General features: G+C 58.8%; 2 protein-coding genes across 4 annotated transcripts; both read right to left on the bottom strand.

Moving 5' to 3' along the window:
* Nucleotides 1–10,501: 10,501 nt before the first annotated feature.
* On the bottom strand, nucleotides 10,502–33,764 carry SCARF2 (scavenger receptor class F member 2). Its single transcript, XM_062010311.1, has 12 exons — nucleotides 33,663–33,764; nucleotides 32,820–33,574; nucleotides 26,069–26,127; nucleotides 24,188–24,289; nucleotides 23,407–23,926; nucleotides 23,097–23,315; nucleotides 22,602–22,730; nucleotides 18,894–18,997; nucleotides 18,701–18,818; nucleotides 17,279–17,400; nucleotides 12,871–13,023; nucleotides 10,502–12,497 (listed from the first exon to the last, which is right to left on the bottom strand). The coding sequence occupies exons 1-12, from the start codon at nucleotides 33,762–33,764 to the stop codon at nucleotides 11,293–11,295; spliced, it is 3,588 nt and encodes a 1,195-aa protein (XP_061866295.1). The 3' UTR covers nucleotides 10,502–11,292.
* Nucleotides 33,765–35,920: 2,156 nt separating this feature from the next.
* On the bottom strand, nucleotides 35,921–49,004 carry PRODH (proline dehydrogenase 1). 3 transcript variants are annotated; one of them, XM_062009953.1, is made up of 14 exons: nucleotides 48,701–49,004; nucleotides 48,254–48,462; nucleotides 42,868–42,902; nucleotides 42,384–42,533; nucleotides 42,189–42,253; nucleotides 41,716–41,832; nucleotides 41,484–41,563; nucleotides 40,821–40,902; nucleotides 40,420–40,512; nucleotides 40,165–40,311; nucleotides 39,026–39,201; nucleotides 38,837–38,935; nucleotides 38,211–38,299; nucleotides 35,921–36,242 (listed from the first exon to the last, which is right to left on the bottom strand). In XM_062009953.1, exons 1-14 carry the CDS (start codon nucleotides 48,998–49,000, stop codon nucleotides 36,127–36,129), a joined length of 1,758 nt encoding a protein of 585 aa, XP_061865937.1. In that variant the 5' UTR covers nucleotides 49,001–49,004; the 3' UTR covers nucleotides 35,921–36,126. The 3 variants fall into 3 exon arrangements, with proteins under 3 accessions (XP_061865937.1, XP_061865936.1, XP_061865938.1); XM_062009952.1 differs by lacking the exon at nucleotides 35,921–36,242 and adding an exon at nucleotides 36,265–37,194; XM_062009954.1 differs by lacking the exon at nucleotides 35,921–36,242 and adding an exon at nucleotides 36,265–37,194 and having other exon boundaries at nucleotides 48,254–48,387.
* Between the last annotated feature and the right edge of the window lie 19,335 nt (nucleotides 49,005–68,339).

Below are 68,339 nucleotides of genomic sequence, written 5' to 3'. Positions count from 1 at the left end.
GGGACCAAACCCCCGTGGCCCCGAGGCGGCGGCTGCTCCTCACCTGCAGCCAGGCTCAGCCCTTGCTTCCTCTCCCGTGCCTCTGCAGGGGGAGCAGGGCCCAGCCCCAGCAGCAGCAGCAGCCCATGTGGCTCCTAATGAAATCCAGACGCTGGCAGAGCGATGACATGGCGCTGTGATTTGTGCTCCCACACAGACTAAACAAGGCCAGGCCGGTACCGGCGCTGCGGCCGCCTCTGCCCAGTTGCTCACTCACTGTTCTTCCTCTCCTTGCTCAGAGTGCTGGGATGCCAGCACACTCATGCTTGCTGTGCAAAACCAGGGATTTTATTCCCCAAATGATGCCAGACAGAGCCTGCAGAGGCTGGAATAAAAGGCTCAGGCTCTTGGATCTGTTCGGAGATGACTCCGTGTGCATTTGTGGCCCCAAAGCGCTGCAGCTGCTGAGCTTGGTCCCTTTGCACCGTGCAGCTCCTGACAGCCAGGGGTTAATTGGTGCCCTGGATCACATGCAAATGCTTCCACTGCTCCATTGGGTGAGGAAGAGTCTTAAAATGGAGCCAGAAGGAGTTTGCTTGGCTGGCTGCCCGGGGAGGTGTTGCACACACACCCGATGCCTGACAAGTGAGGGGCTCCAGCTGCAGCCTACCTTCCCAGTGCCTGGGGCTGCTCAGGGCACAGCACCATCCCCCCAAAAGCCCATTGTTCAGGCCTGAGGGTTGGGGGTATTGCAAATGGTCCCCTGGAGACCCTGATGAGCTGAAGGCATGTCCCTGGTTTGAAGTTCATCTTTCAGCTTGGGCATGTGATGTGCCAAAGCAGAGGACGGGACAGAGGAGAGTGACCATGGCCTTCTGCCCAGCCCTTGATACCCATCAATAGCACCTGACAAAACAGATTTAGAAAGGTGTCAGGTCCTGCTTGCACAACCTGGAGCTGCTGTTGGGCTCAGGAGGGAGGCAAAACTCCTGCAGGACACCCTGCTGCCCTGCTCCCCAACAGGTCCATGTGGGATGTCCCTCTCACCTATGGCTCCCTGAACCCCCAGATCCTCAGGGATAAGCCACTTGACTTGTTGAATTCAATGTCACAAAGACCTGGTCTGTGGGCACAGTGCTGGGGAGTGCCTGCGTGGCACTGCCACATGGAATCACTGAATCACAGAATGCTGGGGGTTGGAAGGGACCTTTAGAGATCATGCAGCCCAACCCCCTTGCCAAAGCAGATCCCACCTAGATCAGGTCACACAGGAACCCATCACCCCTTGTCCTGTCACTGGGCACAACAGAAAAAAATGCTGGCCCAAGCTCCTGGCACCCCCCATATAGATATTTGTCAATATTAGTGGGATTCCCCTCAGTCTCCTCCAGACTGAACAGCCCGAGCTCCTGCAGCCTTTCCTCATGAGGAAGAAGCTCCAGTCCCCTGATCATCCTTATGTCCCTGCACTGGCCTCTCTGCAGCAGTTCCCTGTCCCTCTTGAGCTGGGGAGCCCAGAACTGGACACAGGGCTCCAGATGAGGCCTCGGCAGGGCAGAGCAGAGGGGGAGCAGAACCTCCCTCCACCTGCTGCCCACACTCTTTTTCCCCATGGACAGTGGTGATGGGGCTGGCACCTGGGTGCTGTGGGCACCTTCAGCACCTGAAGCTTATAGAAATGTGTGAGTATATAAGTATGTATACATGTGCACAGGGATATATGCATCTTTTATGTAAAAATAAGTAGAAATAGAAAAATAGGTGCATGTATATGTTAAAAAATACAGAAGTGTTTATAACTATAGTTGTATAAGTGTATATACCATGTACCCAGGAACAGACAGGTGTGTGCATGTGTCTGTATGAAAATGTGTGAGTGTGTGTGTGTATAGATAAAAATTACTCCTGGGGTGTATAGAAGTGTATAGGTGTCTTTTTATATGTGTACACATGTAGGTATTTATCTGTGTGTATATATATATATTAAAAAATATACACACTCCTGGAGCACATATCTATTTATTTGACAAGGGGTGATGGGATGAAGCTGGAACACAAAAAGTTCCATTTAAATATAAGAAAAAACTGTGAGGTGAGGGAGCCCTGGCCCAGGCTGCCCAGGGTGGGTGTGGAGGCTCCTTCCTTGGAGAGCTTTGAAACCCACCTAGACCTGTGTGATCTGATCTAGGTGGGAGCTGCTTCTGCAGGGGGGGTTGGACTGGATGATCTCTAAAGTTCCCTTCCAACCCCTGCTATTCTGTGATTCTATGATATGATGGCTAGTGGCATCTTGGGCATAGGGAAAGGCTGCAGTGACAAAAGTGCCCCCCAGCAGCCAGCGTCAGCGGAAAAGGCTGCCACCAACCACCCAAATGCTCTGTCATCCCCAGGGAGAGCTGCAGGCTCTGGTTCAAGGTGTTGACACCACTCAAGAGCTGGTGGCACAGGGTCCTGGAGGCATTGCCCACACCCATGGGGATCCCTGGTACCCCAGTGCACCAGGCACTGCTTTCTCCTTCCTGCTGAAGGCTGAGCATTGCAGCTCCTTCATGCCTGGGGCTGGAGCCCCCACCAAGGAGCAGAGCTGGTGGGCAGAAGGTAGAATCCCAGAATAGTGGGGGTTGGAAGGGCCCTGCAGAGCTCCTCCAGCCCAGCTAAAGCAGGTTCCCCTTGATCAGGGGGCACAGGAACATGTCCAGGCAGGTTTGGAAACCTCTCGAGAAGGATCCTCCACATTCTCCCTGGGCAGCCTGGGCCAGGGCTCCCTCACCCTTAAGTGGAAGGACACAAGGATGTAAGGATGTGCAAGCAGGAGCTGGCCTGCAAAATGCCTGCTCTTTATTGTGACTCAGCCACCACCAATGTCGTCTGGGGATGCTGATGGCTACAGTGAGGAGTGTGAAGTGATTCTGGGGGTGTTGTGGGGGCTTCCCCTCTTTGGAGTCCATATCATCTGTGGGGTGATATGAAGAGCCTTGTCCCAGCTATAGGCTGGCTGCATGAGGATCTCACTCACATGGAATGAGGACGTTCCAGTGCCTCCTGTCCCAGGGAAGGCAACCAGTGTCTCCACTCTGGGGGACAAAGAAGGAAAAGACCATTTCCCTAAGTGTAATGTCCCCACATGAAGCCACTACATGAAGTGTCAGTTGAATTTATATTTGTATCCCTAGAACTGTGGCTCGTACTGTGGTGCTGCAGGAGCTGAGGGAGCTTCCCAAGCCTCTCACCATCCCCCCTCTAGCACGAGCTGACCCTGGCACCGCTGTTCCCCCTCCCAGCGAGCGCCGAGAGAGAAATGTCCTGTAGAGCTTTGGGAGCCCGTTGTCTCATGTGTGTCTCGTTCACATTGGAGTTTCCCTTCAGAGTTTATTTTTGGTAGGGCCTGAAATAGGAAATGAATAGTTGGCAAGGGGCTGGCTTTTATCACTGCTCTTCAGCCAGGCCAAAACAAACGCGCCGTTGTCCAACCCAACGGCTCCTCGTGTGGTTTGTGAAACTGAGATGAAAGGGGAAGAAGTGTTGGTGTCGGTGGAGAACAGGCCACGAGTGCCACTGCATGCTCTGCTTCCCCAGGCTGAGGTGCTGGTGGAGAGGAGGGCTGGTGGCCATGGGGCAGACCCTGTCCCATCGCAGCAGCTCCTGCTTCCCGTGGCCACGGGACGCCGTGCAATGTGCTTAGGCAGACCAGCTACTGTCACCAAAATCCTGACCAGTCTGTAGGGGAAAGTGCTTCCTGCTCCGTCTCAGGGCAGCAGAAGACCTGGACTTGCTCCACATGATGACTTTCTCCTGTGATTGGCTTCATCTGTTTTCCTCTTGAGGTCAAAGTTTTCTGTACATCCCAGACAGTAATGGGAAGCAGCTGAGGTCCTTCAGGGACTTCATGTGTGGCATCTCTGCCTGTTTCTTGAAGAAGGTTCTGACTCACCTGATCTGGAGGGCCCTGCTGAAAAGAACCTGGAAGCTATGGTCATTGCTCTTCTCCCCAGGGTTGGTCTGGAGCCTCCAGTGACCTGCTAGGACACAAGTCAGTGCCTGTGATGTGGGATTTTTGTAGGCTGCTCACTTGCAGGCTCTCCTCTGGCTTGCTGGGGTCTGTGATTGGAGCCTGTAGGTGGACTTGTGCCTGAGTGAAGCTCTGCTGTCCCATGGTACCCTGGAGACTAGGGTGAGCTTACAGTGCCCAACCTTCCCAGCTTTGCTGCCTGCATGAGTGAGAAAGGGCATCAAGTGGGGCCTGGGGCTATTCCCAGTTCACCTTGCTGGGTCAACATCATGAGCATTGTGGCTGGTTCCTCCCAAATGTCCTTCAGCACTGACATGAAGAGATTTGTGCAGGACTCTGTGATGTCTGTGACAACCTCTTTCCTCTTTAATTGCATTTATTTTTGTGCCTTTATTGCCTGGATTCAACTCCTTTCCTTCTCTTAACCTACTGGTGTTTATTAGCCATAGTCCCAGACCTTTCTGAGCCTCCTGGAAGCCTCTTCTAACCCAGAAGGGTTAGCAACTCTGTCAAGTTTTGTGATGTCCCATCCTTTCATTCTTCATCTTTTTGCCATGAGATGATGCTTCTGCAGCCATCTGCCCTAGCTCCAGCTCCATAATGCAGAGGGATGCCAGGCAGTGTGCTGGAGCTCCATCCCCTCCCGAGTGCTCTGCTGGGCTGGCTGCAGTCTTGGTGCCAGGTGCTCTCACCCCATTCTGGTGTCCACCAGCTGCCTCCATCACCTCTGAGACTGGTTGGCCAGGTGGTCTTCTGCTGGGCCACCATCACCCCACCATCCACAGGGCTCAAGATGGCTCAATGGTGGGCACCAGTACTCCCAGCTCCCATGGGGAGGCCAACTTGAGGCTATTTCCTCTTGTCCTGTCACTTGTTACCTGGGAGCAGAGCCCGACCCCCAGCCTCCTGTCAGGGAGTGTCAGAGAGGGCTCCTGTCTGCCCCCAGCCTCCTCTTCTCCAGGCTCATCACACAGCAGGACACATGGCGGAGGCAAGGCTCGTTTATTCACGGCTGTGTGGCCGATGGAGGTAATCCAGGGGTTCCTGGAGCATGGGGAGTGGAGGAAAAGTGAGGAGAGCCGCCAGGACCAGGCAGCTCTTGTGACAGGGATGCTCTTGCCGGGACGCGGAGCTGCAGCAACCGCCGGGGATTTAATCGTCCCCCAGGGAGTGCGAGAGACCAGGAGTGCGGTGAACAGGGCGGCAAACGGGGAGTGACGCGGCAGTTTGCGCGGGGAGGACGGGCAGGGAACAACCCCACGGCCTGCTTAGAGAAACAGAAGCCAGAGAAGTGCCCCAACTTGAGCCTAGCAAAATGGTGAGCACTCGCCTGAGGGCTAAAGCCAAGGCTCACCTGGACAAAACCCAGGCGAAGGTCAATGCATCCACCCAGGCAGAGCTGGTTAGTAGAGAAGCTTCGGTCCAGGTGGAGTGCAGGGAGTGTTTAGGCTGCTTAGGGACCTGTGCTGCTGAGGTAACCATGTGCCATCGGTGCCCTCAAGTTCAGGAACTGCAGCGCCTGGTGAAAGAGCTGCAGGAAACTGTGAGTAGGCTCTGTAGGATTAGAGGGGCAGAGGTGGAGAGAGACGGAGGCTTCTGCAATCAGGTGCAAGCCTCCAGGGAATCTAACAAGTCATGGGCCCTGGTTACAAAAAAAAAGAAGGACAAAGGCTTGTCTTCAAAGCCCTCCTTCCAGAGTGCCCACTGCAAATAAGTGTGAGGCACTGGCGACAAGGGACTTCGAGGAGCAAGCTCCAAGAGGGGAAAACCCACTAAACAACCCATCAGCTGCTCCACCTGCAGTAGGTAATGGACATCGCAGGAAGAGGTGAAGGGTGCTTGTTGTGGGTGACTCGCTGCTAAGGGGCACTGAGAGACCCATCTGTGGAGCTGGCAGGGAGTCAAGAGAGCTGTGCTGCCTGCCTGGGGCCAACATCAGGGATGTGGCCGAGAGAGTGCCACGGCGCGTCAGGGATGCAGGCTACTACCCCTTACTTGTGTTCCATGTAGGTATGAATGATGTCATGAGGCACGACATCTCCAGAGTTCAGATGGATTTTAAATCCTTGGGGGAGCAGGTAAAAGGTAGAAGGGCTCAGGTTATTTTCTCTTCTATTCACTAAAGGAGGAGTTTGAAATGGAAAAATCAGCCAAGTGAACTCCTGGCTGAGAGGCTGGTGCCGGCGGGAAGGCTTTGGGTGCTTTGACAATGGATCCTTCCTTGGGGACTACAGCTTGATAGGACGGGATGGGATTCATCTCTCCCCTAAAGGCACTGGAATATTTGGGAGTAGACTAGCACATTTAATAAAGAGGTCTTTAAACTAAGGGACTTGGGGGGTGGAGGGAGAAGCAAAACAGAACAAGCTGTCCCCTCTAGCTGGGAAACAGGGCAGGACAGGGAATGCAATGATAAGTGTCCCTCATCTGCACACTGGGCTGAGGTACGGAAGGCTGAGCACCCTGAGAAAGTGTCAAACTGGGGAGGAACCTCCTGCACCCGCCCAGGGAAACCTGAATGTTTGAGTCAGCCCCTGAGCTGCCTCTACACCAACGCAGCAGCCTGGGGAATAAGCAGCAGGAGCTGGAGGTGTGGGTGCGGATGCAGAGCTACGACCCCATTGTGGTCACAGAGACATGGTGGCACAGCTGCCATGGCTGCAGCACGGCCAGGGAGGGTTATGGATTGCTCAGCAAGGACAGGCTGACAAGGCGTGGAGGGGGAGTTGCTGTCTGTGTGAGGGAGCAATTAATGTGCACTGAGCTGTGCCTGGGTGGGGATGAGGAGTGGGCAGAGTGCTTATGGGTGAGAATCTATGGGCAGAGCAAGGCAGGTGATATTGTTGTAGGAGTTTGCTACAGGCCACCTGAGCAGGAGGAGGATGTGGATGAGGCCTTCGACGAACAGCTGGGAGCTGCCTCACCATCACAGTCCCTGGTCCTCATGGGGGACTCCAACCTCCCTGATATTTGCTGGGAACCCCACACAGCCAAGCACACGCAGTCCAGGAGGTTCCTGCAGATTGTTGATGACAAATTCCTGTCCCAGATCATCGAGGAACCAACGAGGAGGAGTGTGCTGCTGGGCCTGGGGCTGATGGATAGACAGGGTCTGGTTGGGGATGTGAAGGCTGGAGGCAACCTCAGCTGCAGTGACCATGAGATGGTAGAGTTCAAGATCCTGTGTGGAAGAGGCAGGACACAAAGCAGGACCATGACCCTGGATTTCAGGTGAGCCGACTTTGGCCTCTTCAAAGACCTACTTGGACGGATCTCATGGGATGTGATTCTAGAAGACAGAAGTGCCATGAGAGCTGGTCAGTCTTCAAGCACCACTTCCTCCAAGCCCAGGATCAGTGTGTCCCAATGCACAAGAAAGGAGGAAAAGGAGGTGGGAGGCCTCCATGGATGAGCAAGGATCTGCTGGGACAACTCAGGCAGAAAGCAGCCATCTATGAGAGGTGGAAACAGGGGCTGTCTCCTTGGGAAGAGTACAGGAACATTGCCAGGGCATGCAGGGGTGCAACTGGGAAGGCCAGAGCCCTTCTAGAATTAAATGTAGCCAGGGAAGTTAAGGACAGTAATGAGGCATTTTTCATCAGCAGCAGAAGGAAGACGAGGGGGAATGTGGCCCTGCTGCTAACACAGAGGCTGCCCTGGTGTCTGAGGAGGCAGAGAGGCTGGACTGCTGGATGCCTTCTTTGCTTCAGTCTTTACGGCCAAGGCCGGCCCTCGGCAAGCCCAGTCCAGCAAGGGCAGGAGGATGGCCTGGACAGCAGAGGACTTGCCCTGGGTGGAAGAGGAAGAGGTTAAAGACTTGTTGGCCAAGCTTAAGGCTCATGAGGGAGCTGCTGATGTGATTGCTAAGCCTCTCTCCATCATTTTTGAACACTCATGGAGGACAGGTGAGGTGCCTGAGGGCTGCAGAAAGGCCAATGTCACTGCAGGCTGCAACAAGGGCAGGAAGGATGGCCCAGGAACCTACAGGCCGGTCAGCCTCACCTCCATCCCTGGAAAGGTGATGGAACAACTCATCCTGAATGTTGTCACCGAACATATGAAGGAAAAGGTGGTTATCAGGGGAGTCAACATGGCTTCACCAAGGGGAAATCCTGTTTGCCCAACCTGATGCCTTCTATGAGTGCAGAACCGGCTGGCTGGATGAGGGGAGAGCAGCAGATGTCATCTGCCTTGACTTCAGCAAGGCTTTGGACACTGTCTCCCACAACATCCTCATCAGAAAGCTCAGGCAGTGTGGCTTGGATGAGAGGACAGTGAGGTGGATGGAGAGCTGCTGAATGACAGAGCCCAGAGGGTGGTGATCAATGGCACAGAGTTGAGTTGGAGGCCTGTGGCCAGTGCAGTTCCACAGGGATGGGTTCTGGGGCCAGTCTTGTTCAACATCTTCATCAGCAACCTGGATGAGGGCACAGAGGGACCCTCAGCAAGTTCCCTGCTGGCACCAAACTGGGAGCACTGGCTGATTCCCCAGAGGCTGAGCTACCATTCAGCGGGATCTCGACCAGCTGCAGAGTTGGGCAGAGAGGAATCTGATGAGGTTCAACAAGGACAAGTGCAGAGTCCTGCAGCTGGGAAGGAACAACCCCCTGCACCAGGACAGGCTGGGGATGACCTGCTGGAGAGTAGCTCTGCAGAGAGACACCTGGGAGTGCTGGTTGATAATAAGCTAAACATGAGCCAGCAATGTGCTCTTGTGGGCAAGAAGCCAATGGCAGCCTGGGGGCATCAAGAAGAGTGTGGGCAGCAGGTCAAGGGAGGTTCTGCTCCCTCTGTACTCTGCCCTGCTGAGGCCTCATCTGGAGTCCTGTGTCCAGTTCTGGGCTCCCCAGCTCCAGAGGGACAGGGAAGTGCTGGAGAGGGACACCAAGACGATCAGGGCACTGGAACATCTTTCATACGAGGAAAGGCTGCGGGAACTGGGGCTGTTTAGTCTGGAGAAGAGGAGACTGAGGGGAGATCTTATTAACATTTATAAATATCTAAAGGGTGGGTGTCTGGAGGTTGGGGCAGCACTTTTCTCTATGGTATTTAGCAACAGGACAAGGGGTGATGGAGCCCAGAGGGGTTGTGGAGACTCCTTCCTTGGAGGTCTTTAAGACATGTTCCTATGTGACCTGATCTAGGTGACCCTGCTTCTGCAGGGAGGTTGGAGTGGATGATGTCTAAAGGTCCCTTCCAACCCCACCATTCTGTGATTCTCAACACCCCCACTCCCTCAGCCCCTCCCCAGCCCCCTTGTGCTCCAGCCCCTTCCCCAGCTCTGTGCCCTGGCCATGCTGCAGCCCCTCAGTGTCCCTGTGGCAGTGAGTGAGGGGCCCAGCACTGAGCACAGCCCTGGAGCTGCAGCCTCCCCAGGGCCCAGCACAGGGGACAGTCCCTGCCCTGCTCCTGCTGCCACCCCAGTGCTGATACAGGCCAGGATGCCCTTGGCCTTCTTGCCCACCTGGGCACGCTGCTGGCTCCTGTTCAGCTGCTGTTGATCAGCACACCCAGGCCCTTTCTGTCCAGCAGCTTTCCAGCCCCGCTGCCCCAGCCTGGAGCCCTGCCTGGGGCTGGTGTGACCCAAGTGTAGGTAGCAGCCCTTGTCCTTGTTGAACCTCATCCCATTTCCCTCAGCCCATGGCTCCAGCCTAAGGTAGCAGGCAGATAGCTTTCAGAATGCACCCAGAGATGAGGCAGTGCACAGGCAGTGATGGAAGCACACAGATAGCAGGCAGGGGAATTGCAGGCAGGACTGCTGAGCAAGTGACCCCTTGTCACAGTAGCACTGTGCCTGAGGCTGCATGGAGAGATCAAATGCTGCCAGGGTTTGGCAACTTGTTGGCAAGGAGGTTAAAGAGTGAAGATTGGGACCCTGCACCCCACTATTGGGACGCACTGCACCCCTGGGTCCCCCCACATATCTGTTCCAGCACTCTGAGCACTCCTATGGGTGGACTCTCTGTGCCCAGCACTCAGAGCTCTCTTGAGCTCCAGGGTCCAATTCTGGCTATGGTGCAGAGGGCTTGACGACAAGCCCAGTCCACCCCTTGGGGGTGAGGGAGGATGCTGGATCCTGTGGGATGAGGGGCTCCTCAGCTTGCCCCTGGGGCTGGTCTCTGCTGTCACATAGAGCACGTAGCAGCAGCCACAGTGGGATATAAGAGGTTCTAAAGAAACACAAGGAAGAATTTCTTCCCTGTTGAGGTGAGGGAGCAATGGGAGGAGCTGCCCAGATGGGCTGTGGAGGCTCCTTCTCTGGAGACATTCCAACCCAGCTGGACAGTTCCTGTGTGCCCTGCTCTAGGTGGTGCTGCTCTGGCAGGGGGGTTGCACTGGATGAGCTTTGCAGGTCCCTTCCAATCCTTGAGATTTTGTGACCTGCCTCCTTGCCCTGCCTACCTGCCCGTACCAGGTCATCCACCTCCCCACTGCATCCTGCCAGGACTGAGCTGAGCACGCGGGCAAGAGCAGGTGATGAGCAGCTTGGGGCACGGAGAGATGGCACCTGGCTACAGAAGAAATACATTTTTATTACGGAAGCGCTCTGCAGAGGTGCCAGGCTCTGTCGTACCAACCTCATCCCTCCAACTCTGCTGGGTGGGACACGGGTGCCCGGCGGGCACCCAGCTCGGGCCAGAAACAGCGCGTTCCTCCCGGCCAGAAGCAGCGGGGAAGGCGGCCTCGGTCGAAACCAGCTCGACCCCACGCCAGGCACGGCGTGGCTGCGGTGCCACTGGCGATGGAGAGCCGTGCCTGGGGCCCAGGGCTGGGCACGGGACTCGCTGCCGGTGGAGGGGAGGGGCACGGGACACGTCCCCGGCAATGCCCCGGGTGCTGAGCAGCAGCAGCATCTGTCCCCTGTGCACCGGGAGCCCCCCGGAGTGAGCAGGGCACGGGAAGCGAGCGGCTCTGTTACTGCGGGTGGGATATACGGTGGGTACGTCGAGTACAACAAGCGCTGCTTATGTGGGCGATAATACTGCTACAAAAGAGGGGGGAGGAGTGCCAGGCAGGGCCTCCCCCGGCTGGCTCCCCGCGGCCCTGCCCTGCGCGGGGAGTGCGAGCTGCCAGAGCTGGGCAGGGAGCAGGCAGCAGCGCACGGATGGGGAGGACCAGGTCCTGTGGCAGGGGAGGCTAAAGGGAAAAAGGGGATCAGAAAGATGGAGGCAGAGAAAAGGAGGCTCTAGGCTCTTCCAGCGCCCCCTGCCCAGTCCAGGCTGCCGTGTCTGCCGGCTGTGCCGGCACGTGTCCTTCCTCCCGGCGCGTGGCCGGCTGGTGCGAGGCTGATGCCCGGCTCCCGGTCACTGCACCGCCTGAGCGGGCACGGCGGCTGCCCTGGGCGGCTCCAGGCCGGCTTCTCGGCTCTTCTTCCTGGGAGGCTTTTTGATGGGGGTTTTCTTGGCTGCTTGCTCGCTGGGGAGAGCCTGGTCCTGGCCGTTGATGGTGTTTGGCTTCTCCACCCTCTTGGGCTCCCCGGCCACCGGCTCGGCCGCCCCAGGGATCAGTTTTTGCAGGTGGGGAGAGGTGGGCAGCAAGGGCTTGCTGGGCTTCTGGCCACCGGCGGCTGCCGAGCGCTTGGCTTTCTGCGGAGGGGTGGGCTTCTCCCGCTGGGCACCCACCCCGTTGGCTCGGCCGCCTCCATCCCCCTTGTTGAGGCTCTGAGTCTTTTCCTTCAGCTGGGCGGCCAGCTCAGAGGCCAGGTGGGGATGGAGGGGCTCGGAGCGAGGCTTGCTGCCGCTGGGGCTGCGAGGAGCATCCCTGTTGTCCCCGCCCCGCCGCTCTGGCTGGAAGGCTCCCATCTTCCGGAAGGCGTTCTGCACCACCCCGTTGACGCTCTCTGTGGGCTCCGAGCTGCCTTTGCTCCTCTGCTTGGGCTTGGAGGGCGACTGGGGCTCCCCGGCGAGGCCGGCTTTGCCCTCGGGGACACCAGGCTCCTTCGGCTGCTTCTGCCCTCTCTCCTTGCCTCGTGCGCTGCCCTTCTCCTCCGGCCTGCCCTGCATGCCCCCCGACGTCTCGCTCGGGCTCCTCTTCCTCTTGGCCAGGCCCTGGCCTTGCTCGGGGCTGCCGGAGCAGGCGGCCGCCGTCTCTGGGGACCGGCTGGGTGCTGGCAGCGAGTTGGACTGGCCAGAGTTGTACCTGCCGTGGATCCAGGAGACTTTGGGCTTTGTGGCCGGGTCTGGGGGACGGGGCTTGGTCCTTTCTGGGGATGGCGGCTTCCCGGGGCTGCGGGGCTCGGCGGGGGCATCCTCCTCCTCCTTGGACTGCTTGGAGAGCCGAGCGACTCGGGCGTAGAGCGCGGCCCCGGCCGAGCCCGAGCCGCAGGACGAGCGCTCGCTGTCCGAGGACTTGAGCAGGGGCGTCTCGCTGCTGTCGGCCGGGAAGGCTCTGACGGAGCCCGTCTCCTTCAGGAAGGTGTATTCACCCGCTTCCTCCCCACCAGCCGGGGCTGCCAGCTTGTCCCCGGTGCTGGCCATTGTCCCCCTGTCCCTGCTGTCGCTCACACTCTCTGTGGGAAGAGCACAAGGAGGGGTCAGGCTGAGATGAGATCAGGACTGAGATGCTCCTACAGGATGGTGGGATGGCAGCCCACTCCAGACAGGTCCTCCCCACACTCTGGTGTGTCCCCAGGACCCCCCCTTCCCTCCTCCCAACCAGGGGCTCCAGCACAAGTGGGGTCTTAAAACAACCCTGGAGTAGCGAATGCCAGAGAATGGAGCTCTGAAACCACGTGTGAGGCAACATAGGCTCATCCTTTCCCAGGGCAAGGAGCCAGGGTAACATTCCCCCTGGCACAAGGACGATGCCTCTCCACTGAGCAGGAGATGGCCACTGCTGACATCCCCAAAGTCCTGTGGGGAAGAGTCTGTCCCCCTGCTCACCTTCGTGGGGGACACAGTACACTGGCCCCTCATCTGTGGTGTCAAAGGAGGAGAAGGAACCACGAGATGACCAGGATGGGGAAGGCTGCTCCACCACAGAGGGTGGCTCGATGAAGCTGCAGTTCAAGGTGTTCTCCAGGTCATGATGGGCCACTGTGAGGGTAAGGAATTGCTGTAAGTGCCTGACCCCATGGTCCCCATGCCAGCCAGGGGATAGAATCACAGAATTGTTTTGGTAGGAAAAGTCTCTCAAGCTCCTGCAGTCCCAACCCTGCCAAGCCCACCACTACCCCCTGGCCCTCAGCACCTCAGCTCCACGGCTTTGGGATCCCTCCAGGGCTGAGGACTCCCCCAGCTCCCTGGGCAGCCTGACACAGGGGCTGACACCCCTCTCAGTGAAGAAGCTTTTCCTGATATCCATTATAAACCTCCCCTGCACAGCCAGTGAGGTGATGGGCACAGGGACAGCATCCTGACAGACAGGCATGGGGACAGCTCACTGTGCATCCCCAATGGGTCCCCCTGCCACATGCCCACAGAACCAACCAGCAATGGTGGTGACCAGCACCCCCATGCTTGGGGATGAGTGGCTGTGGGCAGCAGAGCCCATGCAAGCTTTATACCTCCCATCTCTCCCCATCTCTCCATGGTAGGTCTCCAGTTGCTCAAATTGAGGGAAAAGCCACCCCAAACCCTGGGTCCCACAAGGACCTGGTGAGCATGCCAGCAGCCACCCATGAGCTGAGCAACCTGTCACAGCCAGCTCGCCACGAAAGTCCTGACACTATGACCATCTCCTTCCTAGGGCAAGAAAGGAGCTGCCAGCTTGAATTGCACTAATTTCCACTTCATCATCGACACTGGCATTTTCCTGTTCCTTCTGCTTCTGCAAAAGGAGGTAGAAGGATGGCAAAAGGATGCCTGTGGAATCACTGTTTTCTCCCCATTCTGCCACCGTTCCATCCCCTTGGCAGCTTTCCCCATCTGGCAGCCGAGGCGGAGCATCCCCCTCCCCCAGAGCTGCCCTTCTGCTGCGGGGGCTGAGTGCAAGCGAAAAATCAGCAGAGAAGAAAAGAGGTTCAAAGAAAGAGGAAAAACTTGGGGTTCAAATTATCTTCCGTTTCAGTGGTTAGAAATCCAAACAGCAAAGCTGAGCAGTGCCAGGGAGGGACTGCTGCCTGGCTGAATGTTTTGCTGGGTTAAGTTCGTAGAATCACGGAATCATCACAGAAGGGAAGGGGTTGGAAGGGATCTTTAGACATCATCCAGTCCAACCCCCTGCCAAAGCAGGTCCTACCTAGATCAGGTCTCACAGCAACGTGTCCAGGTAGGTTTTGATGACCTCCAGAGAAGGAGACTCATGTCCGAGCCCACCCTGCAGGGCTTCTCCAGGTACCTTCAGCATCATCCTGGGTACCCACAGGAATGGGGCAGCACCCAGCTGGGTAGAGGGGATTGAACCTCTTACAGAACCAGGCAGCACCAAATGCTCTTGTCCCATCCCCTGCCTGCCAGCTTTTGTCCCCTGGGACTGGTGGCAGAGCCAGGGCTGCAACCTCCCCTTTCCCAGGCAGCCTCACCCAGCAGCAGCTGGACACATCCCAGTCATCTCAGCTGCACTGCAATTTCCTGCTTGCATTGTTTGATTCTTGCATCACGTCCCTGTTTTACAATAAAAGAACTCTTAAGTGTTATTGGGATGCTCACAGGAGCATTTATTCTGTCCGAGGGAGCCTGGCTTCAGAGATGCAGGGTCATTAAAGTGCCTGCTCGGCCCTGCAGAGTTTGGCTGCTTGGAGAATGGGAAAACAACAAAGAGGAAGGGAAAAAAACAGGAGTGATATTTAAAGAGCAAACGGCCTAGAGAGGGGGAAGCAGCAGTTTCAACATGGCTTTCCTTGTAATAAAAACCAAAAAGGGAAAATTAAAAGCAGGCATCTGGAAGCAGATGAAGGGAGCTGCTTCCTGAGAGGAGGCGTGACGAGTGGCTGGGACTCACGAGGCCTCTCCAGGACTCAAATGAGACCCAGGATATGGTCAAAGGATGAAAAGAGGATGTACAGAGTGCTTGGAGCCAGGTTTGAGGACACACCTTGGGCTGATGGGGCTGGGAGAAATGTCCCCTCCTGCTGCTGCTCCCTGTCCCGCTTGCATGGTGGTTGCTGGCTCTCAGGACTGGGAGGAAGCAGCAAGGAGCTGCAGAAGGGCTGTGTGAGGGTGGCCAAAACCCCCCTGGCTGCCACCCTCCCCTCCCCCTTCCCCTGCTCATTCTGAGCTCTCTGTGGTCAGCATCACCCTTGGCTGGTTGAGCTTTGCTGCTTGGAGAGGTGGGAGGCAGGAGCAGGAACTGTGTGGTGCAGAGCTTGGGTTCATCACTCTGGGGCAACACACGACTGAGACTCACGCTGGTGCTGCTGATGTCCCAAGAAACAAACCCTGTGAAACTCACACACGGGGTGTCTGCCCAAACACTCAGGCCCAAATCCTGGCACTACAGCCCAGGCTGTGCAGGCTGCCAGCTCGAGTGCCATCCCCACGGAGATGCTGCAGATCCAAAGCTGCTGCCAAGGCCGGGGAGTAGGTTTTGAGGGGAGCACCTGGAGCTCCAGCCCCTCTATGAGCTTTGGCAGGGCTTCAAGACCTGCTGTCTCACCTGGGAAGGTTCTACCATACATGGGCTTCTGCTTGCTGGTGGCAAGCATGATCGTGTTTGAGTCGAGAGGAAAAAACTCACCCAGTGCCAGCAAATGCACGGTAACAGCTCTGCAAAGCCATGAACAGGTCCACAACGACCACCTACCAGGCACCTGCAGCTTCAGCCCACACCAGTTGCCCTGTGACATCTCTGCAGGGTCCTGAGCACTTCCAGCGCAGAGCTGGCACTTGGGATGGGGCATTTCAACATCCCCAGACCCTGTTTCTGAGGCAGGACCACCGTGGGGAACAGACAGCTTCTGCCACCCCTGTGCCAGCCACATATTGATGTGGCACCACAGTCGCTGGGCATCACAGGGACACAGCTGCTGCAGGCATCCACCCCAACCATGCCCCTCACCCGAGAGGCCCCCAGGCCCGGTGGGGGCTCGAGGCATCGCCAGACCATGCGCCAGAGGGATCGGGAGCTGCCAAAACCCACCAGCAGCTCCGCTGTGCAGGATAGCAGCGGGAACACAAGGCAAGCCCTGAGCAAAGCTTCTCCATCCAGTGAAAAAAACATCCCCCAGCGCCAGAGCCGGGCTCTGGGAACAGCCCCAGCCCTGCCGGGGCCCCGAGACCACCGTGAGCATCCCCCCAGCTCTGGTGCTGCACCCTCAGCCTCTCCGGGCCGCTGCCGCTCTGTTTACACAGCGCAGCTGGGCAGGCGCCAGCGGCCTCCCGGCCGGCCCCTCCAGCCCCTCCCTGCACACAGCCACCCTCTGTCCTCCTCCAGCCCTGCCCGGCCCCTTCCACAAACACGGCCTCTGTTAGCCTCTGTTATCCTTGCAGCAGGAATGTTTCCCCAGCCCGGTGCACCCCGCTCCGGGGCAGGGCTTTGCTGTGCCCCACGCTGCACAGAGTCGTCCCCCTGACTTTGATGCTGGAGCTCAGGCACAGTGTGCTGGGCTGGGCTGGGCTGGGCTGGGCTGGGGGCCACCTCTGTGTGCCATGTGTGATGGGGGATTTGACCTCGGGCAGCCGCTCGGGCCATCCCACCAGCACTGCACCCCAGGGAGCTGCTGGGCATGGGAAGGGGCATGGGGCCAGGACCCCACCAGTGCAGGGAAGGGATAGCTGCCCTTTTACCCCTCCTCACACTGGGATGGGCACGGGGAGGGTTTGGAGTGTGCAGAGGACAGTGTCTCCCAGCTGGCTGGAGTCAGGGGGTCCCCAAGAGCCCTGTCAGCTCCAGGTCAGGGTCTCTGTCCAGTGCAAGCACCTCCCTACAAGCCCAGTCTGTGTCCAGGCAGTGTGGGGAGCTCTCTGCCCTCCATCCTCTGCTGTGCACAGCAGCAGCGGGGGCTCTGGCACCAGCTTGGATGCTCTGGTTCCACACAAAGCTGGGGCAGGACCAGGTCAGGACTAAAAATGCAAGTGAGGTATTGTGCTGCCACAACAGGGACCACTCATCTACCTGGGGAACCCCAAAACCTGACAGAACAGATCAGCAGACCTCCAAGCACCAAGTAACCACCCTCACAGAGCAAAACCATGTGCTTTGAGACCAAGAAGCTGCAGACTGAGAAAGGGCTGAGCCCAGGCAGCTTGCACCGAGCCTTGCCACAGTCCCAGGGCCCCGAGTGTCCCTGTCACCGCTCACAGCACGGCGTTGGGGCTGCAAAGGATGCTGTGAGTCACACGTGCTGCCCTGCCAGGAGTAAAGGCCCTGGTGTTTGGTGCTTCACCCTCTCCCCAAAGCCCAGCACCTTACCCACGACCTTGGGTAACTTCTGGCGGCGCAGGGGGATGCGGGGCAGCTTCATGCTGATGCGACTGAAACGCCCGCACAAGCGTCTCGGCGGCTTCTTGGCTGCTGCTGGGTCCTGGCTGGAGCTGCAGGAGAAGGCAACAGCCCCATCAGAGGGGCACCAGGCTCTGCCCCGCAGTGGGCACGGCCTCCCGGGGCAAAACAGGGACAGCCAGGAGGATGCCCAGGGCATAGGGGAGTTGGGGACCTGCTGGGGCTGTGCACCAGCTTGCAGCACGCTGGGATTCAGAGCAGCGCCGGGGGATGGTGGCAAGGCCAGATCTGGCCGTGGCTGTTGGCAGCCCGGCCCCAGGACATCCACAACACCCGGCCAAGACCCTGAATCTTCAAAAACCCATAAAATCATCCCGATCCAAAACCAAAACATGGCTTCTCTGTATTTGCTCTCTGGTTTTGCAGCCTCCTGGGGCAGAGCTTTTGAGCTGTGCTCCGCGTGTTGATGCGAAACAACCTGTGACGTGCTGCTGCGGCCCTGGGGACGCCGCTGGGACGGCACCGTGGCTGACCCAGCTGCCTGGGCATGCCGTGGGGGTCTGGGCACCCCAGGAGATGGGACACGCTTTAGAGGCATTTCCCCTGTCCCTGTGTGATATTTCACCACGCAGGGCTGCGTTTGTGCTTTTATCCGTGGGATAATTACAGGCAGCCCCAGCCTCTCTGAGCCAGATGTGCCGGGCTGGGATGGAGCTGGCAGGGCTGCAAGGGGAGGCTTCTGGAAAATTCCTGCGCAGCAGCTGGCAGTAGGAAAGGCTTTAACTGCAGCTGGAGGAGCTCCCATGGCCCACTCGTCCCTTGCTGAGCAGCACAAGCCTTCCAGCCCTACAAGGGGGCTGTCCTCATCTCTGTCCCATGGCGGGATGTCGCCCAGTGCTGCCAAAATGCTGCTGGGATCCCGACCTTGCTGCAGTAACTCACCCTCCCTGCCTCAAACGTCCTTGTGCTGCAGCCCATCACGCCCCAGGTCTCACCCCATGATCCAGGGGTTTGTTCTGGGGATCGTGGTCACATCTCGATGCCCTCACTGTATTTTAGGATTCACATTCGAAGATCAGCTCCAGTTCCCCAGAAACTAGAGAGGACCTTTTGGGTCTTCAGCAAGTCACGGCCCACGAGAGGGAAACAAAGTCAGGGGGAGGGGAAAGGAGGTCCCCAGGCAGGGCTCACCCTGAGCCTCTCCATCACCCCTCTTAGCTGGCTGCTGCCCTGAGGATGCAGCAGGACCTGCTCAGAGCCCAGGAACCAGCAAGGCACACGGTATGAGGCAGGCAGCCCTGCTCTGCCTCAGCTTCCCCTGGCGCTGCTCAGTCCCAGCCCTGGCTGCTGCCCCCACATCCCCCCGCTCCGCTCGGCCCTCGCCCCACTCACCCGTGGCCGTCGTCCTTCTTGCGGCAGACGCAGCAGCAGCAGAGCAGGGAGAGCAGGAGGATGAGCAGCAGCACCAGGAGGGCTCCTGCCCCGATCACCCCCATGCGCTGGTTGGCCTCTGCAAGGCAAAGGCGGCGGCTCAGGCCGGGCGCGGGTGCCGCGGCAGCCCCGGCCTCGGCCCTGCTGCACTCACCCATGTGGCAGGCGCCCGTCAGCGGGTCACACGCGCCATCGTGGCAGCTGCAGGCTTCGGCACAGTTGGCTCCGTAGCGGCCGGGCGGGCAAGTCAGGTTACAGCTGGAGGGAAAGGGCCGAGTCAGAGCCATCACCACCCTGGCTGCTGCCTCCTTCCCAAGCCCTCCATGCTCCAGGGAAAAGTGGGGGGCACTTCTTCAGCTGTCCCCCCAACCTGGGGGATCCCCCCATCCTCAGGGAGCCCATTGCCCACAGTGACTTCAGGGAACGGGGCCTGGCTGGAGCTCAGATGCTGCTGCTTCTGCTCCCCATGTTGAGCTTTGACACCAAACTGGGAGCACTGGCTGATTCCCCAGAGGCTGTGCTGCCAGTCAGTGGGATCTCGACCAGCTGGAGAGTTGGGCAGAGAGGAACCTGCTGAGGTTCAACAAGGGCAAGTGCAGAGTCCTGCAGCTGGGAAGGAACAACCCCCTGCACCAGCACAGGCTGGGGGTGACCTGCTGGAGAGCAGCTCCAGGAGAGAGACCTGGGAGTGCTGGGTGATAATCAACTGACCATGAGCAGCAACGTGCCCTCGTGGGCAAGAAGCCAAAGGCAGCCTGGGGGCATCAAGAAGAGTGTGGCCAGTAGGTCAAGGGAGGTTGTGCTGCCCCTCTGCTCTGCCCGGCTGAGGCCTCATCTGGAGTCCTGTGTCCAGTTTTGGGCTGCCCAGCTCCAGAGGGACAGGGAACTGCTGGAGAGAGGCCAGTGCAGGGACACCAAGATGCTGAGGGGACTGGAGCATCTTTCTCATGAGGAAAGGCTGCGGGACCTGGGGCTGTTCAGCCTGGAGAAGAGGAGACTGAGGGGGGATCTCATTAATATTGACAAATATCTAAAGGTTGGGTGTCAGGAGGTTGGGGCAGCACTTTTCTCTATGGTACTTAGCAACAGGACAAAGGGCAATGAAGCTGGAACACAAACAGTTGCATTTAAACATAAGAAAAAACTGTTTCAGTGAGGGAGCCCTGGCCCAGGCTGCCCAGGGAGGGTGTGCAGGCTCCTTCTCAGGAGGTTTCCAAACCCCTCTGGACACGTTCCTGTGTGACCTGATCTAGGTGGGACCTGCTCCTGCAGGAGGGTTGGACTGGATGATCTCTAAAGGTCCCTTCCAACCCCTGCTATTCTGTGATTTTGTGACTAGGCACAGCCATTGCAAAAGGTCACAGAATCAAAGAATCTCAAGGGCTGGAAGGGACCTAGAAAGCTCATGCAGTGCAACACCCCTGCCAGAGCAGGACCACCTAGATTAGGTCACAGAGGAACTCGTCCAGGTCATTAGCCCATCAGTCACATATAAAGACACCCCATCACCACAGGCAGCATTTCCAGCTCGGCTGGGCAGTGATGTGCCTGCAGCAGCCCTAGCCCCCTCCCCACGCCGAGCTGGGCTGAGCCACTGTGGACAGAAGCTGGAAAAGTGCCCAAATTGATTTTATTTTTATTTTTTCAGCCTCCAAGAAGAAATAAAAAACAACTGAGAGGCCCCAAGGCATCAGCTGTGTCAGGGCAGACCTTCCCCATCCTGCTGCAGTCAGTGCCAAACCCTCACCCCGCTCACTGGTAAAATGACCTTCCCGGCAGTGTCCCCACGGCGTCAGGGACACACATGAACGGGCACCCACTTGTGAGCATCGTGGGCTTGAGCACACAGGAATGGGCACCAGGCAAAACCTGAGCTGCCACAGTGGGACAGGATAGCTTTGGGGGTTGCCGCTGGTGCTGCTGCACACTGAACCCTCCGTCAGCTGCTCCCCGGCAGCAGCAGCATCCAGAGCCAGCGGGCCCTGGCCCCAGTGCACTCCCCTGGGGGCACAGCTGCCCACAGCCCTCGGCGCGGTGCCCAGAGGCAGCTCAGCCCATTTCATGCTCCATTGACTCGCAAAGTGCTGCCTGGGCCAAGCCTCGTGTCCACCAAGTGCCACGTGCCCGCCGGGACAGGCGCTGAGCTCCTGCAGCCGCCGCGAGCAGCTGGGAGGTGGGAGCCGGGACATTCCCCTGGCAGCCTGAAGCTCCTCACCCTGCCACTTACACACACATTTCTGCCCTGGGCTGGGAGTCTGGGAAAGCAGAGGGGGGGGTGTTTTTTCCCCAGAGGGTCCCAATGCCTCAGGGAACAGTGATGAGGACAAAAACCGCTTTGTGCACACCACAGATATTCTATCAGTCTTTCCTTTAGCATCCTCCTGGTGCAGAGCTGGGAGGACACCCCTGCTTGGTGAGGACAGGATTTCTGTCTTACTGCCAGAAAACCCAGAATCCCAGCATGGGGGGGGGGGGGGGGGGCGTGGGTGTTGGAAGGGCCCTGCAGAGCTGCTCCAGCCCCAGCCCCTGCTAAAGCAGGTTCCAGGTGAGTTTGGAAACCAGTCAAGAAGGACCCTCCACACCCTCCCTGGGCAGCCTGGGCCAGGGCTCCCTCACCCTTACAGTAAACAAGTTTTTCCTATGTTTAAGATTAAGTTTTTGGGTTCCAGCTTCATCCCATTACCCATTGTCCTGTCACTGGAGATGACAGAATAAAGTGCTGCCCCATCCTCTTGACATCACCCTCTTAGCAAAATTATATGCTGCTGACCAAGCCACTGGTTTGCACAGTCCCAGGGATCCGCCTGGCAGCAGATTCCCAGCCCCTGGCACGGCTCAGCCCGTGGCCACAGCTCCAGGATGCCGCTGTAGCTGGGGCTGTAGCCCCAGAACCCTGGTCCCCAAGCTGCTGGTGCTGTGCCGGGGTCTCTGAGCAGCTGAATCCCCGCACCGCCCCCGGCACAGTGCTGGAAGTGCCATCACACATCCCTGGTAAGCACCAGGACCCACTGACCTCTGCCTTTGCTACTGAAGGTGGCAACAATGCCCAGGCTGGGCATCCTGAGCTGGTATCCAGACAGCTCTTCTGGCAGCACCAAGTGTTGGCAAAGCCACAATAAAACCCCACTCGAAATGCAAAACCACTCGCTGTTTGTGTGCCTCGAGCAAAATGCTGGCACGGGCAGGACACCAGCCCCAACCCCCTGGCACTGCCAGGATGCCAGCCCCAACCCCCTGGCACTGCCATCACCCTGGCACTTAACTGCTGGGAAAATCTGAGCAGCACCTGGCAAGACCCATGGGAGTTGCCTTTGTGCCCTGGCCAGGTGGGAAATGCTTTCCTTGCCTTGTCAAACAGCACTTCAGTCCCAGGCTGGGAAACATCACCAGGAGATGTGAGCAGGGCCTCCATGTCCCTTGTGCCCCTTCCCTGGGCAGGGGGAGAGGGGAAGGACTGGGAGGCTCTTGCAGGGAGTGAGGCAGATCTCGGCCAGAGCCACTGCTTGCAGCAGGAGCACCCTGCAGCTGCCACGCTCGTGAGGCTATTTGCTATTCTGGGTTGTGGTTTTCTCTCTCTTTCCAGTTAGCAATTCCACCCTGGACTTCAAAACAGACCAAACCACCATTTTGTCGGTAGCATTTGTTTTTGCCTAATAGACATTTCCTGGGGCAGAATCCTCACCTTGCTGTCTGCAAGCCCGTCCCCTCCCCTCTGCTCCAGAACTCATCCCAATCCCTGCCCCTGAGCGCTCCCACCGCAGGAAACGTCTTGTCTGGGAAGCGTGTAGGGCCCAAATGGGCACGAGGTGCCCGAGCTGGTGCCCTGGGGGCAGCCCACGTGTGCTCGCCGTGGCTCACTTACTAGATGCCGTGGGAGCCCGGGTGGCAGAGGCAGCGGCCGGTCTCAAAGTGGCACTGCCCATTAACGCAGTCGCTGCAGACGAAGGCGCAGTTCTCCCCGTACGTCCCGTTCCGACACTTGGTTTCACACCTGGGGAAGGAAGAGAGCAGATGGCTGGAGCACCCACAGCTCACAAGGGAGATGAGGCTCGGTGCTCCCAGACCCGTTTGGGTGCTGCAAAACCCCAGAAATAGTCCTGGGGACAGAAGTCTGTGTGAAAGCATCTAATCTTGAGAGCTGAGCCCCACTGCGAGCACACAGTGTTACAGGGGGGCAGGGGGTAGGGGGCTCACAGGCTCCCTCCAGTCCCATAGCCAAGCCAGCTGGCTCAACCCGTCCCTGCCCGCTCCTCCTGGTGTCGGGAAGCTGCAGCCACTCCCCGTCCCTGGGCAGGGAGAAGCAGGGAGCCCAGGCACCAGTCCGCCGGGGCCCAGCCCTGCCCCGAGCCACACTCACCGGTCTCCGATCCAGCCGGGGTTGCAGTGGGAGCACTTGCCATTGATGTGGTTGCAGGTGTGACCGTCCTTGCAGGGGGGACAGAGCTTCTCACAGCCCTCTCCGTAGAAGCCGGGCGAGCAGGGCTGGTCGCACTTGGTGCCGTTCCAGCCCGCCTCGCAGGTCAGGCAGCGCCCGTCCGCCACGGTGCAGGGCTGCAGGCTCTTGCACTGCCCACACCTGCAACGGCCAAAGGACGGTCCGTCACCCCACACGGCACCCCCAGAACCTCCTGCCGCCACCTCCCACCGAGCCCCACGGCGCCACTCACCGCCTCCGGCAGCCTTGGCCGTAGAAGCCGGCCGGGCAGGGCTCGCGGCAGTACTTGCCCCGGTAGCCCGGCTCGCAGGTGCAGGTGCCATCCACCTGGTTGCACTTGCCCTTGTAGCACTGGCAGTAACGGTCACAGCGGGGCCCGAACGTCCGCTCCCGGCACTGGCAGCGCCCTGTGAACTGCTCGCAGGGCGAGTTGTTGCAGGAGCACTGATTGTTGCAGCCGCGGCCCCACCAGCCCGGCTGGCACAGACAGTTGCCTGTCTGCTGGTCGCACTGGGAGTTGTGGCTGCAATAGCAGGAGCTGGAGCACTGAGGACCCCACCAGTTGGGCTCGCAGGTGCATTTGCCCGTCTTCTGGTCGCACTTGCCGTGCTTGCAGAGGCAGACGCTCTCGCACTTGGGGCCCCAGCGGTTGGGGTTGCAGGTGCACTGCCCCGTCACGTCCTCGCACTGCCCGTTGGGGTGGCAGCTGCACATCTCCTTGCAGTCGGGACCCCAGAACTGCCGCGGACACTCTGTGGGCAGAGCCATCAGCCATGGGAAAACCCCGGCACCACCCACCACACGAGACCCCGAAGCAGTGGGACCCATCCACCACAGTGCCCTCCTCCCAGCGCACCCGATCGCAAGAGGAGACCCCTCCAAAGGGATGATGCCCCTGGGGACAGAGCCGGGGGAGGACAGGCAAGAGCAAAGCAGGAGCGTCGGCAGGTCCGTCCCTGAGGCTCTGAAATGTCACCCCGGTGCCAAGGACAGGCTGGGGCCTGTGTACTCACTGGTGTCGCAGTTTGCGCCGAAGTAGCCGTGGCGGCAGCGGCACTCGCCAGGCCTCACACACACCTCGTTCTCCTTGCAGGTGAAGTTGCCCTCGCACACGGCTGACAGACGGACGGACAGATGCAGGCATGAGTGTGTGTGCCAGTAGGCTCAGCCCTGATACCCCAAAGCCCCAGCCCCACAGAGCAGGGCAGGGGTGTGCAGTGGCACCACAGGCGCTGCCGAGCTGTGGCACTGCCACTGTCCTGGCAGGTAGCCGGGCAGGCTGGATGGGGGTCTCACTAGAAAAATGCCACCAAGCCTCCTGCCACCCAGCTCAGCCACATCCCTGCCACCAGCCTCCTGCCACCCAGCCCAGCCCTGCCCCTGCCGTGGCCGCAGGCAGCAGCAGCATCCCTTGCTCAGCCCCGGGTTGCTGGCAGAAGCTGGGGCAGAATGTGGACAGGGGGCAGGGGAGTTATGGGCAGCCACGAGTCACAGTCCCCCTGTCCCCCTCCCTGTGCTTTAATGGACTGCAGTGGCGCCACTGCCACCCCCACCACCACCTCTGAGACATGGCCATCAGCCTCCAAGGGCCACCAAGCCCTCTCCTGCTGAGAGCAGCTTGTGCCGGGGCTGACATGCAGGACGTGGGCCGGGCAGCCCCGCGGTGCAGGCAGGCACAGGCCCTGGACACATGCCCTGGACAAGCCTCCTCAGCCTCAGCCTCTGGGAGAGGGAGAGCAGACCACCCATCCCATCACCTTACCTGGCAGCTCTTAGACCTATGGTGATGGATACTATAGAAACCCCTAAAATAGACAGATCACACAGGTTAGGAGCAGTGAGTCTAATGGTTAGAGCAGGTTGGGGAGGGGTGAGGAGACGGCTTGCTGCTGGGACCATCCCCCCTCTGTGCTGGCTGACCCTGTCCCTGGCACCCAACGCATGCAGCGAGCGGTTACAAGGGCTCATGCACCGTGGGTTAGTTGGTTACGTGGTGTTTGCCGATGGCTGCTGCCGTGCCGGGCCACTGCACAGAGCTACTCTGGCTCTGCTGGGGCAGGGGGAGCCCAGTGGCAGCTGAGGCTGTGGGGTGAGGCATAGCAACCCCAAAACTGTCACCTGCATGGTGGCAGCAGCGCAGGGAATGAGCTGTGCCGGGGCTCCCAGCTGAGCATCTGTGCTGGGCTCAGCATGAGCTTTGGTAAGAGTGGTAATGCCTGGCCCTGGCTCGGGCTGCCCTGCCTTCCGGCTCACTGGCCCTGTCTACAGCCTGCCCACCTTGGCAGCCTCTCCTCATGGGGAAATGACAGACATGTGCCACGTCCTGTGCCTTCTCCTCCACTGGCACTTCTGGTTTGGCTCCATGCGCTGCTGCGGCACTCGTGGGAAGCCTCCGAACCCCATCCCTACAGCTGCACCTTCCCCATCACGCTGGGGACACCTCACTGTCTCTTGGGTCCCAGAGCAGCACCCCCCTAAATCCTTTGACTCAAAAGTTTTCTGGTATGGAGAGAAACCCTCCAGCCTGAGCAGGGGTGATGCTCCCTGCAGAGGAGCTCACAGGGGACTGGGGCACCTCAGGGCATCACTGTGGGGGCACGGGGTAGCTCAGGGCTGGGCTCTGTGACCAGCATCCCAACACTGGGGCTGAACACCCATCTATCCACACACTGTTGGCTTTGAGCGCTGCAGGGAGGCAGGACAAGCCTCCAGTGTCCCCAGGGAACCCAGCTGGAGGCAGAGGTCCCTGGGACAGGGGGTCTCCAGGACAGGGTGTCCCCACTGCAAGGCAAATCGGGGTGACCCCTGACAGCAGTGGTGAGGCCAGGAGGGCTCAGTGAAGGATGGTGTCAGCAGATGAGCAGTGTCCAACAAGGCAAAATGCCAGCACTTACCTATTAAACACTCGCTTCCCTGTTGCCTCCATCCTGGGCAGCACACGAGCAGTGAGGAGCTGCAAGGGGAAAAAAAAAACCCACCACAAGTGGTTATGACCCTCATAAACTCCTGGTCCTTCCTAAAACCCCAGCAGAAGCATCGATGCTGTGATGGTGAGCAGTCCTGCTCCTGGTCAGCTGAACCCCCTGGCCAGGGGCTGCTGCACCTCCATGGCAACAGAGGGATGTTGGCTCCTCCTCCACCATGCCAGGAGCACAGAGCTGCTGCAGAGCTCCCGTGAGCATGGGCTAGAGATGCCTCAGCAGCTGGCCAAGGTGACACTGGGAGCCAGGACAGGATCAGTTCCTCCCATCAATGGGGAGTGATGAAACAATGAAAGTCATGGTTGCACCCATTACTGTAAAAATGATCCAAAGGATCCCCTGGCTGCAGGGATGGCGTGGTGCTTGCAGACAAGTGCCTGCCTGTCCCCCCCTGGTGCTGGCCCTCCCTGCTCAGGAGCCTGTGGTGAGCTGCTCTGCCTGTCTGCATCCCCTACTGCACCCTGCTGCTTCCATGCTCCTTGCTGCCCTCTGCCACATGCACCCGTAGCCAGGAGCTGGGAGCAGGCTGCGAAGGGCTCCTGCAGCCCCTGCACCCTGCCGATGTGCAGGTCCCTCCTGGGCCAGTCCTGCCCTGCATTGCTGGGCAGTCCAGCTCAGGGACCTGCATTTCCACCTTCTGGCTGTTGCAGAAAGGCTGAACACAACCCAAAGTCCACTGCTTGGCCTGGAGATAGCACCTCAAAGGCAGGCTGGCACCCCTCCCCCGGGCTGGCATCCCTCCTAGGGGGTTACCCCAGGCAGGAGCCAGGCAATGTCAACTGGAGCAGCTGGGAAATGTCTCTGAGCCCTCCGGTGACCTGGAGTGCCAATGCTGCAGGAAGCACCATGCACAGCAGCATCAGCCAAAGCATTTCTGGCACAAACCTGACCCCAGCCAAAACCAGGACGGGGATCTCAGACCCCCTTGGGGGCTCAGTCAGAAATCACAGGATCAGAACGGTTGGAAAACACTTTTAAGATCACTGAGTCCAACCCCTCAGCTCACACTGCTGGGCCCATCGCTGAACTGATCCACAGCCCTCAGCACCTCATCTGTGTGTCTTTGAATATCTCCAGGGATGGGGACTCCATCCCCTTCTTGGGTAGACCCTTCCAATGCTTAACAACCCTCTGGGTGAAAAAGTTCTTCCTAATGTCCAACCCTGGTGTAACTTGAGCCCATTTCCTCCTATTCTGTCATTCATTCCTGGGGAGCAGAGCCCGACCCCCAGCTCCCTGCAGCCTCCTGTCAGGGAGTGTCAGAGAGCGCTGCTGTCTCCCCTCAGCCTCCTCTTCTCCAGGCTGAACACCCCCATTCCCTCAGCCCCTCCCCAGCCCCTTGTGCTCCAGCCCCTTCCCCAGCTCTGTGCCCGGCTCTGGCCACGCTGCAGCCCCTCAGTGTCCCTGTGGCAGTGAGTGAGGGGCCCAGCACTGACACAGCCCTGGAGCTGCAGCCCCTCAGTGTCCCTGTGGCAGTGAGTGAGGGGCCCAGCACTGAACACAGCCCTGGAGCTGCAGCCTCCCCAGGGCCCAGCACAGGGGACAATCCCTGCCCTGCTCCTGCTGCCACACTGCTGATGCTCAGGAGACACGGGGACTAAGCAGAGACATCTCATCCGCCCTTCTTCGATGACCCCCTGCAAGAGAACGACTGAAGGGCTCTGGGTGCTGTGTGAGGACGACACTGCCTGTGTTGTGACACGGCAGGAGCTCACTGGGCAGGCAGCCCTGCTCATCCCGGGCTGACCTGCACCTCCTGGGCCGCGGGAGCGATGCTGGGGGGTACAAATGCTCCTTGCAGCGGTAAAAATGGTCTCAGTGGATGCTGCAGTCAAGGAAAACTCCCTCTGGGCTGGTCCAGCAGCAGTATGGAGTGCATTTGTCTTTTTTTTTTCCCTTCCCCTCTTCCTCTTTCTGTGCAACGAACGCAGAGGAGGAGGAGACACAGAGGAAGTATTCGCTCACAACCCAGCGCAGTCACACGACCGCGTCTGGCTGCCAGACTGCCGTGTGCCGGGGCCGGGCAGGGAGCTGCCAGCAGCCCCCAGCAAAGGCAGGTACTGGCAGGTACTGGCACGGCATGGTACGGCACAGCCCGGCCTGGCATGGCGCGGTATGGCCCAGCATGGCACAACACAACCCGGCCCGGCCCAGCACCGCCCGGCACGGCACAGTACAGCCCGGCATGGCACGGTACAGCCCGGCACAGCACGGTACAGCCCGGCCTGTTGCAGCCCTGCACGGCCCTTTGTGTCCCCTTGGGGTGCTGTTTTTTTGCAGTGGACGGTGAAAAGTTGGAAAGGAGGCAAAAAAGAACCACAAAAATGATTCAAGGCCTGGAAAAAATGCCTCGCAGCCGGAGCCTAAAATAGCTCCATCTGTGCAGCCCGTGGAAGCAGCCACAGGCCCCGCCACGGCAGCCAGCGCGTGCCCCCTGTGCCGGGACCCCCGCGCTCAGGTCAGGCCTCTGTGTGCACGGTGTTTACAGCACAAACCACCTCCCTGAGGATGGGCTGGGATGGAGACAAGGAACTTCTCTGCGAGAGGCTTCAGGCTGCCTGCCCTGAAAAGCCTCTTCAGCTGTAGCGGGACGCTCCGGTGCGGGCAGGGAAGGGGCTGCAGTGCCCTGATCCTCCCATGGCATTGCCAAAGCATCCCCTGTCCCACCTGGGCTTCACAGAATCACAGAATAGTTTCAGCTGGAAGAGAGCTTTCAGCTCATTGAGTCCAGCCTTTGTCCCAGCCCTATCACCCGCTAGACCATTTCCCTCAGTGCAACTTCCATCCTTCCAGTCCTCCACCCTTCCGAAATGCAGTGCTGGGTGGTTTTTGGATGGCATGATTGCAGGTGTGCAAGGGGAAACCCCTCTTGCTTGGGAAACCTCCTCCTTCTCAAACAACTCCGCCTGGCCACCAAAACAGGCACCGTGGCTGATGCACCAAAAAAGCATCACCCACAAGGAAAGCCCTGAGCTGACGGCTGGGAGCTGCTGGAACATGGTATGAGGAGAGAAAACCTCTCCCTTGCCTGTGGGAGGAGGTGAGAGGCACAGTGACCAGCAGCAGCCAGGACCCCCAGCCCACCCACCGCCTGCTGGGACGCAGGATTGGTGCTTATCTTCCCCTGATAGCTAATCTCTCCCTGCGGTGCCCGTTGCCCCTCGCTCAGCCCTCACCTCGTTTATCAGGGGCTTTGACAGCAAACAAACTCACTTCCATCGCAAGAAGAGGCAGCTGGGATGAGGCACCGGGGAACTGGTGCTCCCAGTGCGGCACGGGGACTGCTCCTCCAGCACAGCCCACCTTAGGCAGGGTCAGCGCTGCCTGCAGAGGGGATTGGCACCCATTGGTGCCACGTGTCTCGTGGCCTCAGCTCCCCCAAAGAGGGTCCCTTGTGCCCCCCGAGCACTGCAACTGGGATAACTGGGAGACAAAAGCTCGCTCCCAACCGCCACCGACGTGCCACTGCAGACACACACCATGTGCAAACACATTTTCAGTGGCTTTTTCTTTTCTTCAAAGCATCACAAACGCTGGGAGAGAAGAGCTGCCTGTGAGGTGTGGCTGGAGCACGGGAGCTTTGCTGGTGTGGAGGAAAAGGAGTTGGGACGAGGGCAGAGACAGAGCCGTGGCCTGCAGGGACAGGGACTCGATGCCAGCGTTGCTCCTGGCACACAGCCACGTTCTGCTCCTTCTGTCTCTAGGGAGGCAGAGTATTTTTCTTGCAGATCAATATCCTGCACTGCTACCTGAAGCTCATCTCCTTCACCCATGGCTGTGGAGAGAGCTCCAGAAGTAGGAGGGATGGATCCCTGTCCAGACCAACACAGCCCCCTCTAAACAATGGAGAGCAGGCTCACACCCTCAAAAGGAGACAGACCCTGGAACTCAGGTGGGAGCTGCTGCCCGGGGTCCCACGTGAGAACTCCCTGCTCTCAACCCACCAGACAGAGCTGTAGAGGAGCTCTGTGGGCACGCTGTGTGTCCCTAAAGCCCAGAGCATCGCCATTGCCTTCTCTAGCCATGTGACTGTCCCCAGTGCTCGCCATCCTGCTGCTCCTCCTGAGCTGAACACCCCCTCTCCCCGTGTCACCCATCATTCAGTGCCAGCCAGCTCCCTCCATGTAGCTCATAGGGCTTTTGGGACCACCAAGTCCCAGCCAGTGGCTTTGCCCCCTGGCTGATGCCAGCCACAGCTCCCTGACCTGAACCCAGCCTCAGGGTGCAGGGAAAGACAGAGATGCCCTGGTGCAGGCAGGAGCAGGATTGTGTACATGAATGGAAACCCTCTGGGCAGAGAAAGACAAGAAAAATAAGCTTAAAGATAAAATCTTACCAAGAGAGAATGTCAGTGAGAGCAGGGCAGGGACAAAGCAATGCCCATGGGCACAGGGCTCTGAGCAGCCTGCCTCCAGAACAGCAACTTCCAAAAGGGTCCCAACAACACGGAACTGATCAGAAAAGAGCTTCCCATTTAGGAGGATGTTGCATTTAGTGCACAAAACTTTAACACCCAATAGCTCCCAAATATGCCCTTTCCTTGTGCCCTAAATGGTGCCTTGAATTGCTGGGTCTCAGGAGGCTGCAGGAAGGTTGGAAGCAGAATCCTCCTTTTGAGCCCTCCAAAAGCTGCAGCTGGTATCTCGGGAGGACACTTGGATGCACTTGGCAGAGCCACGTGGCCAAGAGTCCAAGGAGCAGCTTTAGCAAGCTCAGGCAGGAGACGCTGGCACCTCCTCTCCAGCCACCTCCAGCCCCCAGCACAGGGCAGGACCTGCAGCACCTCCTCCAGCTTCTGTGGGTTTGGATGGTGACATCTCCCATGCCCAGGGGAGCACCACAGTAAAAGCAGCTGTGGGTGCCAAGTATGCGGGTGGGAGGGAGGGAAGAAGGGTCAGCAGAAGGATGAGGGGTGCAAAATGATGCAAACGTCATCTCAGCATCCTCAGGACCATCCCCGCCTCACCTTCTCCAGCTCTTGGGCTGCCTTCAGGCCCTGTTTGCCCCCAGCTGCCCGTCCCATGCACCCTGTCCTGCCCACCAGCGAGTGCCTCTCGTGTCCCACAGCTGGCACAGGGAGAAAGGCTGATCCCTGCTGGGTGCAGCATCTCCCCCATCCCCCTGCAGCGGGGGCTGCATGCTGGCTGCCACCCCCAGCACAGGGGACAGGGTACCACGAAGAGGAGGGGACACTGTTCACACCCCCTCTGCCACCCTGGGACACGGTGGCACTTGTGGTGGGAAGCAGCTGGGCAGAGGGGCTCCTGCAGCCTCCCATGCCGAGGAACAGGCCGGGGCCGGGCGCTGTGGCCGCTCTGGCTCGGGAAATGCCTCCTTAGGAAACTCAGCCTGTAATTTGAGGAGGGGGCACCAGCGCCCTGCGGCCCTGCTGAATGGAGCCATTATGTGGCCCCTCTCACTCCAGCACATGTTTTCCTTATGGACTTGTCTGACCTCATGGGTGAGATGTAAAGGTGCATTTATGGCCTGGGCCCCCCAGCAAGGGCAAGGGGATCCTGTTCTCCGAGGCAGGAGGGAGCGGCTGTGGGCCCTCTCCCCCCTTTGCTGGGGCCAGTCTGGCTGAGGAACCTGGCCAGGAACGAGCCCGAGAGCTGGGGAGAAGCTTGCCCTGAGGTGATGCTCTGCAAAGCCACCCGTGGGACACACGGACCACGGGCAGCAGGGACAAGGCAGTGTCAGCTCCCGGGACCCTGCTCCCAGCTAAGTGGGCAGGATGTGACCCTCGGGGACAGAACGGCAGTGCCAGCACCCACCTTCTGCAGCTGAACTCAAGGGTTCTGGAGCTGTCAGCTCTGCCATCCCAAGCAGCCCAAGGCGACTCCACTAGGATGCCCAGAGCATCCTGCATCCCTCCAGCCCCCACTCGGCAGTGGCACTGACCTCGAGGAGTGCAGGACCACCCCCCTTCCCCCCACTGTAACCCGATCCCCGGAGGCACCCAGGACCGGCTCTCCACAACAGAATCGGCCCCAGGGATGCAGGATTGGTTTCCCTCACCAACACGACTCGATCCCCAGAGACAACCAAGAGCAGCTCCTCACAGTAGGACCAACCTCGGGAGGAGCACGACTGGCCCCGGAGGGTGCACGACTGGCCCCGAGGGTGCACGACTGGCCCCGGAGGGTGCAGGACCGGCCCCGGAGGGTGCACGACTGGCCCCGAGGGTGCACGACTGGCCCCGAGGATGCACGACTGGCCCCGGAGGGTGCAGGACTGGCCCCGGAGGCATCAAGCAACGTCTCTCCGCACTCTCCCGGGCCCCGCGGAGTGCGGGACCGGCCCCAGGGCACTCTGGACCGACTCCCGGCAGCAAGGCGGGGAGCAGGACCGGCCCCAGACTGTCCCGGACCAGCTCCCCACAGCACGCCCGAGGAGCAGGGCCGTCCCCCTCGCTCCCGGCCTCACTCGGGCTGAGCTCCTCGCCCCTTCCCCGGTGCCCGGCTCCCCCCGCCTCAGCCACGCACAACACGGACTATGTCTTGGAAGGCCGCCCAGCGCCGTGTTTGGCCCGCGGGAAAGGAGCGGCGAGTCCCCGTGTCGCCGTGTCCCCCCCGAGCCCCGCCGCGCCCCATCGCGCCCCATCGCTCGGGGGGTCCCGTCGCGCCCCGCCCCGGCCCGTCCCGTCCCGACCCGCCGCTCCTACCCGCCGGCCCTGCAGACGTTCCTGCCGCGGGGGCTCAGCTCCTGCGCGGCTCCGCGGCTCAGCACCAGCAGCACCAACGGCAGCAGCACCGCGGCTCCGGCTCGGGCGCGGCGGGGCGGGCGCAACCCGCGGGCCGCCATGACCGTCGCAGCGGCGGGGCCCGGCTCGCCCCGGCCCATCCCACACGGGGTCGGGCGCTCCCCGCCGCCGCCCGCAGCCCCGGCTCCGCCGTGCCCGGTGCCCGCGCCGCCCCGGCCGCTGCTGGGCGGGCGGAAGCCGCGCTGCGAGCGCTCGGCCGCCGCCGCCTCCCCCGCGCCCCTCTCGGCAGCGGCGGGAGGGGCCCCGCCGCCAGCCAGGAAATTCCGCATTGGTTCCCCTGACGGCGGGCCAGGCTCCGGGGGCCGCCCGCCGCACCCCCGCCCGCCCCGCCGCGCCGCCCCGACGGGCTCCGGCGCGCCGGCGGCCCCGCGGAACCGGCGGAGGGTCGCCCGGGGAGGCGGGGACCGGGACAGGCTGAGAAGTGCCGGCTGCCGGTGCAGCCTGGGGGTCCGGCGGCTCCCGGGAGTCCTGGCAGTCCAGTGGCTCCGCGGTTGGGATGGGCCCGGGGTCCGGCAGCCCCGGGGTTCGGCTGTCCCGGTGCTCTGGCATCTCCATGTGTCCAGCAGCCCCTGGACCAGCCTGTTGCGAGCCACGGAGGGACCTACCCGCGGGAGACGAGTGGTGCCTGCAAGTAGCAGAGCCAAGGGGGCACGACCCTAAACAGGGACAGGAGGGCATCAGAGCAGCCACTGGTTAACCCATCGTAAGGACACAGCTGGGAATGAGGCGGAACATGCCGGGCACCTCAATGGTCCCACACCCTCCAGCCTGGGCTGTCCCACTGTCAGCCTCCTGAGCCTGGCAGTACAGCATCACTGAACTGGCCAGGGCTTCCTCAGCCACCATCCTGTGCCAACTGGCTTTCCAGCTTCACGGTCACTGCAGAGATGGCTGCAGCTTGTCTGAGCTGCGTGAAGATCTGACAGCTCTGTGGTGGAAGCACGAATGAAGGACACCCCGACCATCTCCCATGTGGCAGCACAAATGCAGCCAAGCAGCTGCACCCATCTCCTGCCAAGTGCTGGCTGCAACCAAGCAGATGAGGAAGGGTGTATGGACAGTGTGCACCTCCTGTGGAGCTGATTCTGGGGGCCGCACACCTCCAGGAGCTTCCTATGGATGTGGAGCCTTCATCACGGGAGACATGAGTTCGGCATAACCATTCTGGAGAGGACTAGGGAGTCCTGGGTGGTATCCTGAGCATCTTCTCAGTCCTGGGATCTCTTCATCAAGCAAAAAGTGAGTTTAGTGAGGATCTCACCACCACTATCCTTTGATGTCTGCAGTGTGCAGGGAAGGTTTCTCTCCTGCTCAGACAGGATTCCCAATAGGGATGTCTCTGGTGGTCCCATACATGTGACTGCAAGAGTCTCACAGACCTCACAATGGGCAGCCACAGGCAGAGGCTTCTGCAAAGTGCAGGACTGCTCCCTGGCAGCGTGTGTTCCCTGCACTGGCTCTCAGAGACTGCCCCAGAAGCCTCTGATGCCCTGCAATTCCAAGAGCCTGGGTTTGTAACAGCCCAGAGCAGCACCTGCTCTGGCGAGCGCAGGGAGCTCAGGTGCCCTTTGCACGTGTGATGCCACGGCAGGGAGCAGCCAGGAGCCTCTGTGGCACGAAGCTGGGAAGGCAAAGCTGAGCACGTTCCACCTTCCCACTGAGTGACATCAGCACTGAGCCACGGGCAGGGGCTGGGAGGGCAGTGACTGGGGCTGGGGCTGCCTTCTCCCATTGCTGACATTGCACTGGCAGCACTCGTTCAGAGGCTCACCCAGTACAACCCATCAACTTTCCTTTTCAGATCTGAACTTTCACGTGGACTTGTGACCACTGGGTAACACCCCACCTTTATCCCCACTGCATCTCTAGCACCTTTCCTTTGCTCCAGGGCCCCTTGCACATGTCCATCAGCAGCACTGGGAAGCAGTGGTGCCTGCCTGGCTTCCCTTGCCTCCACACCCCTGTTCTCTCCTTTGCCCCATCCTGCACCCAGGAGCTGTCTGGAGGGTGTTCTCATGGCTGGGACAGGAATTGAAATGATCCTGGTGGCCTGGCTGTGCTGGGGTGCCAAGAGCTGCTCTGGGAGGACTTGAGCTCAGGATTCCTTTGTCTGGGAAAGCCAGCTGGGGAGGGGGTTCATTCCAAAGTTAGGCAGGAAGCTGGGCTCAGTGGTCTTACCTCCCTGCCTCTCCTGGCAGCTGTGCCCAGCTGGAGCTGGGGCCCCTGGCTGTTTCCATAACCAGAATTCCCTTCCCATCCTGCTCTCTCCACACCTCGTGCCCCCTGTGCCCTGCTCCCTGGGCTGGCTCACACCCCCACACCCTTCCCCTGCTGCTGCTTGGTTGGAGAAGGCACTTGCTTTTGTTTGTTTTCTTGGCTTCCACGAACACTTTTATCCTAGGCTGCTCCATTTTTACCAGCTCTAACCCACACCAGGGCAGGGGTTGGGATGTAACCAGGGAGATAAGCTGGTCCCTCGGAAGCTGCCGCTGGCTGGTAGCTGGAGGCTGGAGAAGCTGCTGAGGATGCTGCAGGGAGGAGGCAGAGGGAGGATTTACAGAGCTCACGGGGCTGTCACGGCCAGAGGATTGCATGGCCAGTGGGTATCAGCCACCCATCCTGCCTCTCCTCCTGGTCCCCAGGCTGCTGCCCACGCCTTTGTGCAGAGCAGGTCATGCCAGTGCCCTGAGGGGGAAGTATCATGAGATGAGGCCCTCAGCACCATCCTGCCAGGACACAGCCAGGCTCTGACTCCCTGGGAGACCTTGTCCCCATCCTGGCAGGACACAGCCAGGCTCTGGCTCCCTGGGAGAAGCCCCCACTCACGTGTGTGCTTGGGCTGCTCGTGGTGTTTGAGTGCCAGGCTGCTCAGGTGGTTACTGCAGGGATATCAGCTTTCCCCCTTGCACCTTCCCCTGCTGCTGTAGCCAGCCTCCTGGCAAGCAAGCAGCCTGCAGCTTGGGCTACCAGCACACCCACCACTGCAGCCCCAAACAAGCTCAGGAAAAGCTGCCCTTAAATGGAGACATGCAGGGTGCATGTTCCACAAATGCAGATCTCGGGGTGAGGAGATGCTCTCTCTCAGCTGCTATTCCCCTTTAGCCAGCAGTACGAAGCTCCAGGGCTCGCAGCTGCTCCCAGGCCCATCAGGGACAGCTCCACAGCTTTTCCAAGCCCAGGCAAGTTTGGTCTCACTTGGTGCAGCCCATCACAGCCTCCTTTTCCCAAGCCCTGGCCAGTGTGGAGCTAGAGGTGGCTGAGAGCAGAAACTAACCCCTGGTTTAAGGCCAGGGCATTGAGGAACAGCCCAGGGACAGATGGCTGCTGAAAAAGAGAGAGACAGGAGCAAGAACAGTTATGATTTAATCATCACCATTCCCTGCAAATCCAGTGTACAACAGAGCTGAGTTGGGGTCTGGCTCCTGGTGCTCCCACAGCCACCAGCCCTGGGCCATCACGAGAGCCAGGGAGTGCAGACAGGCAGGAGCAATGCAAAGGTGACCTCCCCATGCCTGTCCTGCCCCATGGACGTGTCCCTCAGGATGTACAACCCCAGGTGGCTTGAGCTTGGCTTGGGGTGGTGGGAGAGCCTCGTCCTGCCCAGCTCCGGTCTCCTGGGGAGCAGCCAGGTGGTTTCTGCCCTGGGACAGGCAGCAGGGACTCATCCTGGCCCTGCCCAGTGATCCTTCACAAAGCTGGAAGAGACCAAGTCCCAGCCCCAGCAGAGGCTGGAGGAGCTTCTGGCTGAGGCCAGCTTGTCCCCAAGCCACCCTGGAGCTGAGCCCATGGCACGAAGCAGCAGCCAAACCTTCTCCTGCAATCCTGCCACGGGGAAAACCCTGGGACTGCGAGGCGGGCAGGGGCTGGCAGGAGAGCCCCAGCATCTCCCCAAAGCCAGTCCAGGGCAGGCACTGCTCAAAAGGCCCTGGTGTGGCAGAGGGAGATGTCTCAGGGCAGTGCCAGCTGGGGCAACCCTACAGCAGTGACCTCCAGAAAGTGTATTCAGTGGTTCAAACAGCAACAAGGACACGGCAACAGCAGCGGAGGCGAAGGCACAGGAGGCTCCGGGCTGGGCAGCAGAGCCAGGCTTAGGGAGTGGGGCTGAAGAGGCTGCCTGTGAGGAGCCTCCTCTTGACCTCCCTCCAGAGAAGGTCTCTCTCCCGGGTGGCCCTGTGCATGAAGCCCCTGTTCTCCTGGGCCCGGCGGGACAGGTAGGGCAGCACCTCCCGCACCGGCCCGTACGGCACGTACTTGTAGACGGGGAAGCCAGCCTGACCTGAGGGGAGAGGCACAGCTCAGGGGGGCAGCAGCACAGCAGGACACAGAGGAGGGAGGAAAACACAGAGAAAAAAGGACCAACCCCCACAGCTGCACCATGGCCCCAGGGCTGAGGGAAGGGGCTGGCAGCAGCAGGGCAGGGGGCCTGGCAGTGGCTCCAGCCACCCAGGGCTGAGCCCACCCGGGCTGGGGAGCTGCAGCGTGTTCCCCCCTCAGCACAGGGCCGGCTGCAGGTACCGGGGAGGAGGCTGAGGGCAGCCCGAGCCCTGGGAACGGAGGCAGCCAGGGCTGGGCCGGTTCAAGAAGGTCAACCAGAAGCATCAAGTGAAGGCATTTTTGCAGCATGAGCAGAGGCTGCAGATAGGCAGCCACCCCCCAGCCAGGGGAATGCCAGGCCAGCAGCAGCCATGCTGGACAAGTGCCCAGGCTGCTTCCTGCTGTTCCCTGCACCTCAGAGCTGTCCCAGGCCCTGACCTCAGCTGGGCTGCCTGGACCCTCTGCCTGGGCTCCTGGGAGTTCTGCTCCACTGGGCCAGGCCAGTGGCAGAGGACAGGACAAGGTCCACAGAGGTTGTTGCCAGGTAGAGGAGAACCAAGGAGCCAGTGTGTGCACCTCCAGCTGAGCAAACAATGCTCCCAGATCAAGGAGCACAATGGGCTCAGCACCTGCAAGGATCAATGTCTGCCCCACACAGGAGCTCCGTGATCACAGCTCATAGTACAAAGCAGGAATCTGCCTGCTCAGCCACCACACTCTCATGGGACCTCCAGGAGACAGATGTGATTCTCCATCTACAGCCCCATCTACCTCCTGCCTAAATCCCATGCAGGGCTCCCAGCACTCCTCACAGCTGGGGAAGAGGCAGCAAGGCCCTGCCCTCAGTCAGACCTGCCCTATGGCAGACCCACAGCCTGACTCCATCCATCCTTCAGACCCCACAGGAGCTGCTCAGGGAGACCCTGCTCAAAGCAGGACAGAGGCAGGTCTGTCAAGACCCCTACTCCCAGCACTCACCCAGGGGAAAGGTGATCTGGTCACACATGCCCAGAAGCTGCCCAAAGTACACCTTCTTCTCTGAGGGATGGATCCCAAGCTCCATCATCCTGCAAGCCAAGCCTTGGTGTTAGAGTCCAGACAGCGGATTGAACAGGAGCAGTGCATCCAACCAGAGGAGTGGGGATCAGCATGGTACTGACCACAGCTCAGATGGATGCTGGGATGCAAAGAGTGGTTGGACTTGATGATCTTAAAAGGTCTTTTTCAATCAAAGCAACTCTGTGAGTCTATGGCTTGAGGGGGGTGTTTTTAAAACAGTCTCTGTGCTGGTGAATGGAGCCATGGGGGCTGGGGGCTACCATGCTGTATCCCAGCTCCAAGCCCCAGCTAGGATGGGAGCTGGGACCCCACGAGGTGAGCACAGAGGAGACCAGACAAGCCCCAGCATGTGGGTTAGTTTAGGGATGGGCCTGGCAGTGTGAGGTGAGCGGTTGGACTCGATGACCCTTTCGGGTCTTTTCCAACCTAAATAATTCTATAATTCCATTCTCAGATTCAATGATCTGACCACACCTCTGCTGGGACCCACGTCCTGGAGCCCCCAGTCCCTGCCACAGCACACTGCAGTCGCTCCCAGCACCCACCTGCGCAGGGTGAACTTCACCGTGTCCTCGTTGTGGGAGGCCACCATCACGCTGGCTTTCCGCCTGAGCCTGATCTCCTCCAGCACATAGTCCAGGCACCTGGACAGAGGGCAGGGGCTGTGCAGCGAGGCTGCTCGAGCTCTGCTTGGTGGGGCAGGAGGGAGAAGCAGGGCTGGGGCCGCTCTCTACCTGTGGTACATCTCATTGGTCTTCTCATAGGTGGGGTTGATGGGATCCTCGTAGCCGATTTGGGCCGCCCTCTCTCGCTCCTGTTCCATGTAGGCTCCCCGGACGAGCTTGGTGCCAAAGTGCCAGCCCTCCCGGCGGGACAGCTCCACGTCCACTGCCACATTGTCATAAGCTTCCTGGGACCAGGGGGGAGAGATGGCACAAGGTCATGGCACAAATGCCACCTCTGCCCTGGATCATAGAACCATGGAATCATTATGGTTGGAAAAGACCTTTAGGATCATCAAGAACCCCTCACCTCACACTGCCAGGCCCATCACTGAACTAAGCCACGGCCCTCAGCACCTCATCTGTGTGTCTTTGAATAGCTCCAGGGATGGGGACTCCACCACCTCCCTGGGCAGCCTGTTCCAGTGCTTAACAACCCTGTCAGGGAAAAGTTCTTCCTACTCTCCAATCTAAACCTCCCTGGTGCAACTTGAGCCCATTTCCTCATGTCCTGTCATTCATCACTGGAGAGACCAACCCCCACCTCACTACAGCTCCCTTTCAGGTACTAAGGTGCTGATGCTACTAAGGATCCAAGGAGCACGCCCTGGCCAGGCCCACAGAGCTGGGCTGCCTGCACTGAGCTGACACAAAGAGCCCCTGGATGTGGGAGCCTGGTGTGCCAGGGGCTTGGGGCAGGGCTCCCTACAGTGATCTGGGGCAACCAGATGTCAGTGTGTTTAGCACCTGTAGCAGATTAAGTGCCTGTAAGGAGCCTGTAGCAGATTAAACTCAGGGAGAAAGTTCTTCCTCAGTTCCAGTCTAAATCTCCCCTGGTGCAAATTGAGCCCATTTCCCCTTGGCCTGTCATTCATTCCTGGGGAGCAGAGACCAACCCCCAGCTCACTGCAGCCTCCTGTGAGGGAGCGTCAGAGAGTGCTCCTGTCTCCCTCCAGCCTTCTCTTCTCCAGGCTGAACACCCCCATTCCCTCAGCCCCTCCCCAGCACCCTTGTGCTCCAGCCCCTTCTCCAGCTGAGCTGTGGGGAAGACAGCCCCAGAGTTGTGCCAGCATTTGGTCACAGCTTCAGGAGCAGAGATGTCCATGCAGCTGCTGCAGCAGGTCCTTCCTGGCCAGCCTGCCAGACCTCACCTTCAGGTAGCACTGGTAGGTGTTGAAGATGATGGGCTGGTCCCTGTTGAAGCGGCGCTGCATCTCCAGGGTCAGGCGGCTGATGGCTGGCTGGAAGTAGCTCTGCTCTGCGTCCACCATCAGCCTCACACCCTTCTCTGAGGCTCTCTGAGGGGTGAAGGAGACGCATGTTGAGTTCCCGAGGCTGCCTGCTACACGTCTCCTGCTCTGTGGCAGTGCCCATGCCCAGCTCCCCCAGGCTCAGCACCCCCTTGCCTTGGCAAGGACGTCCATCCGCTGCAGCATCCGCTTCATCTGCAGCTCCTCCTCCTCGGTGAAGCGCGAGAGCAGAGGCTCAAGCTGCCCAGTCTGAACGGAGAACAGTTTGTGTCACTCTGCCTGCAGCCAGCCCAGGGAGACAGACAGCCCCTGGAGGAAGCCCATCCCCAGGGCTGCTGCCAACCCCAGCTGTCCCTGCCCACCCTGCCAGCTTGGTGGCTGCACGTGGTGGATGGCAGCACGGCCAGGCCTGGGCAGCACAGATGCCAAGACAGCACCACGACCACCAGCCAGTTCCTGGGCAGGGCCTGGGGGCTGTAGACCCACACCCTGCTCCCCCAAACTCCCAGTGCCCTCCCTGCGGGGCCGTTCTGGGGGTAGCACAGATGGGAACCCACCTGCATGTTGGGGACAAGCAGCAGCTTGGAGAGCTTGGTGCGGGTATCAATCAGGCTGTTCCAATCCAGCAGGTCCACAGTGCTGGGAGCAGAGAGCCAGGTCTGTACTGGTGCCTTGCAGGGGCAGTGAGGTCTCTACCAGCTCCTGACCCCCAGCAGCAAGCAGGGTGCATGGCACGTGCCACTCTGACCTGTCTTGTTACTTCCACCCAAGCCTCCTCGAGGGGGGATCTCATTAGCACATACAGGTATTTAAAGGTGTTTGTCAAGAGGGGTGACACTTTTTTTCTCTTGTCTCCAGTGACAGGACAAGGGGTAATGAACAAAAGCTGGAACACAGAAAGTTCCACTGAAACACAAGGAGAAACTCATCTGGTGCTGAGGGGAGGGAGCCCTGGCCCAGGCTGCCCAGGGAGGGTGTGGAGGCTCCTTCTCAGGAGGTTTCCAAACCCGCCTGGACACGTTCCTGTGCCCCCTGAGCCAGGGGAAGCTGCTTTAGCAGGGGCTGGGGCTGCAGCAGCAATGCAGGGCCCTTCCCACCCCCACCATGCTGGGTTTCTGTAGGCCTGGTCACTGTGCTGAGCCAGCACTGGCCTTTGGAGAAGTCCCCTGGACAAGGTCCCCAGTGCCCCCACCCCAGCACCCCCAGGGCACAGCACTCACCCGCTCCCGCCCAAGTTCTCGCCCGTGAACCAGTGCTGGCTCTCTGCCTTGGTTGCGATGCCCAGCTTGGCCAGAGCCTCCTGCCATCAAAAGGAGCATCAGTGCCAAGGGCCTGTGAGGCTCTTACTGCTGCAGGCTCAGAGGTGTCAGAGCTCAGGGCTTCTCTGGGACCTCTCTAGCCACCAGCCGCCTCCTGCAGCACAGCCTCTTCCTCAGCCATCGCCCGCCTCACCTGCAGCCTCTCTGCCTCCAGCTTCATCTCCAGGGCTGCCCGCCCGGCCTGGCCCTGCTCTGCAGCCATTTGGTGGAAGAACCTCCGCCACTTCACCAGCACCTCTGAGAACTGCAGCTGTGGGGACAGAGCTTGAGGTGAAACACCAGGGATGGAGCCTCTTACTGTGCCAGGGCTTGGCAAGGTCATGCCCAGAGACAAACCTTCAGCCAAGCTTGGGCCAAGCCTGGCAGTACAGACCACCCCCATCCTCATGATGGGACTTTTAAACTTCTGAGCTCTTCATATGTCCCCAAAAGTTGAGGTGGAGTCTCCAGGGCACTCGTGGGCACACGGTTGGTTCCCACTCCTCTGTCATCAGCAGAGATACCGCTGCAGCAAACCTGGCACCCCAAAGCGCCTGCCCCCACAGATGTATGACCCCTGGCCCTGGCTCTGACCCGCCTCCCCCTGCTCACAGCCCTGGCACTCACCAGGAACTGCGGTCTGCCCAGTGCTGTCAGCTTGATGGCCGAGAAGCCGTCCTCCGAGCTGCCACCTGGACGGAGCCACACAGACAGAGGCAGCCCGAGGGGCAGGAGGGAGGCACCCGAGATGGGCTGGAGGGCTGCAGGGTCCCTGCGGTCCTCAGGCGCAGTGGGGCTGCTCAGGACACGTGCAGCACTCACCTGAGGCATTGATGCAGCGGAGGAAAGTCTCCATGTGCTGGTCACACTTGGCCTCATCAGCATAGAAATAGGTGCGGGCGCTGATGACCCCGCCACGGCGATCCCCAAAGCCTGGGTGGGCTCGGTATTGCTTCTCCCTTTGCTCTGCTCCTGGGGTGGAAGAGAGTGAAGATGGGCCACACAGCCTTACCAAGCTCCTACAAGCCTACCCAAGAGCTTCTGCCATGGGCACAGGAAGAGAGGGGTTCTGTCTTGGACCTCAAAAGAGCCCGAGGGCTGCAATGGGTCCTGTCTGCCCAGCGGCTGCAGCAGAGGCTGAGCGCCTGCTGAGGAGCTAGGCTGGCCAAAAACCAAGATGTTCCTCATCTAGCTTATGTATTGAGGCACTGGGAGTTGGGCCCTTCCCACACACCAGGTCTGCAGTGCCCAGAACAGCTGGACCTTCAGGCTATCTCCTGTCAGCAGGAGAGGATGGGTCACTCACCTCCCATCTCCTTCTCGGCTGCAGAGGTGCAGGAGCTAAGAAGAGAAACAGGGAAGATAAGGTCCAGGTCAGCAACCCCCTGCAAGCCCACACTGGTGGCCAGGGCAGCTCTGAGGCTCCCCTGCAGCCAGCCTGGTGCTGGACCCTGCTCTTCCCTTGCCATCCTGTCAGCAGTGGGTCACACACTGCGCAGAGCCAACTCCACTGGCAGGTCAGGTGCCCCAAACCAGCTCATGGAAGGCAACTGGGTTTCAATATCCAGGTAAGTGTTACCTGGAGGCCCTGAGGTAGCACAGGGAAGATGCTCTGTCCCAGAGTCCTGAGCTGCTCTCAAACAGCCCACCCCACAGCAAGGACAGGGTCAGCCCTGGTGGGGCTGAGTGCTGTGTCTCCCACTATGTCAGCCCACAGTTTCTCACCATGTTGCTCCAAGCCTCAACCCAATGCCTCCCCACCTTGCAGGCACCATCAGCCAGACCACAAAGCAAGGTGCTCCTCCAGACCCAGGGTTCCTCAAGCCAGAGGATGCCCTGCAGCAGCTCAGCTGCCTCACGCTCCTCTGTGTCTTGGCATTAGCCACTGACTTCCAAACAAGGTCTTAGCTTCAACTCCAGCTGACCTCGGATGTAATTTCAAGCCCAAGCTCTTTGCCACAAAGGGAACAGGGCTCTGACAGCCCAGGGGATACTGGCCAAGTCATGAGATCCTCCTAGAGCCTGAGCAGCTGAGTGTTCCTGCTAACACCCTAAATGCAGCCCACAGACCTGGGGTCTCACCCAGGAACAATGCCAGGCCCTGGAGAGCAGCCCCGAGCCACAGCAGAGCCATCTGCTCCACGAGTTCTCTGCCTTGAAGTCACTGTCCCAAAACTGGCTGTGCCCAACAGTGGGAAGGCACCCTGTGAGGCAGGCAGCAAAGCCACCCGTCCAGAGCCAGAGGACACACACAAAGAGAGCAGAGAAGGATGTGGCATGGTCCCAGAACACACTCTTCTGTACAGAAACCCTGTGACAGGGATTAGGGGCTGGTGAAAGCATAAACAAGTGGAGACAAGCCTTTCCCTCCTGCTCCCTGGAGCCAGGGACAGCCCCACGTGGCTGAAGGCACAAAGCCTGGTGTGAACTAGGGCAGGAGCAGCAAGAGCTCGTGGGAAGCAGCAGGCACCCTGTCTAAAGGGCTCTGCTCCATGGTTCTGCTACTCTGAGGATGAGTCAAGAAGCTTTCTGCCCCTGAGTATGGAGGGTGGAAGAAACAAAGGAGGAGACTCAGGGATGGGATGTGACAGTGAAGCCCAGGGTGGGTGGAAGGTCCCCTGGGAGCAGGGGGAAGGTTTCAGCTGGGCACGCTGCTGTGACTGAGGACATGCTGAGACGAGTCCTGTGGGCAGGTCCCAGCTGCAGCACAGCAGGCAGCTGTGAGCCCCAAAGCAACCCTTGTGCCCTACACCTGAGATGCTGGGGACAAGCCCGAGCAAAGTCCCCTCTGACCTCCCCAGGGTGAATGCACACAACTCAATTAGCAACCAGCACCCTCGAATTGGAAGTGGTTTGTGTTCCTGGAAACAAACACATCCTTTCCAGCAGCATTCCTGCTGCATGACTGCACCATGCCCTTCCTCCTCAGGGGGACACTCACAGCAGTGCCACGGTGCTCTCTTCATTATTCTGCATCAAGCAAAAGAAAGGAAGCTCCTTCCAGCTGAAGAAACAGCTCTTCCCAAATATCACCTGCTTTCTTTGCAATGTTAGCCTGTCCAGCAAAGCCATTCCTACACCCATCAAGTGCCATTTGACCCAGCTTATACCTGGCCATCCCTTCTGCAAACCAAGAGGAAATCTCCCATCACAGGACACATCTCAAGGCACTGCTCAAATGTTTCTGGTGGGCTGGAACCACACAGGAGCCCCCTTGCAAGGGAACCTCGGGGCCTGGGAGCACGCCAAAGCATGCAGAGAGCTCTCTGAGTGCTGCAAAGCAGGTTCCAGAGACTGGAACAGGCCATTGGATTGCAGGGATGGGTGATCCAGCTGACGCAGGCTGAGGCTTTCAGTAAGTATTTGGTCAAGCTCAAAGAAGCCGCCTCAGGAGAAACACAAAGGTCTCTCTGTCAGCATTAAGGAGGCAATAATCCATTTTGCTCTGGAGGTTACTGGGAGGGTGCCAGATGGATCTGGCAAAGGGGATGAGGGAACATCAGAAAAGTTGTCCCTGAATTACCATATCCAGGGAAAATCTCATGGTCACATTAAGCCCAGACCCAAGCTATGGGTGATACTTAAAAACCTGCAGGTTTTAAAGGTAATAAAGCAAAGTTCTTGGCAGAAAAGAGTCCTTCAAGCTTGCCTCTTGGGTCAGCTGTCAGCACACACCAACCCAGCATCACCACAGGACCTCTCCTCCATGGCTTTAAGCTAAACAGAAAACACCTCATGGTCCTGGGGATCCACAGCAGAGGCCTGGGCATGGAGGGCAGCAGCACTGGGAGAAGGAAAGGTGGCAGCTCTGGGAGGCCAGGGCTGGGTTGTAATACTACACTGGGGCAGACAGTCCCAGGCAGGATTGCCTTCCCCCCCTGTTAGCACAACCCCAATCCATCTCCTGGCTTGGGTCACTCAAGGGCCAGCAATGGCTGCAAGAGGACTACAACCACCTCCAGCACTGGCGGGTGGTGGTGGGGGGTGTGTGTTTCATTTCACCCCCCAGGAACAAGCAGCCTCTGTCTGCCTGCAGTGTTGCCCCTCTGGATGCCATCCTAGGGCCCTCATCCTACCTGCTGTCCCAGCAGTGGAGCAGCAGCAAGGCTCTGCTGCCCACAGGACACCTTTATGCATCCACATCGCTGTGACCTGACAGCAGCCTGCAGGGTACGGCCCAGGACTCCTGGGACGAGCTGGCAGAGCACTGGATGCCAGCCCAGGCAGAGCAGGTATGAGCCTGCAGCAGCAGGATAAGCCAGTGGCTGCTCTCAACCAGAAAGCCTGTGACAAGGAACAGCTAGGGCCCATTGCTGGGGAGGAGTGAAAGGGCATTTCCCTGCTGTTTCCTCCAGCTTGCTCCAGAAGAGCAGGCTGCCCTGCAAGCCCAGTACAGCTCTGCTTGCAAGAGCTCTGCCTGAGGGAAAGGAACAGCAGCAGATTGCATGAGGAGGCCAGAAGATCTGCTGGCTGTGGCTGGTTTGTACTACTGCTCCCCAGCTGGCAGTGGGGCAAAGAACCAAAGAGCAGTCACAGGAGGGGAGAACACAACCCCAGAGTCCAGCAGCCACAAGCCCTGGACCATTAACTCCTCTCACAGAATCACAAGGGCTGGAAGGGACCTCAAAAGCCCATCCAGTGCAGCCCCCCTTGCCAGAGCAGGACCAGCTAGAGTAGGTCACACAGGAGCTCGTCCAGCTGGGTTGGAATGTCTCCAGAGAAGGAGTCTCCACAACCCCTGTGGAGTTCCCTCTGAACCATGCACAGCCCAGCTCAGCATTGTCCCTGGAAGAGGCACCAGTTATTTGGGGTTTTACCCTTGAATAGAATCCAGGAGGAGCCAGAGAGATGCTTGGCACAGGCCAGGGTCCAACACAGCCCTTCCAACGCCACCCACACCTCCCCTGGGCTTTGTTCAGTGGCATCCCTGGATGGCATTTCCCACCACTCCCCCATCCCCACATACTTGTTGGAGCAAACCCCTCTGTGCTCAGGCAGGGTGGCACTGGGGGAAGCAGGGCTCAGTGCTTGGCTTTGCCAAGCTCTTTTGGGTGGGAATGACCCCCACAGCACAGCCAAAGCTCATCTACCACAGAGCCCCACCTGTGCAACCCCCAAATCTGCTCACAAACCACCAACATCCATCCCTCCAGCAGCAGGCAGGATGCAGGTGCAGCAGAGCCTCCCTGCCACAGCCCTGGGTGCTCAGCCACACCAGAGCAGCTGGCACAGACACAGCCAGGCCTGGGAGGGCAGAGGCGTTCGCTCTGGGACCGGCGCAGCTCCCATGGGAATGCTGAGCCCTGAGCCTGGACCATGGCTGGGGAAAACCCAGCTGCTCCTGACAACATGACTGCGGTGTGCCTTCCAAAGAGCTATCCCCCTGAAGGGCTGAACTGGGGAGTTCTGAAGCTTTTATAGAGATAAAAATGAGGTCAGCAGCAAAGTGTAAAAGGGCTGGGATGGGCACAGCCTCTCCCTCGCAAGCTGTGTGCTCCTGCTGCAGATGGGCAGAGCCTTTGCAGCCCTGGGCTCTCCAGCAGCAGCAGCCAGGGGCTGTGACACTCTCATGGCACGTGGGGGTCCCTGATAAGCAGCACCCGAGTGGGCAGCAGAGATAAGGCTGGCGCTGGCTGGGAGGAGTCCGGCAGCAGTAACCCCTCCATCACCAACACTGACCCGAAACCTCACTTGCAAATCACCCCAGGAAGCTGTTTCTGCAGCGTTCCTGGCTGCAATCAGGGGCACGAGGCTGCTGCAGCAGTGCCCGAGGAACCCTGCACCGCACTGCCAGGGTCAGCCCTGTCCCGGGGCGGGAGGTGCCGCCCGCGGGGTGCGGGCCCGGCGCACATCGACCCCGGCAGCGGAGCCGATGGCTGCGGCCACAGCCCTGCGGAGTCACCGGTGGCTTTGGGCCAGCGCCTGCCCTTGCCAGAGGGCGGGAGGCAGGGAAGGCTGCCCAGGCTCGGCGGCACGGCTTGGGGTGCGGGACCAGCCCCCGTAGCTGGAGGGACGCGGAAACGGGGGGCGGCACCTCGGTGTGTGTGTGGCGGGGGACGGAGGGGCAGGGCCCGGGGCGGGGGGGCAGAGGGGGTCTTGTCCCAGTGCAGGGGGGGGAAACAGAGGGGGCCGTGTCCCGGTCCGGGAGGGGGGGCAGAGGGGGCCATGTCCCGGTCCGGGGGAGGGAGCAGAGGGGCCGTGTCCCGGTCCGGTGGGGAGTGGCAGAGGGGGCCGTGCCCCGGTCCGGGGGAGGGAGCAGAGGGGCCGTGTCCCGGTCCGGTGGGGAGGGGCAGAGGGGGCCGTGTCCCGGTCCGGTGGGGAGGGGCAGAGGGGGCCGTGCCCCGGTCCGGGGGAGGGAGCAGAGGGGCCGTGTCCCGGTCGGTCCGGGGGAGGGGCAGAGGGGGCCGTGTCCCGGTCGGTCGGGGGGGGGGGGGGGGGCAGAGGGGGCCGTGTCCCGGTCCGGGGGAGGGAGCAGAGGGGGTCGTGTCCCGGTCGGTCCGGGGGGGACAGAGGGTCCGCAGCACCGGGAGGCGAGCGGGGGGCGGGGCTGTGACGCGGGGCAGCGCCGGCCGCGCAGCCAATGGGAGCGGGGGGCCGGGCGGGCGCAGCCAATGGCAGAGCGCCCCGGCCCCGCGCCCCAGCCCCAGCCCCGGCCCCGCGCCCCGGCCCCGCGCCCCGCGCCCCGCACTCACTCCAGCTCCTTGCGCTCCGCCTCCTCGGCGCTCAAGTCTTCCTCCACGCTGTAGTCCAGCACGGTTCCCACGCCGAAGGCCTGGTTGCGCCGGATGAGCGGTTTGATGGCCTCCTGGTCCTCCCCGGCCACGAACTGCCCGTAGAACGTCATCTTCATCAGCCGCTCGAACAACGTCTGTCCCAGCACCCGCTGGCACAGCTGCAGCAGCTGCGGGACGACGGCAGCTCAGCGCCCGGCCCGCGTCGGCAGCCCTCTGCCACCGGCACCCCCCGCAACCCCTCCAGCTTCACCCCTGCTCCCGGGGCCGTACAGCTCCCCCCGGCCCGCCGGGGAACGGCAGCCCCCCCCGGGTCCGGCGCCTCCCCGCGGAGCGGGAACCACCCCCCCGGCCCCGCACCGGCACCCCGCCGCGGGACTCGCCCGCCCCCCCGCCGCCGTCACCCACCTCCCGGTTGTGCTCCACCAGCGGCCCGACCGCGCACAGCCCCAGCACCAGCAGCCCCCGCAGCAGCTCCGCGTTGCTCTTGCTGCGGAACGCCTCCCGCGGGTCCCCGAAATCCACGGCGGGCGGCGGCCCCCGCTCCGCGCCCCGCGGAGGCGGCGGTACGGGCCGGGCCCCGGTGCCCGCGGGGGGCGGCGACGGAGCGGCCCCGCGGGGAGCGGCGGCGGGCGCGGAGCGGAGCCGGGCCGGGACGCGGAGGCTGGCGGCGGCGCGGAGCGCCCGGGCTGCGGGCAGCAGAGCCATGGCACGGGCACAGCGGGGCCGCCCGCCCGCGCCGCCGCCTTAAGTAGCGCCCGCCCGGCGCCGCCCCCGGGGCTCCCCGCCGACGGGCCGCCGCTCCGCCCCGTGTCTCGGCTCTGCTCCGGCCCCGCCACGACCCTGCTCGGCGTCCCGCAGCTCCCGGACAGCTGCTTTCCCCTGTTCCTCGTCCTCTCGGGGCAGCCAGTCCCGGCCGCGCCTCCCGGGTTCAAGGGGTGCCCCAAAAGCGTCCCTGTCCCTCTGTAGCAACCCCTGGGGCAGGCTGTGGCATGTCCGGCCCGTGGAACTGGGAGGCCCTTGAGGAGATTGTCTCAGATCCAGGGGACCTGTCATGGGAGAGGTTTTGTTACCAGCCCCTAGGCTTGCTCCTCCTGGGCTGTGTGTGAAAAATATGGGCGATTCAGACAAATTCTTGTTTGTGTGGCTGAGGTTCAGAGATGCTGAGGCACTTCGGGCAGCAGATCAGCTCCCTCGGCATGACCCGGGGCAACTGGGCTTCACCTGCCCCACAGAGCCCTGCTGTGGAGAGGGCTGGCAGGGCCTTGGGGGGGTTCCCAAGTAGGGTTTAGTGTCCATGCTTCTGTTGGTTGCCTTCTGCCTGAGCTGTTTTTCCCCAAGCACCCTCAGGGCTGGAGCTCTGATGGTCACCCAGAACCTCCCTGGAACCCCACGGCCAGATACGCTCCGGACTCTTGGCCAGGGGAGCAGAGAGCAGGGACCTCCTTTCCTTTTTGCAGGACCGTTTGGCAGCAGTAAGTGTCCCAGCCACGATCCCACCCCGTGCCCCTGTTCCCCTTCGCCGTGCCCCTGTCCCCCTCCCCGTGCCCACTTCTCCAGCCCCCAACAGCAGCTCCCGGAGGGTCACTCGGGGCTGCCGCAGCCCGAAGCCAGCTCCTCACTGACATCTTGTGCCCGGGGATGCTCAGCGCAGGCAGCACCAGCCCCGCAGGGCTCGCTGGCACGGGAAACCTCGCCCCGAATGGGGTGGAGAGGAAGAACCCGAAGCTTTGAGGAAGCTCTGTCAGCTGCGATGCAACACTTTGCTTTTGCGAAGCGCCTCCCAGTTCTGCAGACTGTAACCGCTGTAGAAGCCTGGCCCCAGGGCCAGCAGCACAGGAAACGTTACATCAAATGGGCTTTTCCTCCATGCCCCAGCCCTGGCATTGCTGTGATTAGTAGTGAAACCACAGAGGGTCCTTCAGCTCATTGACAAGGTTTCCTTTTGGGACATCCCACCTTTCCATTGTTTTGAGACAGAAAACCTACCAGAACCAGATAAAGTCAGCTATGAAAACCCATCCCTTTCCTTAAAACGTATTTCCTGCCCTGCATTAACTCTTCCACGCTATTTTGAGTGAAGTACTCCACCTCAAGTCCCTTGCTGTGATGAGATTGCACACACACATGAAGATTCAGGTTGTGGTTCAAGCTCCTGGTGAAAACAAAAAAAGCCAATGTTCTTCTGAGCTATATTAAAGCCTGAGGAGCAGGAGCCACCACTGCAATTCAACCTTTTAATGAGCTGCACCTTTTGCTCCAGGACAAGCCATGACTCCCCAAGAGCAACAGCCAGGTAGCTCTTTTCTCACCCAAATGCCACAGAGAATATTCCCTTGAGAGACTCTAACAGCATCTGTCACCCCTGGGAAAGACTTGCCTGTCCTTAGCTGGGAAGGTTTCTGAGGGTTGCCCATTGTGCTGGTGTTGCTGGCAGCCCCACGGCATCAGCAGAGCCTCAGGCTGTGAGGAGCAGTTTGTGGAGCATCGTTAGCTCTGAGGTTCTGAAGAAACTTTAGTCTCAGGTCCAAATACAAAAATGAGCTGTATGAAAGCCACGTGCTGGTGGAAGGGAAATCTGATGGTGTTTCTCTTGGGATGGCTGCTCCTGAAGCAGAGGAGATCCCTGAGCTGGCAGCCCTGCCAATGGCTGAGACACCAACAAGGGATGCTCAAGGCTGCTGTGGGGACTGTGGGTCTGTCATGGCCAGCCAGCACAGCAGCACCATGAGAGTCTCTCACTCAGTGCCCCCATTCACCCCCACCCTGGTTGGGATGGCAGAGGCCCCAGTGAAATGGGAGGAAAAAGACAAGCAAGGTTGTTGTGGATGGAGACAAGGGCAGGGAGGGCTGGCTGCCAGTTATGGTTCCAGGCAAAACAGACTCCAGTGCTGGACTGAGAGAGGAAAGGAGGAAAGGTTATTCTGCAAGAAACAGAACAGAATAAAAGCAAAAAGGGAGCAGGATGATGAGAAAATTACAGCCAGAACTTCAAGATCTCCCTCCCCCAGCCCTCCTTTCTTCCTGGGCCCAGCTCACTGCTCCCCAGATCTCTCGCTCCTCCCCCATCAGCGACTCAGGGGGGCAGGGAATGGGGGATGTGCTCAGTCTCTCACAGATGGGCTCTGCTGCTTCTCTCTGCTCAGAGGAGGACGACTCCTGGCATTCTTCCCCTGCTCCAACACGGGCTCCTTGCCCCAGGCCACCATCCTTAATGAACTTCTCTGGTGTGGGTTGTTGCCAGCAGCTGCAGCTTCTGCCCATACAGGGTCCCTCACACGGGACACAGCCTCCTCTGGCCATAGTCACTGTCCCTGGCTCAGGGCCTTTAATGAAGTGAATCACTCCCCTTGGTCCGAGGCCAGCTTTAGCAACATGAGCCTCTGGCCCTGAAACAGGCTCATTATCAAAATGAGTCTCTACCGTTGATGTGGGGTCTTTAACGAAATGAAAACAAATCTCAGCTTCACCAGGTCTCTCCACAGGGTGCAGGGGAGTCTCTGCTCCAGCACACCTCCTCCTCTCCTCCCTCACTGACCTTGGGGTCCACATGATTGTTTCTCTCGCTGTTCCTACTCCTTGCACCACCAGCAGCCAGAAGAAGAAGAGGCAGAAGGAGGGAGAAACAAGAAGAAGAAGGAGGAAGAAGCCTCATCTTCTGTCTTCTCCTTAAAAAGTGATGGTGGAGGCGTCTCATTGGCTCAACCCCAGCAGTGGGTCAGGCTCAGAGCTGGGGAGAGTTTTGAGCAACTTCTTACAGGAGCCATCTCTACAGCCCCTTCCCCCTTACCAGAAAAGGCTGTCATGTCAAACCATGACAGGGTCCTCGTTACATGGCCCTGCAGAGCACTGACCCCCAGCTCCCCACATCCCTCAGCTGTGGCTATGTGTGCTTCAGACCACTGTCCTCCCCACACCCAGCGTGTTCAGGCAGATGCTACTGGCGCAGAGGGACACAGTGCATTCTGCTCCTGGTGACACAGGAGCTGGCCCAGGAGTGCTGTGGGCATCCTGGTTGGTGGCACAGATACCCACATCATGAGTGCAACCACACTGTAATGTTCTGTGTGGGGAATGTGCCCCAGGCCTGATAACACACATCTGAGTCATAGAATCACAGAACCATTATTGTTGGAAAAAAACCTTTAGGGTCGAGTCCAACCCCTCAGCTCACACTGCTGGGCCCATCACTGAACTGACCCACAGCCCTCAGCACCTCATCTGTGTGTCTTTCAATATCTCCAGGGATGGGGACTCCACCCCCTCCCTGGGTAGACCCTTCCAATGCTTAACAACCCTCTGAGTGAAAAAGTTCTTCCCAATGTCCAATCTCAACCTCCCCTGGTGCAACTTGAGCCCAATTCCCCTTGTCCTGTCATTCATTCCTGGGGAGCAGAGCCCGACCCCCAGCTCCCTGCAGCCTCCTGTCAGGGAGTGTCAGAGAGTGCTGCTGGCTGCCCTCAGCCTCCTCTTCTCCAGGCTCAGCACCCCCATTCCCTCAGCCCCTCCCCAGCCCCTTGTGCTCCAGCCCCTTCCCCAGCTCTGTGCCCGGCTCTGGCCACGCTGCAGCCCCTCAGTGTCCCTGTGGCAGTGAGTGAGGAGCCCAGCACTGACACAGCCCTGGAGCTGCAGCCCCTCAGTGTCCCCGTGGCAGGGAGTGAGGGGCCCAGCACTGACACAGCCCTGGAGCTGCAGCCCCTCAGTGTCCCTGTGGCAGTGAGTGAGGGGCCCAGCACTGACACAGCCCTGGAGCTGCAGCCCCTCAGTGTCCCTGTGGCAGGGAGTGAGGGGCCCAGCACTGACACAGCCCTGGAGCTGCAGCCTCCCCAGGGCCCAGCACAGCAGGACAGTCCCTGCCCTGCTCCTGCTGCCACTCTGTTCCTGATACAAGCCTTCAAGCAGGCACACTTAGCTGTGCAGGGGATCACCCTGAGATAGAGAGATGGCTTGAGAAGCCATAAGATGTAAAGAGATAAATTTGAATGAGAGACAAACGGGTGAGAAAGGGATTGAATGGGATAGGAGAAGGTAGTTTGGAAAGGGAGAGGCCATGGCACACATATTTCATGGGCCAGCAGTTGGCAGAGAGGCATTTTGGACACCAGGAAAATAACAGATGGCCACGAGCCACTCTCAGCACCTGGGAGGGTGAGCTGTGAGCTGCAAATCACTCCTCCTGCCTTTCAGCAGAGGCAGGTACAGGTGCCCAGCCTGGGGGCTGCTGGGCTGTGCCGTATCACTGGGTGCAGGGATCACCATGGTCTTCCTCCAGCCCAGGGCTGGGTTGGGGTGATCCTGTCTCATCCTTGGGACTGGGGCTCAATCCTTGCTGTCCTGTAGCTCTGCCAGTCCCCAAGCCCTCTCTGCCCAGGGCACCCTGTGCTCCCAGCACGCATCCTCTATGGTTTCCCTGGAGAGTGCTGAGTCAGTTCCTCTGTAGAGTATTTCTCATGCTGATCATGCGCCCGACTCGTGCCCAGCACCACTGCTACCACACCACTTCCACCTCAGTCCAGCATGTGGGGAGGGATACCTACACCCTGACAGCAAGCTGACAGGGACTTGGGGAAGGGTGCAGACAGCTGAGTCATGCAGCTCTGCTGGATGTGCCCCTTGCAGCAGGATGTGATGAGGTGTTGGGGAACTGCAGCCCTTCCCCAGCGTGGCTCAGGGACAGTCATCTGCCATGGGCCCACCAGCAAAACCCAGAAGGAAGGGGAGGTGGGGACAGTACTTCTCAGATTGCATCTACCTGTGGCTCATCATCTTGTTGAGGGTTATTTTTCTTCACAAGTCTTCATCTTGTGCTGTGCCACTGTTCAGGGAGACCCCCAGACTCACTAATATCCACACTGATGGGAATAAAATCCCTGTGGGCTGCACAGAAGCTCTCAGCACTAGGGTGGGGTATATGTATCCGATGAGCTGGTTCCCTCTGACCACCTCCAGCACCCCTGTCACCTTCCCTGCCATCCTCCCAGCGGTGGCTCTGGCTTGTGCTGCAGTATGGACCATCAGAGGTGCTGCTCTGCTTTGCTGTGCCCCACTGGCAGTGGGGTGGAGGAGCTGACCCATCCTCCTGCAGGAGGGGTGGAAGTTAATCCTTCTCCATCCTCCTGGTGCTAAAGAGGCCGCTGGATGTTTAACCACTGCAGTGAGGGCTGCAGCAACCCCCATCCCTGTGCTGTGCAGAAGGAGTGATGCTGCAGCACTTTACAGCCCTGCCTTTACAAGACTGCAGGAGAAAGTTTTGAGGACTTGCTGGTGGTCACCTGGGGAGTCATTGGGCAAGAACTTCAGCTCCTGGAGTGTTCCTGTGAGTTGAGAGCCAGGCAAGAGCAGCTGAGAGCTTCCACAGGCCCTGCCAGCAGAAAGAGATGCTGAGAGGCTCCTCTTGCAGCGGATCTCCTGGCCATACTTGCTCCCCCAGCACTGTTGGGGTTTGGGAAGCTGGGCTGGGCTCCCATCCTTTATATTTTCCACTTGCATCCCAATAATTTTTGGTGAATCATTTGTATCCTAAGAAAGAAATGTCCCCTTGATTCTCCTTTTGAGGTCCTGCAGGTCTGGGGTGGCTCAGCAGCTACCAGAAATACCCTGGGCACTCCCCATCATCATAAAGGTCAAAGCTATCAACAAAAAGAAAAGGAGATTGCATCTGACAGGGCATCTAGGAAATGTCCAAGGCAGGGAAAGGCACTTCAGACTTCCCAGATCAAGTTCTTATTGATATTTTCCTTGCAGAGTCCCTGTGGTTTCGCTCCCACGGGCAGCAACGGCTCACGTGAGGTGTCCAGCAGTGTGCCTAGGGGAAGAGGAAGGCCAGCCAATGCCTGAAACAGTTTTGTTGCACTTACAGCTGAGAAAGGATTGTGCTGGAAGGTTCCAGTGGAAGTGGAGTCTGGGGAATAGACATATAAAGCCTTTTTCCCAAGCTGACTCTCTTGGCAAGGGGATTGTTTACGGAGCCTGGATGCCAGAGCAGCTGGACGGGAGCCAGCTCTATTTTAGCCCTTCACAAATGATTTGAACACCTCGTGCTGAGGGAGCATTCCCAGGAAAGCAGTGAGGAGGGGAAGGTGATGGAGAAGAGTGCTTCAGGCAGAGGCAGTGCTGGGCAGAGTAAAGGGACTGCTTGGCTCTGCTTCCCTGGAACAGCACCCTGGGACATGGGCAAAGGGGCCAGCCCTGGGCAGGAACAGCAGGAACATTGGATGAGGGGCTAGCTGTGCCCCTTCTGCCCTTCATCAAGAGCTGCTGCTGAGGTGTGAACCCAGGGAGGTGTGCACTCAGAGCTACCAGCCCCCAGGGACAGTTGCCTTCAATGAGAGGTGGCTAGCAAACATCTTCCCCAAGCTCTCAGCTTCCTCCCAGGTGATCATAGATTCACAGAATCATTATGGTTGAAAAAGACATTTTAAGATCATTGAGTCTAGCCACTGAACTAAGCCACGGCCCTCAGCACCTCATCTGTGTGTCTTTGAATAGCTCCAGGGATGGGGACTCCACCATCTCCCTGGGCAGCCTGTTCCAATGCTCAACAACCCTGTCAGGGAAAAGTTCTTCCTACTCTCCAATCTAAACCTCCCTGGTGCAACTTGAGCCCGTTTCCTCATGTCCTGTCATTCATCACTGGAGAGACCAACCCCCACCTCACTACAGCTCCCTTTCAGGTACTAAGGTGCTGATGCTACTAAGGATCCAAGGAGCACCCCCTGGCCAGGCCCACAGAGCTGGGCTGCCTGCACTGAGCTGACACAAAGAGCCCCTGGATGTGGGAGCCTGGTGTGCCAGGGGCTTGGGGCAGGGCTCCCTACAGTGATCTGGGGCAACCAGATGTCAGTGTGTTTAGCACCTGTAGCAGATTAAGTGCCTGTAAGGAGCCTGTAGCTGATTAACCCAAGACACCCTTACCCTTGGGAACTTGCCTGTTCCTTATTGGCTAATGTGATGGCTCATTATTCTAAAAATACACTCTCAATTGCTGTGCCTTGGGAGGCAGAGATGTCTCACAGCCAAGCCCCATTGATTGGAGGGCTGCTGCAGCCCCAGCAGAGCTGCTTTGGGGGCAGAGCCTTGGTCTGCTGCCTGGGGCTGGCCCCTCTCTGTGGGCTGCTTGCAGTCACTTCAGGGGCAGAGTTGGGTCACAGCTCACAGCAGAGACAGACACTTGTCTTTTTTCCAAGTGGCACTTATTTCTGCTTCTTAACTTTCCAGGTATTTAATTGAGAGCAGGTAGCACAGAGCAGTGCTTGGGCTTCACTTCCCATGGAACAGAGTAGAAGGGAAATGGTTCCTTTTCCCTTTCTGCTCCTGGATGTCTGTAGGGAAAGGGAATGTCCAATGGGACATTCTGCTTATTTTTGTGTTGCTTTCCTTCACCAGCACCATGACCTCTCTGAGAGGGGGAGGACAGAGGCCTTCTGGGATGAATTAAGGAGGAAAAAGGAAAAGTGGCTGAGGCTGCTGGCTGCCAACACTGACCGTGCCCACCTCCCTTCCAGGCCAGTGGCAATGTGCAAACCATCCTTCATCTGACACATCATCTGGGCACTGCTCTCTGTCTCCACCTGCTTCTGTCCAAGCTCCATATCCTCTGTGTCTCTTGTCCTCTGTCTCCCCTCTAGCCTCTGCCCTGTGTGTCCAGACAGTGCCTGCCCCTGAGCTGAGATCACAGAGTCACAGAGTTCCAGCATAGTGGGCGTTGGAAAAGACCTTTAGAGCTCATCCAGTCCAACCCCCTGCCCAAGCAGGTCCCACCTAGATCAAGTCACACAGGAACATGTCCAGGTGGGTTTGGAAAGCTTCTGAGAAGGAGCCTCCACACCCTCCCTGGGCAGCCTGGGCCAGGGCTCCCTCACCTCAACAGAGAAAGAGTTTTTCCCTCTGTTTCAATGGAACTGTTTGTGTTCCAGCTTCATCCCATCACCCCTTGTCCTGTCACTGGACACTACAGAAAAAAATGTTGCACCTTCCTCCTGACACCCACCCTTTTAAGTGTTGATGGGATCCTCCCCTCACTTTTGCATCCCTGACATCCACAGGCATTAGGAGAGAGCCCTGTACTGCCTGTCCAAACCCACGGATCCTCACTCACTGCTCAGGCTGCAGATCCTTGCTGAGTACTCATTTCTCCCTCCCCTTTACACCTTCTATGGAGCCAACATCCCTGTGCCCCTCACCTCTCCAAACCAGCTCTTTGCTTCCCCAGGGGCTTATTCACCTGTCATATTCACCTTTCCCCAGGTGAGGGCTTTGCAATTTGCTGTTGCAGCCCACAGAAGGGTGAGGGCAGGGCTGAGGTGGTGCAGCAGGGTGAATTTCACTGCCCCTTTCTCTTACCACTTTGGATTTTGGCACCAGACAGAGCAAGGTGTGCAGAGTAAGGTGTGCAGAGCAAGGTGTGCAATAGTAGCACCCTTCCTCCTTCTCCAGCCTAATGTTCCCCTGCTCTGCCCATCCCATGTGATAATCACACCCTCCAAAACACAGGTTGCAAGGCTGGTGTTGGTGCAAGACGCATTTTACTTCCCAGAAAGCCTGATTTCTTCAGTGCTGAACCCTGTCTTTAACTGATGGTTCTGTGGCTTCATTTCACACACTCAAAGTTCCTTCTGCTGGGATTTTTATATGGAATTTCTTAGTTTTTAACCTGAGGAAGCAGCAAAGGAACATCTCTCCTTGGAGGGATTCAAGCCATGGCTTGATGTAACACTGCTCCAAGGGGGAGGCTGAGCTGCAGATGCCAGACACCCCCACAGCTCTGCCATCCCCAAGCCCCATTCCTGCTGTCACCCAGCTGTGACAGCCACCTTGGGACAAGGGATGTGAGAGGACACCAGGCCTGGGACAACAGCACTGGCAGCTGCCACCAAAACTCGTTATCATGACTGGATGAGAACTCGAGTGATTTTTCAACGTCACCAGCCACATTTCTGCAGCTTTTCCTGGGGACAGGAGGAGGCAACACTCCCAGCCCCTGTTCCACGAGCTGGCTGTGTGACAGCTTTCCACTGGAGTGACTGATTTTATTTTTTTCCTTAATGCAGGACAGACAAAGTAATTTTCTCTCATTAGAACTGCTGATACAGCTGGAAAAAGTGAGCTTGCTCTCTGAGAGCTCATCTGCTGCTCTGAGGAAGGGCTTTGCCACCCCCCATCAGACCTCAGAGCGTTTGGCTGCCCCAGCTTCAGAGCTCCTTGTGTCTGTTTGCACAGAAACTTGGAAAGAAAAAGACTCTGGGATGGAAAATTTCAGGCTTAAAGGGTAAAGCTGGACAGAATCCAGGTAGGACTTGGCAGACAGACTCAACAAAGGTTGCTCCTCTTGCTGACATTCTTGCTTCTGTGCTTTCTAGAGCCGGCTGGGTCATGTTTTGCTGGTGCAAGAGCTGATGTTGCCACCACAACAGATTACTTTCTCTTGGATTTCCTAAGTTTTCTTGTCTCTGGAGCTGTGGATATTCCAGAAGCCAACACTGCAGTGGCCTTGTATGTTGTGGGGATGGCTGTCCCACCCCACTCCCCAGCCAGTGGCCAGAAGGCTCCTCTGCCTGCTTGTGCCCAGCAGATGCTGTCCACCCATTTCAGAACCACCTGGTAGAAATGGGGTGCTGGGATTTTATTGCACACTCTGGTTATGGGCAGCCAAAAGCAAACAGTTACTCACCACATCCAGGCATTGCAGGCTGGCTCTTGGGTGCACACAAGGCTACTTTTAACAAGGAACATGCTGGAAAACTGGTGTGACCTACATCTACCTCCTGTGACTTCTTGCACTCAGGTCTTGCCAGGAGGACAAATCAACCCATCCTGCAAGGCTTGGGGAGCTCTGCAGAAGGACCTCCTCAGGCTGTGCTGAGTCCTGAACCCCTCTACAGAAGGAAGGACCCTGCAGCACTCCACAGTGCCTGGGTCACTCCAGGAAACCCCCAGATGCCAAGGCCAAACTCACCCACAAAGCAACACCTGTACCAGGAAACTGGACCTTAGTCATTCCAAGTGTTGAAACCTTTTGCTGTGTTACTAGAAAGCTGTCTGTATGTTTGTTTTCTTTTTAAAGTGCAAGGCAGCTGGTTCAAGGTGAGGAAAAGCAGGTTGAAGATGGGAGAGGAAGCTGTCAGTTTGGAGAAGCCACCATCACACCCTGTGTGGGGTTGCTCTCGGCCCCTTCCCTCCAGCGAGCACTGTGGCACCTGCTTTCTCACGGGTTTTTCAGAGAACAGGTTTGTGGTGCTTACCCAGAAAGAGAAATACAGCTCCAACCAAGCACGTGGGAAGGGTCTTGGCACCTGTGGAGGGCTCCTGTTGCCTCCGCCACTGACAGGTTCCTCTGACCAAAGGCTGAAGCCGCACCAGGCCCCACATACAGCCAGGAAAGAGGCTGCTCGGAGCTTATCAGCCCTCAGGACATGGGGAGGGTTGTGCATCGGGCAGCGGGGATGGACAAACCGCTGCCGGACAGACGCTGCTGCTGCGGCCGCCGGGTCGCAGGGCTTTGGGGAGCACAGGACCCTGGCTGCAGGGCCTGGGTGTGGGGCGGGAGCCATGCGGGAGCAATGCAATGTGGGAGCAATGCGGGAGCGATGTGGGAGCGATGTGGGAGCGATGCGATGCGGGAGCGATGCGGGAGCGATGCGGGAGCGATGTGGGAGCGATGCGATGCGGGAGCGATGCGGGAGCGATGTGGGAGCGATGCGGGAGTGATGTGGGAGCGATGCGATGCGGGAGCGATGCGGGAGCGATGCGGGAGCGATGTGATGCGGGAGCGATGCGGGAGTGATGCGGGAGCGATGCGATGCGGGAGCGATGCGGGAGCGATGTGATGTGGGAGCGATGCGGGAGCGATGCGGGAGCGATGCGATGCGGGAGCGATGCGGGAGCGATGCGGGGGCAGGGGCGGCGGTGGCACCGTGCGGCCGCTGGGTGGCGCTGCGGCCCCGCCCGCCGCTTGGAGCCGGGGCCGGGGAGGGGGAGGGCGGAGAGAAACCGGCGCTGCTCGGAACGGCTCCGCACCCCTCAGCACCCCTCGGAACCCCCTCAGCACCGCTCGGAACCCCCTCAGCACCCCTCAGCACCCCTCAGAGCCCCCTCAGAACCCCTCAGAAACCCTCAGAACCCCTCAGCACCCCTTCAGCATCCCTCAGAACCCCCTCAGAACCCCCTCAGCACCCCTCAGCATCCCCTCAGCACCCCCTCAGAACCCCTCAGAACCCCCTCAGAAACCTTCAGAACCCCTCAGCATCCCCTCAGCACCCCCTCAGCACCCCCAGCACTCCTCAGAACCCCTCAGAGCCCCCTCAGCACGCCTCAGAACCCCCTCAGCACTCCTCAGAACCCCCTCAGCACCCCTCAGCACCCCTTCAGCATCCCTCAGAACCCCCTCAGAACCCCCTCAGCACCCCTCAGAACCCCCTCAGCAGCCCCTCAGCACCCCCTCAGAACCCCTCAGAACCCCCTCAGCATCTCCTCAGCATCCCCTCAGAGCCCCCTCAGCATGCCTCAGAACCCCCTCAGCACCCCTCAGCATCCCCTCAGCACCCCCTCAGAACCCCCTCAGCACCCCTCAGAACCCCCTCAGAACCCCCTCAGCACCCCTCAGAACCCCCTCAGCAGCCCCTCAGCACCCCCTCAGAACCCCTCAGAACCCCCTCAGCATCTCCTCAGCATCCCCTCAGAGCCCCCTCAGCATGCCTCAGAACCCCCTCAGCACCCCTCAGCATCCCCTCAGCACCCCCTCAGAACCCCCTCAGCACCCCTCAGAACCCCCTCAGCACCCCTCAGAATCCCCTCAGCATCCCCTCACTATCGCCGCACCATCCCTGCACCATCCCCTCAGCATCACCTTCTCCTCACCATCCCCTCAGCATCTCCCGGCTCCCCGCACATCCCCTGCCTGCCTGCAGCATCCTCTCAGCATCCTCTGGCTCCCTGCACACCCCCTGGCTCTCTGCAGTACCCCTCTCTCTACAGCCACACATGGCCTTGCACAGGCCCCGAGGTCTACTGGTAGCCTTCCAGCAGGCCACCAGTCTCAGTGCCAGGTGCTCTGCTGGTACAGGGCAGGGGGGGGGTGTTTTACCAAGGCCTCTCCCCATAGTGAGTGTTTTACCGAGGTCTCTGACAGCCAGGACGTGCTGCAGGGCCATGGGCTTGCAGCCACGGGGGGATTTGTCCTGCTTTCCCTCCTGCTTTCTCTCGATTGCTTCAACCCTCAGCCCAGGGCCTGGGCTGCTCTTGAAGGGGTTCCCTTGGATTCACCCCGCTGCAGCCTCTCAGGCTCCTCCAGCCCTCTCCCCACCTCAGCTGCCCCCCAGCACAGCACTGGGGGCCTTTCAGGTCTCTGAAAACTCAAGGTGTCTGCTCCAGCTCTGCTATGGCTGAGCCATCCTGGTGCCAACTCCTCCAGCCCAAGCCGAGGGCTCTGGGGGCAGGGGGCTGCTGCACAGAAGGAAGGTGCATTTGGCTCTTCAGTCAGCAACATCCTTTCACTCCAGCCTGTGGTCATGAGATATGGGGACTTGACGAGGTCCCCAAGGAGCTCAGGAGGCACTGAGATGCCCTTGGGTGGCTGTATCTACTGTCCACCTACTCCTTGCCTCCTGGCAGCACACAGGGCTCCTCAGGAGGCTGGGAGAGGGCAGGAGGGCTGGGAACACCCGGGTCCAGCTATGGCAGCTCTCTGAACAAGGCTTTCTCCCAAGCATGGTGTCAGCCAGCCTCACCAGTGTCTTTACGTGCCTGGGAGGAGGGTGTGAGTGTGCAAGGGATGTAGGTGTGAGCGTGCAGAGGGCTGGGCACAGGAGTGTGTGTGCATCCTCAGGAGTGGGGGGTGTTTATTGGAGATCGTGCCTGTTGGAGGGCTGGAGGAGATTGGGGAGGGGGGTGCATGTTCATGGGCTATGCCCAGTACCAACATGGTGGGTGTCTCAGTCCTACAGCTGGACACACGCTGTCCTGGCCCTGTGGTACCTGCCTGACATAGATCTCTCCCAAATGCCTCTCATCAGGCCCTGCTGCATTGCCTCGTCCTGGTCCAAACAGCAATGGCATTTTATTGCTGCTCCCGAGGGACAGTCACTGGAGAAGCTGCAGAGAGCATCCTGGGAAGAGCTCCTGGCCCATCCATCACACACTGACTTGGCATTTATGAGGGATCTGAAGCAATAAATTCTCCCTGGGACGTGCCTGGGAGTAGTTATCAAGGACCAGCTTGGCAAAACCTCCTCAGGCACCCAGTGCCTGCAAGGCTGGTGCTGCACAGCTCGTGCTGGTTGCCTTCTCCCTCCCAGAGCCCACAGGGCCACCTTTGGGTTAGCCCAGGCTCAGGATGCTGCCTTTTCACAGGCCCATATGTCCCCTCAACCATGCTGCGACCTGCCAACCTGCCAGCCTGGCCCTGAGCTGGTGGCTGGGCAGAGGTGGGGACAGCCACTTTGTGAGCTCCTCTCCAGGACAGACACAGCTCCCACAGGCTGTCTCTTTGATGCAAGCAATTATTGGAGAGCTAATTTTGATTTGAAGCCAGACAAGGTGGCATCTGCAGTGCTGCAGCCAGTTGTGGACTCCCCAGTACAAGGCAGATGTTGACATACTGGGCTGTGTCCAGTGAAGAGCTGTGAAGGTGATTAAGGCATTGGGGGTTGTAATGAGAGAAGCAGTGCTCTCCCACCCTGGAGACAGCCAAAAGCCAATGGGTGATGGCCCTTGAGCTGCCTGCTCCATGGGACCCTGCCTGAACAGGGGGTTGCTCTGGATCTTCTTCAGCAGTTCTGTGAGTCTGTAATGAGACTGTTGAGCCCTGGAAAGATGGGGCAAATGTCCAAGACCAGGAAGCAAAGAGAAATAAGATGGTCCACACCCTCTCTTGGGGTTTTTTTTGGAAGTATCTTCAGCTACAGAGCGTGACAGCAACGAGAGGCCAAGAACTAACCTCCCACACCTCCTCTTGGCTGCTCAGCATCAGCAGAGGGCATCAACGGGGAATGTGGTGTGTTCCCAAAGAAGACGAGCTCAGGCTCAGTGTCACGTTTCTCCACCTGTTACTGGGTCACAGTACCAAAAAACAGTTGACCAAAAATACACAGATTGTCCAAAATTTGTCATTTTTTTTCTGTGAAGGATGCTGGGGTTCTGATTAAACCTGGCACTGTCCTGACATTTTGCTCTGTGAGAAAGCTCTTGTTGGCTGTGCCGGGCGCTGAGCGTTGCTCAGCAGAGCCCAGACGGCCTGACAACAATTTGGCTGCTAAAAGTTCTAAAAATAAAAGCCATCTTTCTTTCTTTCTTTTTTTCTTCTTTTTTTTTCCCCCTTTCAAAGAAACGTTGCAGCATCACACATTCCTCCTGGCCCAAGCTGTCAAGCCTCTTCAGGCAGAGGGCCTGCGTGCACGGCGCCGAGCTCCAAGATTGTGTCACTTTGGTTTTCTGCAGTGTTTCCTTCTGGGAACGGGGTATTTTCTCAGGTCTTGGCAGCAGTGGAATCCATGGGGAAGCGAAGGGCACTGGGGGGATTCAGACACTTTTTTGCTGATTTGGGCTGTCTGAAGAGGAGCATTTGAGGGGATCCTCCAGGAAATCATCTGCCCTGGTGCGAGGGTGGAGCTCACCTCTCTGCTCCCTGGAGTGGTGGATGGTTTCTGGTTTGTGCTGGACTGATTTAAACTGGGAGCTTCACCACACAGTATTCCTTCTCTTTGCAGGGGGGCAGCTACTTGGGGCCTGTAGCACCAGGGCTGAGACCACAGCTCCTCTCCACTGCCCCTGGGGCTGAGCTGCAGACGGAGCCGAAGCTGCTGCTGAACATCACTTAAAAGCCAGGAGGCTCAAGTGTGGGGCTGGAGGGACAACTGTTTTTTTTATTTGGTGCATGAATGATAGTTAAGAAACCCCAAAAGCTTCTTTTCATCTGGATATGTACATATAGCTGCATTTACCGTGGCTTTAGCCAAAGCTGGGCATTTACCAGCACCTGAAGTGTCTGATCAAGAGGAATCGCTGTAGTTCATGGATGTTTTGAAGGGGCTGGAGAATGATCTCAGGCCTTATGATGGAGCTGAGTGCTGGCAGGCACAGCTGAGCAGGGGACAGCAGGGCTGGTCATCCCCAGCCTGGGTCTCTCTTCTTCACACTCCTGCTTGCTGCATCTTTCCAGAGACCCAGTGCCCAAGGCTGCTGGCCCGTCTGGCTGCGGTGGGTGCCTCACTGCTGCGCTTGCAGGCAGCTCCATCAGCCACCTCCCAGGAGGACTTGCCTTCATAGAATAATAGAATTATTTTGATTGGAAAAGATCTCTAAGTTCATCAAGTTCAAACACTCACTTCACCCTGCCAAGCTCACCACTAACCCGTGTCCTTCAGCACCTCATCGGTGTGTCTTTTCAGTATCTCTGGGGCTGGGCACTCCCCCACCTCCGTGGGCAGCCTGGCACAGGGGCTGACAACCCACTGAGTGAAGAAGCTTTTCCTGATATCTACTATAAACCTTCCCTGGGGCAACTTGAGCCCATTTCCTTGCGTCCTGTCACCTGTCACCTGGGAGCAAAGACTGACCCCCAGCTCCCTGCAGCCTCCTGTCAGGGAGTGTCAGAGAGTGCTGCTGGCTGCCCTCAGCCTCCTCTTCTCCAGGCTCAACACCCCCATTCCCTCAGCCCCTCCCCAGCCCCTTGTGCTCCAGCTCCTTCCCCAGCTCTGTGCCCGGCTCTGGCCACGCTGCAGCCCCTCAGTGTCCCTGTGGCAGTGAGTGAGGGGCCCAGCACTGACACAGCCCTGGAGCTGCAGCCCCTCAGTGTCCCTGTGGCAGTGAGTGAGGGGCCCAGCACTGACACAGCCCTGGAGCTGCAGCCTCCCCAGGGCCCAGCACAGGGGACAGTCCCTGCCCTGCTACTGCTGCCACCCCAGTGCTGATACAGGCCAGGATGCCCTTGGCCTTCTTGCCCCCCTGGGCACGCTGCTGGCTCTGTTCAGCTGCTGTTGATCAGCACACCCAGGCCCTTTCTGTCCAGCAGCTTTCCAGCCCCCCTGCCCCAGCCTGGAGCCCTGCCTGGGGCTGGTGTGACCCAAGTGCAGGACCTGGCACTTGTCCTTGCTGAACCTCATCCCATTGCCCTCAGCCCATGGCTCCAGCCTGCCCAGAGCCCTCTGCAGAGCCTTCCTGCCCTCACACAGATCTACTCTCCCACACAGCTTCGTACCATCTGTGAACTTACTGAGGGTGCACTTGATCCCCTCATCCAGGTAATTCATGAAGGTGTTAAATAGAAGAGGCACCAACACTGAGCCCTGGGAACACCACTAGTACCATCACAAGGGAAACCTGGCACCACTGAGTGTCTGCCAGGGAGCAGGGATCCCAGGTGGCTTCGGGGATTCCCCCAGGTGTCACCCCCCAGTTTTTATGTGCCCAGCAGCTGGGTGGCTGGCGAGGAAAAGCCAGAGTCCTGCCAGGCCCTTCCCAGCCTGCTCTCTGCCTGCAGTGAAGCAAAGCCCCAATTTGCACTCAGTTTTACCCATCTCCTGGGGTTCCACTCAGGTTGTATTTCCCTGCCTTGTTTACAAGAAAGCCACACGGGACAGCACCAGAGGCTTTGCCTAAGATGTATCACATCCACTGTTGCCTTTCCCTCCTCTAGACCAATTACCCTGGCAAAGAAGGAAATTAGATGGCCCTGACACAATTCATTCTCAATAAAACTGTGTTGACTGGTTTTTATTCTTTATGCTTATCACATTAGTGTCCTCCAGGTGTTTACAAATGGGTTGTTCAATAATTTGTTCCCAAACCTGTCCGAGGAGCTGCAGCCAGGCTGGCCAGTCTCTAACTCCCCAAATTCTTCATCTCCTTTTGAAGAAGCCTTTGTTTTATGAATAGGTTTCTGTGCTTCTCTGGGATTTCTCAGGCCTTCAAAATCTGGCACAAACTACTGCTAATCACTCACAGACTGCTTACATTTTTCCAGGGTAGTTTTTCTTGACCCCTCACTACTCATACACGTTAAGCTTTTCTTGGCATCCTGTAACTGTGTCCTTCCTAACATTGCCCTCAGCTCCTATCCCCTTGTTGATGATCACAGAATCTCAAGGGCTGGAAAGGACCTCAAAAGATCATCTAGTCCAACCCCCTTCCAGAGCAGGACCACTGGAACTCCCCTGATACTCATTACAGCCTTATACTATGAAAACCATGGTGAGGAAGGCACCACTTACTACTTTTCATAATCTTTTTACTCCTTCTCTCCATCACAAGACATGAATGCTGACTCTTTTCTCTCCATTACACTTCCAGTGTATTTCTGGAACTTCTTTTGTTGCTTTTTATGCTCCTCACTGGCTGTAACTCACTTGGCTCCTTAGTCTTTCTCCTTGCACTTGCACTTGAGCTTTCCCTTTATATTCATCCTTTCACCCGAATTCCAATTTTTATTGGATTCCTTTTTGATTTTCAGGACACTAAAGTGCTCCTGATGCAGTAATATTGGTTTTTTACTGTTGTCCTGTGATTCCCTTGCATCAGGATGTTTAGCTGCTGTACTCCTAATATGCGCTTTAGTAACTTCCCACAGTCTTCCTTTCTTTCCGTAGGATGCCCTCCTGAGGGACTCTGGCTGGAGGTAAAGCATCCTCATGAGTTTGTTATGTGTGTGTTTGTGTAGCTAACTGCCTTTTTTTAGATACTCTCTTTCTTTTAATGTCAAACCCAATGTTCCACACTCTGTGGCTGCTGCTCCCCACACGATGCCCAACCAGTCTTTCCATATTGTTCAGAAGCAAGGCTGGAAGGGTTGCCTTCAGTTTACCTCTTCAATCCCACCACTTTCTGACAGAAAAAGAATGTCCAGGGAAGTTTCCAAATGTTGCTTGGGTAGGCAAGCTCCTGTGTTTGGTTTTTTTTTTTGGGATGGAATGTCTAAATTAGATGGTTTAGACATAAAAAGTTGCTGTTTATTCAGCCAACTGCTTGCTGAATGAGACCTTAACTTGAGAATAATTGCTGATAAAATGAAGCTATATTTTTGGTGAATAAATTGTTCTTCTTTTAAATGTGCTCAATTTGAGGTTTAGTGTTAGGATAAATCTTCACTAACTTCTGTTCCTGAGAGATGCAGCAGGCAGGGAGGGAACGTGTCCAGCCCTAGTGTGGGACAGATGGTCCATGCAGGAAACTGGAGCCTCACCTTGACCAGTGAGAGCAGTGGGACCTACCAGGGCACCTTCCCCATGGTATGCTCTGCCCTAGAGTGCAATGGGAAAGGGAGGGTGGGAATGCAAGAGAGGTGGGTTGAAAACTGGTTATCACCTAGAAGAAATGGGCCCCAAATTTCCATACATCCATCCGTGAGAGTTGGGCAGAGAGGAACCTCCTCAGGTCCAATAAGGACAAGTGCAGAGTCCTGCACCTGGGGAGGAACAACCCCCTGCACCAGCACTGGCTGAGGGTGACCTGCTGGAGCAGCTCCAGGAGAGACACCTGGGAGTGCTGGGTGATAATCAACTGACCATGAGCCAGCAACGTGCCCTCGTGGGTGAGAAGCCAATGGCAGCCTGGGGGCATCAAGAAGAGTGTGGGCAGCAGGTCAAGGGAGGTTCTGCTCACCCTCTGCTCTGCCCTGCTGAGGCCTCATCTGGAGTCCTGTGTCCAGTTCTGGGCTGCCCAGCTGCAGAGGGACAGGGAACTGCTGCAGAGAGGCCAGTGCAGGGACACCAAGATGATGAGGGGACTGGAGCATCTTCCTCATGAGGAAAGGTTGTGGGAACTGGGGCTGTTCAGTCTGGAGAAGAGGAGACTGAGGGGGGATCTCATTAATATTGACAAATATCTAAAGGTTGGGTGTCAGGAGGTTGGGGCAGCACTTTTCTCTATGGTACTTAGCAACAGGACAAAGGGCAACGAAGCTGGAACACAAACAGTTCCATTTAAACATAAGAAAAAACTGTTTCAGTGTTTCAGTGAGGGAGCCCTGGCCCAGGCTGCCCAGGGAGGGTGTGCAGGCTCCTTCTCAGGAGGTTTCCAAAACCCCCTGGACACGTTCCTGTGTGACCTGATCTAGGTG

This window comes from Colius striatus, chromosome 17 (genome assembly GCF_028858725.1).
Source record: "Colius striatus isolate bColStr4 chromosome 17, bColStr4.1.hap1, whole genome shotgun sequence".
Classification (NCBI taxonomy): domain Eukaryota; kingdom Metazoa; phylum Chordata; class Aves; order Coliiformes; family Coliidae; genus Colius; species Colius striatus.
Note: the sequence above shows the minus strand (reverse complement) of the source record. Positions and strands in the feature narration are given on the sequence as shown.

Bases quoted from the DNA above. Each gene is read 5' to 3' on its own strand.
- SCARF2 (XM_062010311.1), bottom strand. From the start codon at position 33,764: ATGGTGGCTGAGGAAGCCCTGGCCAGTTCAGTGATGCTGTACTGCCAG. The intron at 33,575-33,662 runs GTGCCCGGCATG...GTCCCTGTTTAG, and splicing joins GAGGGTGTGGGACCATTGAG to GGTCGTGCCCCCTTGGCTCT. The intron at 18,998-22,601 runs GTAAGTGAGCCA...CTTTCCCTCCAG, and splicing joins CCGGGCTCCCACGGCATCTA to CTGTAACCTGACTTGCCCGC.
- PRODH (XM_062009952.1), bottom strand. From the start codon at position 49,000: ATGGCTCTGCTGCCCGCAGCCCGGGCGCTCCGCGCCGCCGCCAGCCTC. The intron at 38,936-39,025 runs GTAGAGAGCGGC...CCCTCTGTCCAG, and splicing joins ACCAATGAGATGTACCACAG to GTGCCTGGACTATGTGCTGG. The intron at 37,195-38,210 runs GTGAGTGCTGGG...CTCTCCCCTCAG, and splicing joins CCAGATCACCTTTCCCCTGG to GTCAGGCTGGCTTCCCCGTC.